This window comes from Prunus persica, chromosome G2 (genome assembly GCF_000346465.2).
Source record: "Prunus persica cultivar Lovell chromosome G2, Prunus_persica_NCBIv2, whole genome shotgun sequence".
NCBI classification, from domain to species: Eukaryota; Viridiplantae; Streptophyta; class Magnoliopsida; order Rosales; family Rosaceae; genus Prunus; species Prunus persica.
Window position 1 is genome coordinate 8,946,327 of NC_034010.1, and position 55,605 is coordinate 9,001,931.

At 37.4% G+C, this 55,605-nt stretch overlaps 2 protein-coding genes and 2 long non-coding RNA genes across 9 annotated transcripts; 2 read left to right on the top strand and 2 right to left on the bottom strand.

Moving 5' to 3' along the window:
- On the top strand, positions 1,231 to 9,756 carry LOC18786270 (phosphoinositide 3-kinase regulatory subunit 4). 2 transcript variants are annotated; one of them, XM_020557853.1, is made up of 12 exons: positions 1,294 to 1,784; positions 2,073 to 2,195; positions 2,298 to 2,343; positions 2,441 to 2,601; positions 3,695 to 3,774; positions 3,880 to 3,985; positions 4,222 to 4,398; positions 4,544 to 4,736; positions 4,836 to 7,720; positions 8,414 to 8,658; positions 8,734 to 8,833; positions 9,275 to 9,451. In XM_020557853.1, exons 1-12 carry the CDS (start codon positions 1,512 to 1,514, stop codon positions 9,449 to 9,451), a joined length of 4,566 nt encoding a protein of 1,521 aa, XP_020413442.1. In that variant the 5' UTR covers positions 1,294 to 1,511. The 2 variants fall into 2 exon arrangements, with proteins under 2 accessions (XP_020413441.1, XP_020413442.1); XM_020557852.1 differs by having other exon boundaries at positions 1,231 to 1,784; positions 4,544 to 7,720; positions 9,275 to 9,756.
- LOC18785439 (DExH-box ATP-dependent RNA helicase DExH3) lies at positions 11,062 to 24,684 on the bottom strand. The gene is made up of 19 exons (XM_007218848.2): positions 24,007 to 24,684; positions 23,704 to 23,858; positions 23,513 to 23,600; positions 23,167 to 23,403; positions 22,592 to 22,687; positions 21,635 to 21,823; positions 21,318 to 21,477; positions 21,090 to 21,220; positions 20,492 to 20,662; positions 19,731 to 20,003; positions 19,192 to 19,386; positions 18,529 to 18,732; positions 16,075 to 16,144; positions 15,809 to 15,957; positions 14,643 to 14,951; positions 14,491 to 14,550; positions 13,058 to 13,210; positions 12,826 to 12,936; positions 11,062 to 12,253 (listed from the first exon to the last, which is right to left on the bottom strand). Exons 1-19 carry the CDS (start codon positions 24,241 to 24,243, stop codon positions 11,783 to 11,785), a joined length of 3,459 nt encoding a protein of 1,152 aa, XP_007218910.2. The 5' UTR covers positions 24,244 to 24,684; the 3' UTR covers positions 11,062 to 11,782.
- LOC109947101 lies at positions 42,619 to 45,507 on the top strand. 3 transcript variants are annotated; one of them, XR_002270089.1, is made up of 3 exons: positions 42,619 to 43,055; positions 43,921 to 43,984; positions 44,974 to 45,507. It is a non-coding gene; the product is annotated as an uncharacterized LOC109947101 (long non-coding RNA). The 3 variants fall into 3 exon arrangements; XR_002270088.1 differs by lacking the exon at positions 42,619 to 43,055 and having other exon boundaries at positions 43,834 to 43,984; positions 44,974 to 45,120; positions 45,200 to 45,507; XR_002270087.1 differs by lacking the exon at positions 42,619 to 43,055 and having other exon boundaries at positions 43,835 to 43,984.
- On the bottom strand, positions 50,965 to 53,427 carry LOC109947522. Of its 3 annotated transcripts, XR_002270293.1 has the most exons (4): positions 53,159 to 53,427; positions 52,206 to 52,269; positions 51,503 to 52,076; positions 50,965 to 51,225 (listed from the first exon to the last, which is right to left on the bottom strand). It is a non-coding gene; the product is annotated as an uncharacterized LOC109947522 (long non-coding RNA). The 3 variants fall into 3 exon arrangements; XR_002270294.1 differs by lacking the exon at positions 51,503 to 52,076; XR_002270292.1 differs by lacking the exon at positions 50,965 to 51,225 and having other exon boundaries at positions 51,325 to 52,076.

Below are 55,605 nucleotides of genomic sequence, written 5' to 3' on the forward strand. Positions count from 1 at the left end.
ACTCTTTTTCCTTCGTCCAGGTTTTTATCCCACTGGGTTTTTCCTGGCAAGGTTTTAACGAGGCAGTGTCGCACGCGTGTCAATATACACAGAATTTTATGTTACACATGGTTATGTACTCTTTTTCCCTTTGACCAGTTTTTGTCCCATTGGGTTTTTACTGGCAAGGTTTTTAACGAGGCATATTCCATATCATTTGTGGTCTCCAAGGGGGAGTGTTGTAAATGATAAGGTGATTAGGTGATAAGATGATAAGGTGGAGCCCACCACATGTTGGAAGGGGCTTTGCCTACAAAAGGGTTCACCCCTCCTTGTAATGGATGGATTGTATAATACTGAAGAGAGGAACCAATCCTACTGTTTTCCCTGCTTCTAAATTCTCTCCTCAATTCTTTGGTTTTATAACAGAAATGCATTTATCTCGTACACTTCATGCAAATAGGAGGAACTTTATGCAAATAAAGAGGGACCACAACAAATAGAGATACCATATTTATTCATTGACTTCCTAAAGTCTTTAACCTTTTCCAGCAACCATTCTACTAATAGACAAGCCTTAACCCACTACACTACACCTTTTAAAAACAAGAATCTGACGAAGCAAAAAATCAAAATATGACAAACCCACAACTCCAACACTAACTCGGAATATTGATCACAAAAATAATTGAATAAAAAATGCATTAAAAGCCGAAACAACTTGGAATATTGAAAGCCCTGAACAGTTGAATAAAGATCCCACCCAACTTGAAATTAATTTAAAACTCGAGCTCTCACCTTGTTTATTCCTGCATCCACTTCCTTCACCTCTCTTCTTCATTGTTGATGATGTGAAAGTCTAAATCCAGCAAAATAGTCTCACCTTGTTTAACCCTAAACCCTCTTGTTTCGAAATTGACCAAATTGTATCTTCTTTTTGTTTCCCAAGTCGCGACTTGAGTATAATAGAGAAACGCGCAGCTTTTTTTTTTTTTATTTTTTTTTTATAAAGGTCTGAAGATGAAAGCGAGAGAGCAGCTTTTAGGTGGGTACGATTTGACGAAATTGCCCCTTCACGTGAGGGGCACGTGACCAAAACATGACGAGCGTTAAAGAAATTTGACAGAAAATCACAATTGTCTTTGAATTGCTCAAAAGTGAAAGTACAAGAACAAAATTGACCAAATCAAAACTACAAGGGTTAAGGTGATAAAAATGGCAAACTACAGAACCAAAAGTAACCTTTTGCCTTTATTTTTAATCCGGCCCTCGCGATGATTTCACTCCCAGTAAAACCCACCCGAGCCTTCTTCTGCTTTTCAATTTCAATTCTACTTGGTTCCTTTTCTTCTGTTTTCACCCCTTCTTCTTCCCCACCCCCAAAAACCTGCAAAAATCCTCCACTTCCCTACCAGCCCTCCCTAACCTCTATTATTTATTTACTTCTGCAGCTTGAGCTCTAATAAATTATACAAAACAAAATGAATGGCTGAGAAAATCAATTGGGAAATTCAGAGCCAGAGGCAAAAGCCATGGGCAACAAGATCGCTCGAACGACTCAAGTCTCGGCGTCGGAATACTACCTGCACGACCTGCCGTCCTCCTATAACCTCGTCCTGAAGGAGGTTCTAGGCCGAGGCCGCTTCTTCAAGTCCATTGAGTGCAAGCACGACGAGGGTTTGGTCCTCGTCAAGGTCTACTTCAAGCGCGGCGACTCCATCGATCTCCGTGAGTACGAGCGCAGGCTCTTCCACATCAAGGAGACCTTCCGTGCTCTTGATCACCCTCACGTTTGGCCCTTCCAGGTTCTTTTCAATTTCTTCTTCCACTTTTGTTTGGTTGTTTAGAAACTCAAATGGAAAATTGGGTTTCGTGAAATTACAAGTGTTTAACAAGTTCATAGAGTTATGTGTTATGATTAAGGAACGTAATTTTTGCTGAAACTGTTGGATTCTGTTTGGGAGCTGAGAAAATTTGATGTTTCTAACTCTAAGAGTTCTAATTTTATTGGGTTAATTTTATTTTAAGCAATTATTTAGAGTTGGCATTGCTTGATTTAGTTATATGGCCTCCCTGCTGTTTCCTCTTTGCAGTTTTGGCAAGAGACAGATAAAGCCGCTTACCTTGTAAGGCAATACTTCTTCAATAATCTGCATGACCGATTAAGCACACGACCTTTTCTCAGTCTCATCGAGAAGAAATGGTTGGCTTTTCAGGTCTCTCTCTCTCTCTCTCTCTCTCTCTCTCTCACTCTCCTCTCCCATCTTTTACATCTATGGTTCCTCTTACAATTTTATGTTCTTGTGCTTGCTGTGCAGTTACTTCTTGCTCTGAAGCAGTGCCACGACAAAGGCATATGTCATGGTGAGTTCAGTTAGTTGAGGAACTTCACCAGTGCCCTTTTTTCAATGTCATATTAATGGGGTTGGTTTTCTGTTTGTTTTATTTATGTCATCTTAAGGCGATATTAAGTGTGAGAATGTGTTGGTGACTTCTTGGAATTGGCTCTACCTTGCTGACTTTGCATCTTTCAAACCCACTTACATACCATACGACGACCCTTCAGATTTCTCATTTTTCTTTGACACTGGAGGAAGAAGGCTTTGTTATCTTGCTCCTGAGGTATGCTTTTTGTATCTTTCTTCTTCACTTTTCTTGCATTTCTTTATCAAGGAGGTGCATAATTTTGTCCATTTGCGTAAGTTGTAGCATATATGTATATATGTAGTCCCCTTCTATTGATGGACCCCTCAAATAAGGGACACCTTTTAGGGTTCTCTATGAATTTTTTTTCAACAATCCAAATCGTCTATTTTTGTAAGTCTACATTCATAGATCATCCTTGCAAAAAATTAGACAAATCGGAAACCTTTTCGACGTCCAATTGTGTCCTACAAAATCAATTAACACGATGCTTCAAAAAATTATTAAAATTTCAATAACTCAATTGACTGGTCAAATGATATCGGATTGAAGTGATTTTTTGTAGAGATGATCTTTGAATAATTATCTAAAAAATAGACGGATTGAATTAGTGAAATGCAATGCAGGGTGAGCCCTACAAGGATGTCCCTCAAATACGCTTATTTGAGGGATCCCTCAATGGAAGCTCTCTGTATATATATAAAACCTGAGCATTTCATAAGTGGTTTATAGACAGATTGTAGTCATAGTATCAAGGTTGATTGGAGTGGTTTTGTGAAATTGATACCGTGTCTGCGATCCTAGAACTGAAATTTGAGCAGTTCTACAAACTACAATGTATTGCATATTATAGTAATCAGTCCCGATCTCTTGGACCACAGGAGTCCAAGAGATTGTGGTCACTCACCGTAGGATATTAATCCAATGGTTCAAAAAAGTTTCTTAAAAGGAGTGCAAGAGTGAGTGAACCGTTGAATTTACATCTAACAGTGAGTGATCACAAATCTCTTGGACCCCTGGAGTCCAAGAGATCAGGACTGTTATAGTAATATGACTTAGCAGTATTCTAGACTACAATCTATTTAACACACTTGGCTTTCTATAACATCTTCTTATGCATTAAAATTTGTTGAAGAATTTTTTGCTGCATCTTTTAGGAGTCAGGTAAGAAGTTTCACCACTAACGTTGAGAGGGATCTTAATGTTTCTAACACTAACCAGTGACCATATAGACATACCTCTTGTGACACGGTTATATTATTAATTGTATTCAAATGGCTTCAATTTCCAGAGATTTTATGAGCATGGAGGTGAGATGCAGGTTGCACAAGATGCACCATTGAGGCCATCTATGGACATCTTTGCTGTAGGGTGAGCTTTTGTCGCATTAGCATTTTGACCCCATTGAAATTCCAGTACCATCGTGATTATTATTTTTGCTTGATAGACTACATCATATCCATGACACTGATTTAGGTGTGTAATTGCTGAGCTTTTCCTTGAGGGTCAGCCACTATTCGAACTCTCTCAACTTCTTGCTTATCGTAGAGGGCAATATGATCCTACCCAACTTCTTGAAAAGGTTCTCTCTCTCTCTCTCTCTCTCTCTCTCTCTCTCCCCGCAAGCCCTCTTCCCCTTACTAAGTATACAATTCTGTTCGAGTTCTTATCACATCTCTTTCCATAAAGTATTGAATTACTCTTTATCATGTTGCCTCTTGAACTTTATTTTTTGACAACCCTCTTTTCTTTTGTTGCATCTTTTGCTCAAATCTCTCCTTACTGATATGTATTCTTTTACTTTCTTCATTTATGCAGATACCAGATTCTGGGATTCGCAAGATGATACTTCATATGATTCAGTTGGAACCAGAGTTGCGACTCTCTGCTGATAGCTACCTGCAAGAGTATACCACCATTGTGTTTCCAAGTTACTTCTCTCCGTTTCTGCATAATTTTCATTGTTTCTGGAATCCACTTCATTCAGATATGAGGGTAAAAAATGTTGTTACTTTTTTTTTTTTTTTTTTGGTGTGAAAAAAAGAAGTTTTATATTAAAGATTTTCCACTTACTTAGTGCACAATGCCACTTACTTAGTGCACATTAAAGTATTCACAACTCCGTAATTATTGTATGTAGGTTGCACTTTGCCAGAGTGTTTTCCATGAGATACTTAAACAAATGATGAGCAATAGGTCAACTGAGGACACTGGAACTGGACTTGGAACTCCTCCAAATGCCAATGCCATTAGTGATAAAACTTCTCAGGAGGTCGTTACAATGCAGAACAAGAATTTTGCAAAGGGCTCGATTAGAAAGAGAGAAGAGATAGGTAAAGGCTTAAAATGTGATCAATTTGAACTTCTTGGTGATATCAATACCCTTCTCAGGGATGTTAAACAAAGTAATCATTATTCTGTTTCCAAGCCAGTGTTAGACGATAATCCTGATTCTACATTTTCCCAAAATCTCGGAAACTATGGGATGCAGTCTCCTGGTGAATTACTTCAGTCTATCTCCAATGCATTTAGAAGAAATGATCATCCATTTATGAAAAAGATTACACTAAATGATTTGAATTCATTGATGTCCAAGTATGACAGCCAATCAGATACCTTTGGCATGCCTTTTCTGCCGTTGCCTGAAGACAGTATGAGATGTGAGGGGATGGTTCTGATTACCTCTTTGCTCTGTTCCTGCATACGCAATGTAAAATTGCCTCATTTAAGGAGGAGGGCCATACTGTTGCTCAAATCGTCTGCCTTGTATATTGATGACGAAGATCGTTTGCAACGTGTAATTCCATATGTTGTTGCAATGCTTTCAGATCCAGCTGCAATTGTGCGTTGTGCTGCCTTGGAGACGTTGTGTGACATTCTCCCTTTAGTCCGAGATTTTCCTCCCAGTGATGCAAAAATTTTTCCAGAGTATATTCTGCCAATGCTCTCTATGCTTCCTGATGATCCAGAGGAAAGCGTGAGGATATGTTATGCCAGTAATATAGCTAAACTGGCACTAACTGCTTATGGGTTCTTGATTCACTCAATAAGCTTGAGTGAGGCTGGGGTACTTGATGAATTAAGTTCTGCCAAAAAGCCACTGGCATCATCTAGTGAGACATCTGGTCAACTTCAGAGGGTAAACAGCGATGCACAGCTTGCAATGTTGAGGAAGTCCATAGCTGAGGTCATTCAAGAACTTGTTATGGGTCCAAAGCAAACTCCAAATATCAGGAGGGCACTCCTTCAGGACATTAGCAACCTATGCTGCTTCTTTGGCCAGAGACAGAGTAATGACTTTTTGTTACCCATTCTCCCCGCTTTTCTGAATGATCGCGATGAGCAGCTTAGAGCAGTATTCTATGGGCAAATTGTTTATGTATGCTTCTTTGTGGGTCAAAGAAGTGTGGAAGAATATCTTTTACCTTATATTGAGCAGGCAGTAAGTGATGTTACAGAGGCTGTCATTGTCAATGCATTGGACTGTTTGGCCATTTTGTGCAAAAGTGGTTTCTTGCGAAAGAGGATACTTCTTGAAATGATTGAGCGTGCCTTTCCATTGTTATGTTATCCTAGTCAATGGGTAAGAAGGTCAGCTGTCACTTTTATTGCGGCCAGCAGTGACTGCTTAGGTGCCGTAGATTCCTATGTTTTTCTTGCCCCTGTTATTCGGCCTCTACTTCGCAGGCAGCCAGCATCTCTAGCTTCTGAAAAGGCTCTCCTTGCATGTTTAAAACCTCCAGTCTCAAGACAGGTTTTTTACCAAGTTCTAGAAAATGCAAGGAGTTCAGACATGTTGGAAAGACAGAGAAAGATATGGTACAACTCCTGGCCTCAATCTAAACAATGGGAAAGTGTGGATTTACTTCCGAAAGGGGTTGAGGAATTGAGTTCAACGAGGAACTGGCCCGACAAGCAACAAAATCCCGAGAATCAAAAACTTACTGGAAAGGCATTGCAACAAGCAGAGCTAACTGAATGTGAAGATGGTGAGGCTAAGTTGAGAAGTATGGGAAGCTTTACACGTGCTTCTAGTACAGTTGACATTCATGATCCTTTGTCCTCTGAAAAGTTGCAATTTTCAGGCTTTATGTGGCCACAGGGAAGTGGTGTGAATAGCTTCATGTGCGATAAATCATCAGTAGGCATACCTTTATACTCCTTTAGCATGGACAGGCGAGCAGTGGGAGTTCCTCCTGCAGCATCTGATTCTCCATCTCAAGTGAATTCTGTAGGACTTGGTGCATCATCCATGCCTTGGATGGATCCAGTAAATAAATCATTTAGTTTGGCTAGTTCTGTTCCAGCACCTAAGCTTGTGTCGGGATCATTCAACATGAGTAGTGGTTCCAAACAGTTTTATAGAGTCGTGCATGAGCCAGATGGTAGGGATAATGATCAAACAGCCTTTGCTAGTAGCAAGCTTCAAGATATGGGATTATCTGGCACTTCAAAAGGAAGTTCTATAGCTGCGGAAGATGCATCACCTCCAAGTGATATAACTGGATTGCCCTCTTCTGCACGAAATTCATCAATTCCAGATTCTGGTTGGAGGCCCCGTGGGGTGCTGGTTGCACATCTGCAAGAACATCGGTCTGCTGTCAATGACATAGCCATTTCAACTGATCATAGTTTTTTTGTGAGTGCATCTGATGATTCCACTGTCAAGGTGTGGGATTCTAGAAAGTTGGAAAAGGACATATCATTTCGGTCGAGGTTAACTTATCACCTTGAGGGAAGCCGTGCACTGTGCACTGCAATGCTCCGGGGCTCTGCTCAAGTTGTAGTTGGAGCATGTGATGGCATGATACATATGTTTTCTGTTGATTACATCTCCAGAGGTCTTGGTAATGTTGTTGAAAAGTATTCGGGTGTTGCTGATATCAAGAAGAAGGATATTAAGGAAGGTGCCATACTCAGCCTTTTGAATTTCTCTGCTGATAACTGTACAAATCAGATGGTTATGTACAGCACCCAAAATTGTGGGATCCATCTTTGGGATACAAGAATGAATACCAATTCTTGGACATTGAGAGCAACTCCTGAAGAGGGCTATGTTTCTTCACTGGTAACAGGACCTTGTGAAAATTGGTTTGTGTCCGGATCTTCAAGGGGTGTGCTTACTCTTTGGGATATGAGGTTCCTTATTCCTGTGAACTCATGGCAGTATTCTGCTGTTTGCCCTATTGAGAAGATGTGTCTTTTTCTTCCTCCTCCAAATACTTCTGCCTCTGCTGCTGCAAGACCCCTTGTTTATGTTGCTGCAGGTTGCAATGAAGTTTCTCTTTGGAATGCTGAAAATGGAAGCTGCCACCAGGTACATAGAAATTATCTCCTTTCAACTTTTACCTAGAAATCATCTTCTGTAAGCTTCTGTGGAAATTAGATATGGATGGCACTGGATAAGTTGATGCAATCGTATTAATAGCTTACAGCCCCCTGCTTGCGCTCTTTTTCAAAGTAATGAAGAAAACTGGAAGTAATGATCGGATCCTATTTTATAGTGGCAGAACGGATTTGATAAATTATTAATTGAGTCAACAGGCAGAATGTGGTGTCATCCATGCATTTTCTTTTAGGTTGAAATTGGAAGGTTTGCTGGTTTTGTGCTGCGATTTACCAAAATTTTCAACTTCTTTTCTTCAGACTAGCTGAATGCTAGTATATGAATCTCTTATGGTTCAGACTTATGCTTTCCAACTCATAAACCACGTTTGATGTAACCTATGAAAATGGAAAAACAGGAGGTGCTTAAGTTTTGATTAAGAAAAAAAAATTAAATTGCACGGACAAAACTATCAGGTGCCTCTCGGCCCCGGGGTGGTCTCTGGTATATCTGTGATGTAGCCAAAGCTTATCAAACTTTTCAGATGCTTATTGTTATTTTTATTTTTTCTATGTACGTAAGTTCCTTTTTTTGCCCTTATCTACCTACATTAGTTCAAATGTTGTGATATTCAACTTTATCTCCCAGTTCATACCTATAATTATTCAATCTTCTTTTTTTCAGGTGTTGAGAGTGGCAAGTTATGAAAGTGATGCTGAAACATCTGAAGTGCCTTGGGCCTTGGCTAGATCATCAAGTAAAAATTCTAAACCAGATCTGAGACGGAATGTCAATCCCCACTACAGAGTTGATGAACTAAACGAACCCCCTCCTCGTCTTCCTGGCATCCGTTCATTGCTGCCCTTACCTGGGGGTGATTTGTTAACTGGAGGAACCGACTTGAAAATACGTCGATGGGATCATTACAGGTTTGTTGCAAATTCATTATTATTTGCTTGATGTAGTGAAGGTTGTGTAGTGGTTTAATTGGCCGTATATTGCAGTCCTGATCGAAGTTACTCCATCTGTGGGCCAAACTTGAAGGGAGTTGGAAATGATGATTTCTATGCGACAAGATCTAGTTTTGGTGTGCAAGTTGTGCAGGTATAATTTGTCGATTGTAGTATTATTTCAGGGTTCTATGAATTTAGGTCCTGGCAGAGTGGTGAGGTCGATCTATAGTTTGTGCATGCAGAAATTATGTTATGAGAGGGGAAGCTTTTGTTCTACTTATTTTTCCCTCCGAAAACCAAAGTTAAATGACTTGGTAGTTTCAAAGAATCGTTGGGAAATCGGGCGATAGAATGTGCTTGTTTTCATTAGTTTTACATTATAAGTTGCTCAAATAATTAGTCATAGGTCTCCCCTTGATTGTTCTATTCTGTTCTGGGTCTTAATGTCGTGTTTTAACAAGCAGGACACCAGATCAGTTGCTAAGCTGTAGAAAGTTATTATTACTGTTGTAATTTTGTTATGTAGATTTTCATGATTCTTCTTTCTTTTCTTTTCTCTTTTTTTTTTTTTTTTTTTGGGTGAAAAAAATAGGAGACAAAGAGACGACCTCTAACGTCAAAGCTCACAGCCAAGGCAGTACTTGCGGCTGCTGCCACTGATTCTGCTGGCTGCCACCGTGATTCTATTCTGTCATTGGCCTCGGTTAAGTTAAACCAGAGACACTTAATATCGAGCAGTAGAGATGGGGCAATCAAGGTTTGGAAGTAATTGACATAATCATACCTTTTTCTGTTGTACATACATAGCACAATGCTAGTGAAGTTGTACATTATATATTTATGAAAAGCTTAGACTCCCATTTAGCTATTCCTAACCGGTTGTACATATGTTTGAGTCATACCCTGCTTGATTTCAGAGTTTGTATACATGTAGGAATAGATAGGAAGTCAAATTATTGATGTGTTTCATTGATGTTTCCAGTTGAAATGCATAATTAAAAAATTGTGTAAATTTGGGCATACTTGTGAATTTGTGATTCCACATTCAAAGTTTGGCTGCATTGTTACTTGGTCTCTTGTTTTGGAAGGATGCGGGTTTGGATATTATAGTTTATTTCCTTGTCATGGTGCGTTGGTACAGCATGAATTGCTCCTTCATTTGCTCCTCCTGACAATCCAATTCACTCCAATCCTAGGCACAAAACAAGCCCTTCCTGTGTTTGGTGTTTCATGGCATAAGAAGCCGGATAATGTTAAAAAATGAGCCCCAATTTTGACAGCCCAGCCTACAGTTCATCTTTTTGTTGCTCGATCGAATCTTATCCTTTTTAGCTTGAACAGCACAACCTCATTATATTTTGTTATATTTTGATCTCAATATCTTCCGACCTAACATTTAGTAACAAATCCAACTAAAAACACGAAATGCAGTTGGAAATGAAATTCAAAAACCTGTAGGATGAAACCATTAAAGTTTCACAATTTAAGGCTGGGTCAAAGTTTTAAACGAAAACCAGAAACAGTAAGAGACCCGACATTGTAGTCACTGGTCGGCAACACCAAGGAAATTGTGGATCGATTGCAGGTTTAAGTTTTGTTTGGGTTTTATTGCTTAGCTTACTTCGGGTTTTCTGAGCACGTGATGGACAAGCAAGGTAAGTGGCTGTAATAGAAATTATTGGTGTTTTCATTAGGTGCAAGGGGCTTCTATCTCAAGTAGTTAAGATTATTTATTCCTGCACCCGAGATCCTAGAGTCGAACAAGGAGATTGGACCTTGTCCATGTGGTTTGCAAACAAAACACCTCTTACCACTGAGGTAAACACCCACTGGCTAATGTGGTTGTTTTTAGTATAGTACGTGTATGGAATTAAAGCATTTAAAGCATGACCATTCAGCTTGCATGACGTGTTCATAGATGAGAGTGAGAGTTTCAAATGTTTTCTCACAAACGGCATTGAGGAATATTTTGTTCTGCATGTATAAGCCTAAGGAACACCTTGGGAAGGCAGAAAAGTAGAAGAAAAGGCACAGGTAAAAGAGTTCAAAGGAAAGGAGGTAAAACGACACAAGGGAAAGGGAAAGGGAAAGGCCCTCTCCTAAGCCCAACAAGGGGTTGCATGGTACCTAGGGAGGGCATGACTAAAATATTTGAACGTAAGGGAGAATCAAACTTAAGAACTCAGAGCCTATCCTCATTACGGCTTCATTTGTGTTTCTAAGCGAGCATCCGAAGTAAGCATGGGTGATGGGCGTTGGAGAAGGCTAGAACAGATCCATTATCAACTCCGTTAGTGTTTAAGAATTTTATTTCTGTTATGTTTCGTTATTATGATTATTTAAATGACGTACATGATTTCGGGGATGTTTCATATCATGTACGTAAATGAAAATGAATTCATTGAATTAATTGCAAATTACAAGGATTCATGTAACTCAATATCTAACTTTGGCAACAGAAAAAAAAAAAAAAATGTATCTCCATATCTAACGAGTTCAGAAGAACCATCACTGCAATTAGTTTCTTTCTATAAATAAAAGTAACGACCTAATGAGGCCACATACAAAACTCTTTGCGCCACTTCACAGACTAATGTAAAGTGTCAACGGCTATCCAGATCTCATGAAGACTTCAACGACATGTTTTTCCGAAATGATCTACACCCCTTTGCAACATTTCAGACTCACCAATGGCGTGAGCGGCTATGTAGATTCAATGAAGACTTCAACCATCTACAAGAACCCCCTTAAAGGAAAAGATTTGTATTCCTATATACTATCCCACTCTACCAAATACTATATACCAACTGGGTTATATTTATGCCCATTTCTAAAGTTACACAACATTATCTCATCGAGAAAATGTTATTTCTTTCACCCAATGCTGCACCTAATAATCATATTCTAATGAAGAAATGTCCAGCCCGCTCCAAATCACGAGTCTTTTGGTCTTTCCTATTAGTGATGAAGAAGACTTCTTTTTTCCGAAGGAGATATTGCTTAGAGCATCCTACGCACCATCTTCTAGATCAGTAGTACTCATCAGTTTTCACCAACCACCTTATGGCAGCAGCTCCGTCTTCCAGATCAGTAATCACAATCAACCAGACTGACGTTTTGATCTTCTGCGTTTCCCAAGAAGTTTCAGCATGTTGTCAGTGACATCAGGAGGGGAGTTGTTCTCTTCATCACGACTATTGTCTGAGGTGTGAGTCAACCAGGCCAGTGCTTCTATAGCAGCATCCCTTTCTGCAAGCTGCTTATTTTTCTTGGGTTTCCCAACAAATTGCATGCCCTTGAACTCCACCAATGCTCTGAATTCATTCGACTTAAGGTGCTTTGTTTTATATTTTGGAGGGGAGTGTCCTGCTCTCATCAACAGAGTTTGTAGCAAACTCTTAGGATTGGTTCCGTCTTTTGTGAATCTGCTGTTATCACCAGACTCCTTTGGCCTCTTGCTGTCACGGCCAAATACAAATCTTCCTTCACATTGATCTCCGGATACTAGCTCTTGAACAGCAAGCATAAGGTACTTCCCTTCCTTGTGAATATCAAGGCTAGGATCTTGAAGCTGCATCATTGCAGGGGATTATCACCCATAAAATCTGGAATTACTTGTTTTTTCTTGTTGTGGCCTTTAACACAGTTAATATATTTGTAAACCAGGATTTCAGCCCAGTCCTAAAGGCCACAACAAAATAGCAGAATATCAAACAACAAATATGGTAGGTTCTTTACAAATAAATGCCTAATATTGTCGATGCATGCCAGGTAGCATTTTCTAAAACCACATGAAGAATAGGTGGAAGAAAACAAGATGATTCATAAAGTTCCCAAAGATATTGAACATTTTGAAAACATAAGAATACTTCTTTGACCTTCTTCATCAAATTTTTGCAATGAACATAGTTCAGGAAACACCAAAAGAGAAACTTCAAACAACTAATTATGTTCATCCACGCAAGTTCCATCCTATAATAAACCTAAGCACAGCAACACCCACAAAGTCACACCTAATCATCTAAAGAATTGCAAAACTAAAGTACAAGATTAATGCAATGTGCTTTTTATGAATGCAAGATTAGGGAGAAGTGTTAGTATCTGCATAGTATTTTGTTGAAGAAGCTTTAATTCCTGACTCACCTTCTTTTGAATAAGCTCATTAAGTTCTTCCTTAAGCTTCAAATAGCAGTCCACCAAACTAGGATCCATGAAGAAGTCAATATAACCTTCCAACATTCTCAAATGCCCAGCCTAAGGATGGAAAAAAAGAAAAAGAAACAGGAAAGGAGCAAAGTATAGATTATAAAATCATGGCAGTCAATTTCCTACAATTGAATTAACTCAGGGTTACATAATATGATTGAATAATCACCTGGACCCCATGGTTCAAGGAACCACCAAAAAGGATCAGTATTGAATCGGATACACCGGTGGAATCACGTATGAAAACAGTATTGACCTTTACTTTTTCACCAAAGACCAGCCAGGGGTAGGGAATTGTTTGGTAACGTGCATTCACAGAATTCTGAAAATAGGACCATACGATTAAGTACTGGGAACTACAATTTTTTTAGCACGGCAGCCATAAGTAACACGTAACACTACCAGACTGGTAGAAAATCTCTTCACATAATAAAACACTTTTATCTATTCAAAACTTGCATGATGATTTAAATTCTCACATCCAATAAATGCTCACTCCATAAATTTGAAAAGAATAATTCCTAGGGTAAAACTTTGAATGTAGATCATTAATTCCATGAGAGTTGACTGACCCAGATTGATATGATGATATCCAGCAAAATATTAATGATGACTATGACAAAGAAAAGGATCATTCACCATTTGACCTATGTGCATGTGAACACAGCAAGTGAACTGGCATACGGTGCATACAGAAATGTATTTACTCTTTGGCATGCAAGTAGACCGGCTCGTGCACAACAGAAAGTGATTAAAACATAAATGCGAACCCAACACATAATAGTAGAAATGCCAAATGAATTTTAATGAGTTATTCCAGCATTACATATACTTGAAAAACAGTATAACAATTTCAAAACGTGAAGTTCTATAGCAAATGTTATCAAATTGCCAGATAGAGTTAAAAAAGTGAACAATTCCTCTATTGTATGTACACAGTAGACAGTAAGTCTACCTATGTTTTATTAGAATCCAAACAGAGCAGTCACATGCTAACTAAGCAAATCCTCCAACCCACAACCAAATGGTAATTGATTGGAGAGGCTCAGGTTGTCATATACTGCGGGTCTTGACATACCCGATGTATGACTTATATTCTCATGTGTGGCCGGACTGAGCCAAACAGGTGGATCAAGTATATTCGATGATGTGGAGCACAAGTGGCCAAACTGGGCCTGACACGTGGATGAATTGTCTGCTCTGATGCCATGCTAGAGTTAGAGCATCCAACTCATGATCATACCCGATGTGGGATTAATATTCTCACCACATATGAATATACCACATTGTATAGAAAACAGCCTCTCATCCAGACTACCAACCATACCTCTTCACAGACATCAAAACTTGTTTGTTTTAGGAAAGATCAAAATCAAGCCCAAGTTAGATTCAAAATCTCATTCTAAATATGTCAGCAATAATTAATTATATATAAAACTTTTCTTTTTCTTATAATAAGAATTAATTATATATAAAAGGACTTCATCAGTTGCCCAGATTCTAATTCAACAAAGTAAAACATTTTATCCACCACCCACCTACAGTTCCAATTTATTTCGCAAAGTATTAAAAATTTAGTTTGGACAAGGCATTGCAACTTACAGCATATAGTAAAACCTGGCCATCATCCATCGTTTTGAAAGACATGGATGTCTCTCGGTGCTGCAGACATGGTAAGAAGATACAATTGTCAACAAAACTGAGAATGTAAGGATTAGCCAATGAAAAAACATTTTCAAATTGAGAAACCATACCACTACAGACGCTATTCCAGGGAAAAGTCCAGAACATATGATTGCACGAACCAAGGACTGGTTGTGACTTAGCTTGTTGTTAATGCTTGCATCTGCATCCACCAAGCCAGCATCTCTCAAAATGTAGTTAAACTGCTTCCGAAGAGAATGAATAGCCTGAAGTGTTTGGGCAGAAAGGAAATTTCTCCAGCAGTATTCATACGCTGATCCTTCTCGTTCTGCATCTTTCCATCCTTCATATGCACGAACAAGAGCCATATGATCACTGTAATCTTTTGCAGAGAATCTAGATTTTGCTGTCCCTGCTAACTGTCAGAGAGAGGGGAAGAGAGAGGAAAACCTAATCAGTGACGTTCATCAGAGTGGATTTTACTTGATCCTATCAATGATTTCATGCATCAATATGGGTATTTAAATATTGATTTTGGTTTAATTGTTTAACTAACTAGGTGTGTGCAATCGGACACTATACTTTGTATGGAAGTGGTTTATATTATAATTTTATTTTTCTGTTTCTGGTTTGAACAATCGCTTTCTCATCGTATGGGTATGTACTAAACTACTGTAACAATGTTAACTTTTTATATGAACCTATATGGGGAAGCATGCATTTGAACAGAATAGCTATCAGAAATTTGATGGAAAAACTGAAATTTGGTCCTAAATCTGTTTCAGGTTTTTGCTCTCTTGCACCCCAGTTTTTAAATTGAGTGAGAATATGAATTACATGAATAACATTAGTAGATAGTAGATTTTCAGACTGAAGTAGATGGTACACGGTTATTGAACTTTTCAAAACTGGGTATCATCCTATATGGTTTGGTTGCAAGAATTGTACTTTCAATATTGCTCTATTGGGTTTGCAGAACCAGAACAGAGATGAATTTTATGCAACTACATGAATATATGCTCCTCCATTAGACCAAGTTCTGTTTCCTTTAGACTAATGTTAGTGCAGTGTGAGAAACAAACATCAGGGTATATTGCCCCGCACTATTAACATGGGTTTCGAATGAATGTAAGAATCTCCACACGATGGGTAGGGTTTGTGTAACTTACAGCTAACAAGTCTATTTGATTCTATCAGAGGTAATAATATAAGATCTTTGCATAGCCAAGGAATAGACTTTGATGGACTAACTGTTATCATTGAATTTTGTACTTACATCCTTTTTGTCTTGAGGCAAAAGGAAAGGATCTCTGACGCTAAGCCCAGACACTATTGTAAGAACAGGATCAAAGCAATGAAACACGGCACCCATAATCAGCATTTTCCCTAGTTTGGGATCTACTGGAAGTATTGACAAATATTTTCCTGATCAAGAAACAAACATGACAGAACAAAGGGCAGAAATCTTAGTAAGTAGAAAGCTAATAAGGGAATCCAGTTACACATTAACTAGTACAGCTTTCATCTCGGAAACAGACTAACCGAGACTTGTCAAATTTTCATTATCATCTAATGCCCCAATCGATGTAAGAAAGCCAATGGCATTTTGAACCTGTCATGCATTGAATTTGTCAACCTGTGTGATTAACTAAGGTAATTCATAAAATAAAATAAGCAAGCCACTCAATACCGAAAAACAAAATGGAAAGCAGAGGGCCCATATAATCTGTGAAAACACAAAACTACTTTTAACTCAACGGAAATTATGCAATGTGAGGAACGTTTAAGATAGAACTAAAACTGACTGATTTTGGGACAGGTGAAGTTCTGAGCTGTGTACTAAGATCCAAATGTAGATGTTATTAGTTTAATAATAGAAGCAGGTATGTGTAAATCATAAGACCGTCGATTTCACTATTAATGATTCTCAATTTCACTGCTCACTGTTGGCAATCAATCATCAAATCCTTTTTTTTCTCCTTTGATAAGTATTATTTTTTATGAAGGTGCCTATATTTAACCCAACTTCTTCATAATACCCAACCTACTATATAAACCCAACTATTTTTTTAAAAATTTAACCCATCTTCCGAAATACCTCCATTAATACCGAAACCATTCTGTACCCACAAAAAGTAGTTACCCACCCATCTTACACCACTGAAAAACACCACCCAGACAAGAACACTCACTGCCAAACCCCACCCGAGTAATGTTTGACAGTCAAAAACCATAATCATGTCTTTACTTTTAGTTCTGGTCATGATAAAGGGTTTCTAAATTGGGTTTTTTTCACCCGTATTCGGTTCTGGTTTGTTGTAATGCAAATGAGTGGCTCAGTAGTCAGCCACTGCTCTTGAAGGAGGTTTGGTAGGCAACCACTGAACAAATACATTTTTTTTTTTTGGATATATGTTGTATGGTTGCTGGCTGCCAAAGGTTCCATAGATTTTGAACAAAAACGAAAGTTAGATGGCGTGTTCAGTCCTGTTGTTCATCTTCAATTGTATGACTATCAATTTTCTATTCCTTCTGTAAGGAAAGGGGGTATCTAAAGATTGAATTAATAAACTAATTTCTGAGGGTGGTGTAAGATTCCCATTTTCATTGGTCCTAAATGAAGATTATGCCACCACAAAAAATAAAAAAGTTGGAAATCGTCCTGTAGTTCATAAACAGTGTGGACTATAAAATCAAAACTGTTCCATTATTTCCAGATTATAAATTTATGGAATATAAGAGACAAAGCTTGATATGGAAGAATTTCAAACAAAATCAATTGTATACATGCTTACATGGTAGAGCCATACTAACTACTTTTATATGCAGATTATAATATGCCAAGAGAGAATAAAACAAAAACAGCAGAAATAAACAAGAGACAACCCTCTTTGACTAAGTACCAAGGATTGAAATATCGGCCGACACACCGATATTGGGGGGTAAGGCCATATCTTCCCCTGTATCGACGATATATCCCCAATAAGTGCGATATCCCCGATATTTCCTGATACCCATTACAGAACCCAAAAAAAATTCAGAAGTTTTAACGGCAATTGAAGCAAATTGAAACCCAAAAATAGCTAATCCTTGCCCACAACCCTATAATTTATTAATATGAAGAATCTATGCACAGTCCACTGCCCACATATCAGAGGACACGGTGATCAGTTTTGGATCTATGAGCATAGGAATTAGACCTAGTACTAACTCAAATGAATATTATGATGGCTATGGTTATGTCATGTCTAATTATAGTGGAACTAGTTATGGAGCTCAAGATGATGAAACAGATTATGGACCTACTAGTTGGGTTAATCCTTCCTAACTATCCCATATATGGGAGGACAGTAGGGAGCTCAAGAGAGACCTATGTGCACCATGTTCAAACATGGCTTACAAACTGCTCGGGTTACATGACTTGGTATGACTATTGTATGAATCTTGATGGTTGTTCCTCATTGTTTGAACCTCATAGGAGCTCTTCAATTATGTAGATGGACACTTATCTAAATTGTAATCCAATGTTTAAACAAACTACGGATTTATGCATGGTTTATTCATTCTAATCAACATTTTATTTTCAAACTTTTGATTAACGCACATTACATACCACTAATATTTCATCATATGTATATCTTATTATTAGTAAATTTTGAGTTTTATTTATTCAATACATTCATTGATAATGTACATAACATCCATGAAAGTTTTACATCAAAATTATGTGTTTCAATGCCTATATCTGTCATTTTTGTTGAGTTTTTCCTGATACCTAAAACAATAACGATATATCCCCCGAAATATCTGTAAATTGGAGGCCCGATATTATCTGCACGGCCGATATTTTAATCCTTGGTGAGAAGAGTAAAAAGTTAATAAAAGAAATATATAAAATGAAGGCAGAATACATCATCTAATCATTTATGCCATACATATGGACACTGAATAGAATTATTAGACAGCCTAAAATATTCATTGGGCAGAAACACTTACAGCAAGTGGTTCCGGTGGCTGCAAGGCAGCTGACAAGAATTCCCCTATACTAGGAACCTGCAGACTTTTAATTTGCAAGCAGAGAGAGTTTAAAGGAGTTCTGAGAAGTTCAGGAAGTTGATATTCCGCAAAAGCATGATAAACACATCTGGGGTAAAGGTGGAAGCATTCGCCTGGCTGCACCCGACCAGCCCTGCCCCTTCTCTGCAACCAAGTAATGCCACAAGGCAAAAGAAATCCTTTTGCATATTAGATGCACAGATGTGGGAAAGCAAACTACAAATAGAGATGAAAGACAATGTCAATGAGATGCCAATGACATTCAGAAAGCAATATATATAAGTATCTACTGTAATGCTGGCTCTTCAAACCATTCAATGTTTTTTAAAATACCAGGGGTGAATGAATAATGCCAAGTGCTAGGCAAAGCCACATATAATCCTGGCCAACCAAACACCATCACCTGCTAATCAGTAACCATATCCATTGACTTCATTCACATGTCATGATCAAAATCAGTTTATAAGTTAGCATTTTTTACTTTAATGAGCCTGCAACATCCGAATGGAGGAAAAAAAACTCATTGAATTATAATGAAACAGAATCTAGTGCCTGCATATAGAAAATGCTTGGTTAAGTGGCCTAAGGTATAAAAAGACTTACTTGCCGAGCAGATGCTTGCGATATCCAAGAAGGTAGTAGACAAGGTGTATTATTCAAAGCATCATATGAGGTCTCTTTTGCTTTTCCACAATCAACGACAAAAACCACATCATTGATTGTAATGCTTGCTTCTGCCATATTTGTAGCAAGAACTACTTTACGAACATTAGGAGGTGGTCTTCCAAATATGAGTTTCTGGGGGAAAAGAAAGGTGATGAGTAATAGCATAACCACATTATCGAATGAAGTGTCCGTCATGTTAAAGTATATACAAGAGATCGCATATTATAGGCAAAGTCCGAAGGCGGAGGGAGAGAATTCTTTCTTTTACTATATCCTCATTTTGCACACCTTCGTAGAACAAATTTTCCATACAAAGAAACAGAACAATAAATACCCTTATATGTAACTACTGCACTAACTGGCAAGCAAACAAACAATAAGCTACTAGACACACACATTGACACCGGGATATCTAAAGCTTCATAAGTTAATGCGCAAATCCTAGTGCAGAATAGCAGATATAGAAATAAACTAACCTGTTCGGATGTCGCCATTGACCCATGGCAAGTTATTAGCAAAACCCTGTTAGGATCACCTAAAAGGGGATGAGCCTTAAGTTGATCCCTCAAACAGCTGATATCCTCCCACCCAGTCATGAACACTAGAACAGCACCTGGTCGTTCCTTTCGACATATATGGCATAAAACTGCCTCGATTAAATTAAATCCAATGCAATCAGGTGTCCAACATGATAGTGAATCACGCGCCCTGGGGCTATAACTCTCAAAGCTTGATTTATTAAGAGCATCCTGCATAAAAGTAACAAGATAGGTTAGATCACACCAACTTCATACATAGCTTCAAAATTACATCTAGAGCTCTTTGTTTTTCCCATATTAACTCATATTATATTGCAAAACATAACAATGGAAAGAAATCAATGGGAGCAATAGTTTGTTTTTGTTTTGTATTAGGCAATAAATAGAACAATTCAAAAGAGTAGATAATGAAAGTCTATTAACACGTGGGAGCACGTATGGATGGAGAGTCCCAAGATCATTTAAACTATTAGGCAATGCTTTAATTCCCCGATATGGGATTCACACTCTCAACAAGAACAAAGAGGCAAGAACGATAATCGTCACTAAATGATTGTGAAGATTCCACAAGAACTATTAATGATGCTACTGCAAATAACCCTACCAAAACTTTGTATTACAATTTGCATGCATTCAAACTTGAAAATTTCAAATAATTCTGAAAGTTCCATGAAAGCCATTTCGAAATAGCATCATACCTCAACTAGAGCAGTAATCTGGTTTTTCCTTTTTCGAGGCACTAACTGCTTCTGTGTTTTCCACATTTTGTCTTGGCCATAATCATCAATTTGGTTGAAAGAGGTCAACTTATACCCAGTCATTTCAAGTACATCTTCTAAAAAGTGTGCTTTGACTGGATATGTAAAGCCCTGAATAGCATACAAATGCATTAGCATTGATATGGGGCAAAGAATTACATGAGAGATTCTTTACATTACTTGATGGTAGAGAATAAGGAATAGAATCAGAACAGCTGCCTGCAATACTTGTAACCCCAACTAATTCTTATTTTCCAATATGAAACAAAAGAAACATTTATTAATATTTAATACATTAATGTCACATCAGTTACCACAAGGGCATTGCTTTAACACTAAGATTCCATATTTAGTAACCACTATTTTTATTCACTTGCAGCAGAACCTGCCAAATTCATGACACTTTTCTGATGCAGCACAAATTTCTGGTCATTGTCGCTTACACAGCACCATACATACATTTGCAAGCAGTTAAACATAAAGTGCATGAATAACATGAATCAATATATACCCTGAATAAACTCAGAATTTAGCTAACCGGAATGTGAATTGTTGGTGCTCCTCCAAAATAATTTGAAAATAGCTCAGCATTCAGAGTGGCACTCATTAAAACCAATCTTAAATCCCGACGGCGTGGAAGCAGATCCTTCAACACAATCAATAAGAAGTCTGCAATAAACAGTTATAGAAGGGGAAAAAATTAAATTAAGCTAGGCTGCTACTTCTGCACTATCAGACATTAACATGGATATGTATGGAAGTGCACCTTCATTCATGCCTCGCTCATGAATCTCATCAACGAAAACATGGGTTATACCATTCAGGTTGCGATCACTCAACAGACGGCGAAGTAAAATACCACTGGTACAGAAAAGCAGATGGGTATTTTTTCCCTTCATTCCCTCCAATCGAACTTTATAACCAACCTACCAAAAAAATCTCTGTTGTGGTATAGCAGCAGAATAAAGAAGCTTTCAATTTAAAACTCTGGGTCTTTTTCCTTCTTTAAAGTAAATAAATTCACAGTGTGTGTGTGCCTGCATCTATCATCTATGTCTATGGTTTGATGGAGACGAGACTCACTGTCTCACCAAGAGGCTCTCCCCTCTCTGCTGACACTCTTTCTGCAACAGCCATAGCAGATATTCTTCGAGGCTGTGTACAAATGATGCTACAGAATGCTCCACGGCCAGATTCTATTTCTGACTCTAGTATATATTGAGGAAGTTGAGTGGTCTTACCACATCCAGTCTCTCCAGAAATCACTATTACCTATCATCATACGAACTTATTGGGAATTCTGGTGGATAAAAAATAGGAAAAACAGTACAGAAGAAGTATGTTCATTAATAGTTAAGATAACAAAGAAGATCACAGCCCATTGATCACAAGAATTAGAGTTTCTTCTTTTTGGTCTGAAAAAGAATTAGAGTACCTATTCCATAACAAGCACAAACTGTTGCATGACAAAGAAAAATGGTTTCCAGCATATAGATGACCTAGATAAAATACAATCCCCTCAAACATCTATATCTATAACTAAGTAATAAGAAGGTATCAATAGACACCATTATTTTTTTCCTCTTGATTGAGTGTTGCTTGTTCATGTTGTACAGCTATTGGGTCTTACTCTCGTAAGCTGCGGGAACATGTTTTGTGGACTCCTTGTCCACATTGTTTGTATCTTTCACCTTTTTTCAGTTACATAAAAAAAAAAAAAAATCAGTCTTGAAGACTATCCGAAATTCAGAAAAACTACATGGGAGGAATCTATTATAATAAACTGCATATGCATTATATGTCAAATTATTTCATATATTTCTACCATTTTAAGTTTCTACTAAATTTTCAGGCCAATTAAATAGTTACTGCTAAGTTCTTTAGTAAACAACAAAAGTAAGAAATTAATAAGTGTTTTTTGTTTATGAATTCTTATTTCTTTTTAGCAGTGCCCACACTTAAACTAGTTAAGAATAGAAAGAATAAAAACACACCAAAACATGGTTAGATGAGATGAAGCTACACGTTGTATAATTAAACCTGATTTTGTGCAATTGCTTGCAGCAACCTTTCATTCTCCTTGAAAGCCGGTAGTGATTTGCGGAAGTCTAGCATCTTCTTGCCTTCAGGTGATTCCTTTAAATCAAAAAGAAACTTGTTGGAAAAGAGACCAGAATCATTAGCATCGTATTATTATTACCTTCAACTTTATCACAGATAATTGATGGCACATCTCTAGCACTACATGAACGCAGACCTGGCTCGAGGTGCATCATGAAGTTATTCAAAATCTCACTTTAAGTTGTTATGAGAATTTTTAGATGGATAGCAAGCAACTCCATCCATGCAAATGTTTGAGAATGGAGATGAGATCCAGTAGGCACAACGCAAAATTAAAGGAACAGGAGTCATTATTATGCATAGCTAAAGAAGAACTATAAGGGCGCTTCAAATAATGCAGATAAAATTATGCTAATAGAAGCAGTGAGACATTTCCATGTTTCCTTTGATTTCCTTTATTTTTGTCAAGATCAAAATGGAGAATTTCGAACATAAACAAAAGAGCAACAGGTTACAGCCAATTTATTAGGATACAAAAGGCAAGTGAATGATACCTGCCAAGCTCTTTGCATATTACGCATCCGCAAACTCCTCCTCTGAAGAACCTTCTCCATGACAGACCCATCTAGAAGAGAATCGGCATTCTCATCAGGAATTGCATTTTCAAGCTGATCAAGGTGCTCAGAGTCACCTCTATTGTCGGTGAACTTTCCAGAGTTTAACCGGACTCGATCAAGGTGTTCCTGCAGCAAACCCTCTACCCTCCTTTGCAAACCAAGAGGGATAACCACCTGCCCATATTGATCACAATATCAAATTCTCCCCATAAAACCACTCCCAACAGATACTACAAATTATTTCTGCTTTCAAAGAATTTTCAAGAAGAGAACATGACACTACCTCCCTTTGTGGCCGCTTATCATCCAAATCTGGCCTGTAGTTTGGAAGAGGAATCTTGCTGGCAACCACCACTTTCCCATATATTTCACTAAGAGTAAGTAGAGTTCAATAAGAAATTTCTTCTCTCCGGCAATGATTAACAAAACAGTAAGAAAAGAACAAAACTTAAGGTTTCACTTTCTTAGTCATACCAATAAAGTCCCATCCTTTTGGCGAGGTTCGATATCTGCTCATAGTCTCTCCTATCCCTCTTATCTCTGGATACAATCTCTTGGTCCTTTTCGCTGCGCAACAGCAAGCTCATTTTCCATTTCCACTCGTCAATGTTCGCCACCGAAGATGATGCCTACAATCGAGTATCAACCAAATGTTCTTCATCAATATATGTACATATTTCTAAGCACAAAACTTCCACCCATGACTTTTCAGGCATTTTCTCTGCAGCCAAACAGAGGATAACAACAATAACAATATGAAATTTGACAGAGAATAACCTTTTGGCCCTCGAAATCGCACTCGTACTCGTCGTCAGAGAACTGCTCGGCAGCGTAGCCGCAAAACCCACGCTTGGAAACAAGGAATCCGCCATTGGAGATTGAGGAAGAAGAAGAAGAGTGCAGAAGTAGTAAGGCGAGGTATCGAGTGTGTGTGCGGTAAAATGGATAACAAGCGTTATTCTTGTTGGAGACTGCCTTGAGAAGAAGACCCACTGCTGCTCTCGAGCTACGCATCTTCTAAGGCATCTCCGTTTTCATTTTCTGAGTTAAAGACGAAAGGGAATTGGAAGAGAATGAGAGTCGAGAGCTACAGGGTTTTGCAGACAGAGTGAAAGGGAAGCAGGAGATTTACTGACAAAAACGAACAAAAAAAATAAAGATTTACGGTGGTTTTGTTTGTTTTTGTTTTTTTATAAGATGATTTTAGGTTAAGAAAAATTGACATATATATTCAGTAAACTGTAAACATAAAACATAATCAGAAATACTCACTTTCCAAAGTTAAAATACCCATTTGTAAGGCTCATTTGAAAAAACTCAAATTCAGAAAAAAAAAATCAAAAATACCCACATAAAAAAAATTGTTATATAACTAAAAGAAAATTGTAGAAACAATTGAAAAGCAGAGAAAAACAATAGAATTTGTGTCAATCAACTTATATCTCTCATCCTGATAAGACCTCTTATTTATAAGCTTACAATGATATGAAGACATTAACAACTTATAAATTACAAGCTCATAACTATGATATTTAGTGCATACATAGAATTAAAAATGGTGAATGCTAGGTATGTGGTGGTCATCCATGCATTTAGAACAAATTTGAGGTTTTAAAGTCTCTCTCTCTCTCTCTCTCTCTCTCTCTCTCTCTCTCCTTTTCATTTGAGAATTAGGATTTCTTATTTTCTTATTTTAATTTCAATTTTTTTAGATATTAAAAATAGTTTAGAGTTCAATACCAAAAAAGCTTTTAGATCCTAAAATTAGTATTTAAAAAAAATCATGTTTTAAAAAAAAATCTTGATTTTTTAATTCCCTTTTTTAGCAGGATACCAAAAAGACCCTAAATTGCCCTTCATATAAATACTTCAATATTGATCGTTTATCTCCGCTCAAAAATTCATTAGTTTTATGAACCCAAATCTTCTCTCCTGGTGAAGGTGTGAAGGTCTTTGACTCTCCAATTTTTCTTCGGTCCTCATATGTACATTTGGCAATTTAAATTTTTAGAATATAATTGAGTGACTTTAAAAATCCAATTGTAACCTTCTAAAAGGAGTAACTGGTTAATTTGTTTGAAAATACACCATGTGACAGACTTGTGTTTGCTTTCCAAATCAAGCTTGACTCTTGGTTGAGAATGGGCATTCGCAGCTTCCTAAAGTAAAATCAGAGTGGACTTTCTCTTGCTTGGTTCATCGTCATCTTCTTCTTCTTTTGAGCAAAGTCCAAACCCTAAGTTGAGAACGTATGTAACGAAGAACTCACCTGATCGCCTCTCCATCGAATCCATGCCAAGCCTCAAAGTCAACAACTTGTGTAACGAAGAACCCAGATGATCTCGTGAATGTGGGTCACTGTTGATAGAAATCTTCAATGTATGTAGGATCGAAATTGAATTTATTTTCGAGTAATATTGGGAAATTTTATGTGATGTATTCTAAGTTTGAGTTATTGGACAAGACATTCCCTTGGCATTGGTAAACATTTCTTTTTTTAGGTTGTTAGATATTGATATGAGACGGTGAGATGACAGTTTGTGGCCATAATGTGCATTTGTTAGTATAATTTGGCAGCTATAGATGAAATGGGGTTTGGATCGGTTTGCAATATTCAAAAGTGTCTTCTCGAGTTTTAGTAATGAGAAAATGACAACTATAGATGAAATGGGGTTGGACCGGTTTGCAGACTTGCATGCCCTTGGTTGTTTAGATCTCTTTGTTTATTTGTGGTAGCAAACTTTAACGTGTACAACAACTCGAGCATGGATGTGATGTTGAGGCTAGTGGTTGGTGCAAGAGGATGGACAAAAGCGCAACTAGTGAAGTGTATGTTGGGAAAGATGGAAAAGTATGGTTGCCTCAAGTCCGCCAAAGAATTGATGAAACAATTAAAGCAAACAATAAATTCCGAGTGGGATTTGTTTTATTTACATTGGGGACTCTGCTCTACCCACCATTGGGTGAAGAAAGTTCGAGTTCGAATTTCGGGACCCAAAGGAAATATATAAAAATATAAAATTGGGCCAGGGTTGCTTGTTATTTCTTCAGGTGTTTTGTCTTGATTCCATTGTGTAGGACATAACACATGTTGACAAGTCAGTTTTTGTAACATACCGTGTTGATTTTTTCGTTTTAATATTCGAAATTTTATTATAAATTACACTTTTACCCCTGAAAATTTTGACTTTTTTTGTAAATTCTTGATAGAAATGAGTTTTGACAATTTTCTTTGCATCATTACGTAGAGCTCATTCTCACAAGTTCGTAGACACGTACTACGAATAAATTGGAGTTATAACAAGAAAGTTATGTTCAACGGAAGTTAGGGACAATTTCATAATTTTAAAATTGATTTTTTATATATATAAAAAAAAAACCTAGACAGCTGGCCCAATGAGAGTAGTGCACATTCTCTCTCTTCCGTCTCTTTCTCTCTCTCTCCCATCACTCCCTCTCTCTCCTCCCTTGTGTGCCATAGCATAGCCCAAGTTTCCAAGCCATTTTTCATCACCTTCAGGGAAATTATTCATCTCCTCCTTCACAAATCACCCCAAAGACCTGACCTTAAAAACCAAGGAATAAGCTAGATCTTTTATCTGAAAATTCCAGATCTCTCCCCCTCCAATACTAGATTTTCGAGAGCCACACTGGTCGTTTTCGACCAATATTGGATGTGGTTCCTTCATCAAAAACCTGCCCCTCCCTATCCTCTACCTTTTTCCAAAATATCGAACCCATTAGCTTGTCGTCGAACCTAAATCCGCTAGAAAACCTTGAATTTAAGGCATGTTAGGACCTTTTTTTTTTCTGCCGAGCCAAGATTAGAACTTTATCTTCTCATCTTGCTTGATATTTTGGTATAGGTCTTAAACGACGATTTAGAATGACGGTATGTCGAATTGACTAGATTCCTTCAGATTGGTCCTATTTTTGGATATGTGTTACTTGTATCATCAGGAGTGTGTAAGAACTTACGAATCTAGAATCGGAGGTGTTGATCTTTTGGATCAATAGTTCCACAGTTAAGGTTGTCCATTGAGGTCCGATTGTGTTGTGGAAGATGATCTGACCGTTGGATCGTAACCAAACTCTTGGGACGTCTTTAATGTAGTGTTGTTGACCTTTAGGAATTTCCACACTGTCTTAGCCTTGGAGAACACTTGAGACGATTCGAATGTTTTGGTTAGGGATGAAGGGAATTTATTGAGTAGGGATTTCTAAATCCCATGAAGCTATGAGAAAACAAATCATCTAGCATATACATATCTAAATATGAAATCAAATGAAGTGGACGCAAGACTAAAAGCTAGAGTTTCATACAAGTCTCATTTTAGGTCATAATCTTTCTAGGCTTATGAAAACTTGCACCATTGACACTAATATCAAATATTAAAGAGAGTGTAGAAAGAAGACATACCCTTGGAGAAAATCTGGAAACCAAGGATGGTGTTTAAGTAGAGGGATTGGTCCCTTAGATGTTGATTCTCCACTTTGGTCTCCAAATAGACACAATGGTGTTGTGCCTTCCCAAAGAATCTTCACCAAGGATGGAGGAGAATAGGAGAATAAGAAAGCTTGGAGAGAAGAAGAGTGCTAGGCGCTTTTTCTCCAAGTGGATGCCTAAGAGAGAAGGGAGGAGGCTTGATGTTTCCTCTTTTCCTAAATGTCTAACTTGAAACCCTAAGGAGGTGTGGAGCTATGGCATTCTATTTATAGAGCCTTATTTGTGTCACACTATTTGACACATGAGCATAAAGCCCATGTGTGCTGCACCCCTTCATCCCTTGACCATTTTGGGCTACTCTGGTCTACCACATTAATTTCATAATGTGTCACACTTTGCCTAAGTCTATATGGTCCATTTCTATAAATATTTAAGTTATGTAGGACCAAAACTAAAGTTTCATAACTTCAATAAATTCATCAAGCTAATCTAATTAGTTTAATTGATTTAATGACTTAACTAATTAAATCACTAACTTGTCTAACAAGCATTGGTCCTAGTCAACCTTATGTTGACCATGTCGAGTCTTGGGTCAACAATTTAACCTTTGACTTTGACTTTTGACTTTGACCAAGCCGTAAAATCATTTATTCTTTTTTAAATTCTCGATCCATACCTTTTTTATGTGCCATCTTATAAGTTCTAATTAGTGAGGCTGTGGGTAAGAATGATTTCTTCTAAATTGAATGTGAATTGTATCCCTCTATGCAATTCTCCCTATTGGCGAAGGTTAATGTAATTAGTTCTTACAGGGCTTCCATAAACTATGAGTGACACCTAGCAGTATGTCATGGCTACCCATGCTAAATAGAATTCATATAGACTTAGTCAATTTGTGATTACAATGCAATTTGGTCCTTCTCTAACACAATACTCTATATTGTGTTGTTGGGATATGGTTAACTTGTGTCAAATCCCTAACATGACATCTGTAGGTTATATGATTCACTTGGATGAAATTGAAAACGCTCTTGTTTCAATTCTCATGCTATACTTTGGCCAAAGATTCAAGGAATCATATCTTTAGAGAATTCTCTCTTCCTACTAAGAGTAGAGATTCCTTGTTGTACATTCACATGCCTCTGTGCACATGCTGACTATCTTGAGGAACACCTTTAAGTCATATCATTTTGATACGACTATATAGTGTTCTAAAAAACAAACACCTCATACACAAGACAATCGTGATGTCTCAGGTCTAACACTACTATAATATCCTTTAACCACGACACCAAATAGAAGACAATGCACTTTTAAACAGTCGTTATGTTTTAAAAGATGATATTTTTACAAAACCGTCGTGGTATATGATCTATTACACCTCTAAAAGTGAGTTGATTTTAAAAACACGACGTTGTCAATTAACAAGCATCATCTTTTGAAAACGCGCTAAACCAAAAGGCCACTTAAAGCTTATTTGTCCTCGACCTAAAAATTTCAGATTTTACCCACAGCTCGAAAAACATCTCTCTCTCCTTTTGAAACCCTCCTCCAACTCTTTGAATCTCCTTCAACTCTCTTCAACATTCCCCTTCATCTCATCTTCTCAGTCTCTTAAACAAATCTGTAACTGTTATTTGTTGTCATCACTAACCTCGCTACCATATGAGGTCACCATTTGTGATTTAACATTCGCAAGGCCACTTGAGCCCCTTGGATAAGGTCGTCACCTAGCTAGCCACCATAAGAGGTCACTGAGCTCTGCCTCCGTGTAAGTACTTCCAATCTCATCTCTCTATCACATATCTGAAGCACCATCTCCCTTACAATGTCCAGGTCACCAAGCTCGCGCCGTTGATGTCACGAGCTAGTTGAGCTCGCCATTTCCCTTAAGTTACTTATTGAATTACAAATTGTAGGAGTTTTGTTGATTGGTGGTGTTGTCCAATAGCATCGGGTCTCCTCCGCCTTGTGTTATTGGTATCTCTGATTGCTCTGTCTTTGGCCCGTGGTGGAAATGACATGGTTTTGGACACTGATTCCATCCCCAAACTCCCTCATGTAACAACCGTTACCTAATGATAAGCTCCTTTCATTGTTATACTCTTTGTTTTTAAGAGATTGAGTTCTTAATTTTTTTTTTTTTCAATTGTTAATCTGGGAATTGAATTACATTGAGTTGGGGTTTTTCTTTTCCTTATGGAATTCAATTTCATGCAGTTATTTTTTTCCTGCTAAAAACCCATTTGTACACGGAAAGGCAAGGTAAGGCAAGGCAAGCCAAAGCCAATGCAAGGCAAGGCATGTTTCATCTAATTTCTCAGGCAAATGTTTGGAATTGGGTTAATGGTCATTAAGCTGAAACTTTTGAAGGGGTTGGTGCAAAGTTTGGGGCTTTATTTGTAACACCCACCCCAAATAATTAGTTAATTATTTAATAAATGAGGAAATTTCTTTTTGCCCTTGGGAGTAGGGGTACTTTAGTCACTTTTTGTTCAGGAAAGAGTTTGAGAAATGAAGTAGCACCATTGCATAGAGCTTGTGAATATGAGTTCGTAGACATGTGGTAGGCCCAATTTCGATTTTAAACGAAGAAGTTATGATCTATGGAAGTGCAGTGGCACAATCGTAAATATTGCGAAGTCCCACTTTAAGTAGCAGATCAGATTTTTTTTTTCTTCTGGATATTCTCTCTCTCTCCTCGCGACTGTCTCTCTCTGTCTTTCTTCACGGTGAACAATAACGCCACCACTTTCTATTCAAATTCCGACGTCATCCGATCTCGGTTGCCATCGCAACCTTCACGAAATATCTTCCTCTCCTCCTCTACAAAAACCACTCAAGATCTAATCGAGTTAGCAACTGGAGAGCTCGATTGGACTACGAGAAGAACTTAGGTTCTTCCGGCGGTGTTTTGCTAATTTTCGGCGACTCCGGCAGCCATTCTGTTGAGTGAGGTATGAAACTTCATCTACTCTTCGTGCTCTATCTATTTATGTAGGTGGTTTCGATTGATTTTGAAATTTTAGGAATTTTTCAAAACACCCCATATAGGGTCAACTGTTCAGCCTTGTTTTCATCAATTTCTGGTCATTTTTTGGCCACGATGCAAGAACTAAACTTGTTCCCCTTGTTAGTCTGAATGTGTTGATATAGGTTTTGCCCGTTATCATTAAGATTTTCCGTCACTAGAATTTTCATAAGACACCCAGTAGGCGGTGGCGTGTGGTGACACGCGGGCGTTATGTTGGCGACTTGTTTTCGATTTAGAATTATTCCCTCATCCTGAGCATGATGGTATACTCATATTTGAATTTGGTTACTCCTTAACTATCGAACGGATATTGTGCCTATTATACGATATCCGGGTTCGGTAGATTTGGGTCGTGGGATCATTTCCCAATGCAATTTTGTCGTTTCCCACAACTTTAGGGATGTTGCCTTAGATTTTTGCACGCACTTTGAATTTCGAGAAATTAAGTTTCAATTTAAGTTCGGTCAATTCAGATGTTAATATTATCCTTGTGTTCTATCGATATGTACTCAGGCTCCTTGTACTCAGTTGGAAGGACCCTCTAAGGGTTGAGTTTGCTTCGAACTAGTTGTGAGTGGACATTGTTTGTAAATAAATATTTTTTTCATATTGGCAGGTGCATGCATAATTATATTTTGGTTGGGTTTGAAATATGATTCACTGGATTTGGATGTCGTGCAGTTTTTAATGATTTTATGTTGTACTTTGGTTATGCATAAATGGAATTGGGTATTATTATTGTAATTATAAACATGTAGTTTGGGATATTGAATTTATGTGGTTACGCACCACTTATTGTACCTTCCCCTGGTTCGTTATGGAAAGGATGGTGAAATTATAGAAAATAATTATAGTTGGTCTTTGGGACACATTAGGGCACACACATACTCTTTGGGAGGTGTGTCAGGATGTTTGTGTGTGCACGTATGATGGGATTTAGCCTCATGGTAACGCCGTGTATGCTGGGGAGCAATAGTCCCCTGGTTGGACTGCTCAACCCTAGTCACATTTTAATGCGATTCTATCATGTCATCTAGTAAAACAGTCCTAGTTGGATTGTTTTTCCCTTTGTACATGTGTGTGTGTGTGTGTGTGTGTATAATACTTTTATGACACAACTTGTTTTATAATATGTCTTGGGAAAAGTATGATGCGGGAAAAAGGTTAATTGTATATACGTAAAGATGGATTTCATTGTTTGGTTTACATCGTTTTTCTAAAATGGTGGGGTTAGTATGTTCAAATATAATTTATGTTATAAACTTTATTTTTGTCCACTCATAATTTCCTATTTTGCACCCCCTAAGTTATAGCTCGACGAGATTCACCGGTCCACGTCGAGTATTCTGTACAGCACACGCCACAACTTGTAGGATCCTCATTTATTTCTTTTTGAATTCTTATACTTCTGTAAACAAAAGTTTTCTAGAAAGCTCTGATATTGCCCATGTAGGGTTGAATTTGAGTCCGGAGGCCTATGTTGTAAATTGTGTGCTTTAGTTTTGTGCGTGCTGCCGTTTGGGATTATTTATCACTTGTTTGCAGGTGTTTGTAATTTGGGAATGTCCATTTCTTATGGGAGATTTGCTGAAATTTCGGTTGAAGTCTCAACCCAATTTCTGTTTAATTTGGGAGAGAAAAGGTTATGTTAGTAAGTGGGCTCGAATCGAGCAAATGTCGGACAGAAACAGGGTTCGTCACGGATTCCAAGGGAGGAATCCGAGGCGGGTCTTGTCATTATTGCCTTCCAAAGAAGAAAACGCCATCAAATTACCTGTTGTTATCTCCAATCTCTTGAATGGTTGTAACGCATCATCTTCAAAAGTTTCACTTTGATTTTTCTTAAATGGAAAGTTTCTCTGTTATCACTTTAGATGTGAATTTAAACCCTTTAAATGTAGAAACAAAATATGCCTTAAGGTTCTAGGATTATGATCAAGCATCATTGTCTCATGGAACTCACTGTATTTGGGTGGATACGGTTCCTTTTTCACTTGTGCAGTTATCTGGCACTATTTCCTTGTTTGCCCGTGGCGATTGTGAGTTCTTTGTTAAGGCCACAAGTTGCACAGTTATGGGGTGCTAAAGCGATGATGGTGATAAATGACGATGAAGGTTGTAATTCTCAATGCACTTACTCATGTCATTAGCACTTCTTTGAACATTTCAATTTTTGTTGTGATGATTCCAAAGTCAAATGGAGAAGCTCTCAAGAAATCTATTCAAGATGGAAAGAAAGGTTAGTTAGCTTTTGTTATTTATACATTTTTGTCAAATGCTTACCTACCTTGAATGTGGTTAGTAGTGATATACATAACATATTGGGAAGATGGCATACTGATGTAGGACAGTTAGGGAGGTCTGATTTAGGGCTTTTATAAAGAGTATTTCATAGCAAAAGGGCTTCCTTAATTACAGATATAAAGGGGGAAGATTGATAGCTTTTTCAAGCGTTGGTTGGACTAGGTTTTTAATGTTGGACATATAGGTTCTCTATGAAGCTTGATTGTGGTAGGGAATTCAATAGAATTTACAGAAAATTAAAATAGAAAGTAGAAGACAATAGTAGGAAATAAGAAGAACATTAAATTACTGTGATTTACTTCAGAAGAGAGGATCAAATGTGTGTTTTGTCTCCAAGATGGTGAGTTATGTTTTGTGTAGGGAACATGGGAGAGTGTTAATCATGTTTTTATTCATTGTTCTTCTACTGTTTATAGCTTGGCTTACTGTTTTTGCCTCCTTAGCTGCTAGATTTAGCTTTGTTTTTATTAGCATGGCTATGACTCTTTGTTTTATTTTCTTAACTAACTCTCCTTCTTGAATTGCAGAAATTAAAGGTTGTGTCATTGGACAGCCACTATGAAAGTATACTACTGCAGTTATTGGAAGAAAGTACTTGCCTACTTCTTTGGAATCCAATAGATCTAAGTACTCAATGCATTGTTGTAAGTCACATAATTAATTAATTAGTTATGACTTTCCTCTCATATCAGACTTATTGACGGGAGTTAACTTTGTATTTTATGATAATATGATGTCATGTAGTTTGAGTAAGGTGGCAAAAGCATGTATTGAGGGCTACTCATCATTCCTAAACATTGCTCTTAAGTGAGATTTTGTTTGCTTTTTACCTTTTATTGCATCTGATTTTCAATATATATATATATTTTTGTCCTTGTGAAGTTTGCTACCTCTATTTTCTGTATTTGTTGATGAAAAACTTAGACAAAATAAGGTCACTGAATAAAATGTCAAAGACAAATCTCGTGGACTTATAGTCCAGTTAGATTATCAATTCAATTTAAAAATCAAATTCTAGCCTTGAAAATCTTTGGTACTTAAAGTTCTGCACTATACAGTTAAAAAGCCTTTGTCATTTTGAAAATATATACTTTCATTTCGTAATGCTTCTTTGAACCTTTGCTAGCCTCTAATTTATATACTATTAGAAATGTAGTGGCTATAAAATGTGACTTTTTTACTGGAGAGTGGGTACTAGACCCATCAAGTCCAAGATACACTAATAAAAGCTGCCCTATTATGGAATCTCATCAAAGTTGTATGAAGAATCATCGATTTAAATTATCTGCTTTACTGCTATAATGAATTAGTCGATTTGTTTTAATTGGTGTTGTCCCATAATGCAGATTTTACTTTCCCCATAATTTGGTATACATGGAATTCAATGGGAGGGGAATACAACAGCTTGGAAAATGTGCAAGAACCCAAGAACAAATTGATGAAGTTCAGATTGAATTGGTAGAATTTTTGAGTAATCACATGTGGCTCCATTATTTCAAGTTCTAGATTAATGCTATAGATGTGGTAGGAAGTATGTATGTGGTAGGAATAAAGATTGGCTAACTATGTAATAACTATTGCATCTTCAGGTTTTATACAATTTTTGAGTGTATATATATTCATTAATAAAGCATTATGGTTGGTTTTATAATTAAAATCATTGTATAGAATTATAGGAAACAGAAAAACTCAAATGTAATAGCCTGGGAAGTTATTAGATGACGGATTGGCAATACAACCGTCGTCTCCATAGTTAATCAACAACGATTTTTAGGCATGAATTCACATGCCAACAACATGGGAACTAATTAGATGACGGTTTTTACAATAAAACCATTGCCTTTATAGAAAAACAACGACGGTTTTTATGGGATGAAGAAGTGTACTTTCATCACAAACAGGTTACTTTTTCTAGGTTAAGTTGTTAGTGCAGATGATATCCACGGGGATGAAGATAAGGTGCGAGCCATTCGGGAGTGGCCTACCCTGAAAACAGCTAGTGATGCGAGGAATTTCTCTGGCCATGCAACCTTTTACAGGCGCTTTGTTCGCCACTTCAATACCCTGACCGCACCAATTACTAAGTGCCTAAAGCGTGGAAAATTTAATTGGGGTGAAGAGGAAGACCAAAGCTTTGCCGTTATTAAAGAAAAGTTGAGCACAACATTGGTTCTAGCTCTTCCCAACTTTAAGAAGATATTTGAGGTCAAATGTGATGCGAGTGGAGTGGGTGTAGGAGCTATTTTGTCTCAAGAGAATAGACCGGTTGCATTTGTCTCAGAAAAACTGAGTGAAACACGCCAAAAATGGAGAACTTATGACTAGGAGTTCTATTGAAATAGTGGGAACATTATCTGGTGCAGTGAGAGTTTGTGCTTTACGCTAACCACCTGGCCTTGAAATTTATCAACATCTAGAAGAGTGTGAACAAGATGCATGTCAGGTGAACTACTTTTCTGCAAAAAAAATTATTTGTTATTAAACATAAATCTGGAGTTCTTAACCGTGTAGCAGATGCAATGAGTCGTCAAGCAAATTTGCTTGTTACTTTGGCTCAAGAAGTTGTGGGTTTCGAATTTCTAAAGCAACTGTATGAGACTGTTGAGGATTTTCAAGAAATTTGGGCTAAGCTTGTGCGTAATGAGCCGATGACAGATTATCATGTTAATGATGTGTATTTATTTAAGGGCAACTGATTGTGCATTCCTACTTCTTTTTTAAGAGAGAAACTTATTCAGAGTTGCATGGGGGTGAACTGAGAGGCCATCTGGCCCGTGATAAAACCATTGCCAGCATGGAGGAGCATTAATTTTTGCCACACTTGAAGCAAGATGTTAGCACCTTTGTGTGCAAGTGCTAAAGTTATCAGATATCTAAAAGGTAGTCCCAAAATACTGGTCTTTATATGCCTCTCCTTGATCCTGATGATATTTGGCAAGACTTGTCTATGGATTTTGTTCTGGGACTCCCTTGTACACAATGAGGAGTCGATTATGTTCTTGTTGTGGTTGACAGGTTTTCCAAGTTGGGGCAATTTATTGCTTGCAAGAAGACTGCGAACTCATCCAACATAGCCAAACTGTTTTTCAAGGAGGTTGTGCAGTTGCATGGTGTTCCTAAATCTATTACATCATACCGTGACACTAAATTCTTTAGCCACTTTTTGATAACCTTGTGGAAGATGTTTGGTGCGGGCTTGAATCACAGTAGCACCGCTCATCCATAGACAGATGGTCAAATTGAGGTTACCAATAGAACCCTTGGAAACATGGTTAGGAGCATTTGCAGAGACAGGGCGAAGCAATGGAATGTTGCACTGCCACATGTTGGATTCGCTTACAACAGTGTTGTTCATTCTTCCATAGGAAAATCACCCTTTGCGTTTGTTTACACTTCGGTGCCTAGGCATATGGTTGACTTGGTCAAGCTTCCAAGAGCCAAGAAGACTAGTGTAGCTGCTGAAAATATGGTTGAACAGGTTTAGACTATGAGGGAAAAAGTAAAGGACAAGCTAGAGAGGACCAATGCCAAATTTAAGGCCGCCGTTGACAAGCGCCGCCGTGTGAAGTTGTTCTAGGAAAGAGACTCTATGATGGTTTACTTGAGGAGAGAACATTTCCTAGTTGGTACCTACAGCAAACTGAATCCTCTGAAGTATGGCCCTATAAAGTTCTAAACAAAATAAACGACAATGCCTATGTCATGGACTTTCCTTCTTCCATGGGTATATCTAGCACTTTCAATGTTGCGGATCTACATGAGTGCCATGATCATGAGTCAATTTATCTTGATGACCACTCTAGTCAAGTTCTTCAAAAGTGGAAGGGACTGATGTAGAATAGATGGCGGAAGCAATTGAAGAGGAGTTGGAGTGACGCACGCGCAAAGGCAAATAGGGTAAATTACAGATTTGGGCTCCAAGCTCAGAATTGGGCCATGACCCGTCGCTGTGAAGAGAACAGCATCACGAGTAAAAGCCATTGCTATGCTCTGACGTATGGGCTTTTTTGGGTATCCGAGATCATTTACTAGCCCGAAATTCAGTTTTAAAGTTTTTACTGTTTTTGGAAATTTTGTTATTTTCCTATTTTAATTTTTTTTGTTATTCCTAAGGTTTCTAGGAGTATTTAAACATACTTTAGGATTATGTTTTTTTTATTCCAATTGATCAAATTAACCTTGAGATTCTCTCATATCTTCCTAGTGGATTCCAAAGTTACATGTTCTAGGCTAAGGTTTTAGCCGATCAATTGTCACGCTGCGTCAGAGAAGATCGAGATAATATATGAGAGTTTAGACACGATGAAGAGAAAAAAGACTGTTGACCAAAAAAAAAAAAAAAGAGGAGAAGGTAAAGTGTTTGAGAGGGAGACTAAAATTTTTGGCGGAAAAGTGAGGGAGTTTCTCTAGCAAAAAAATTGGGCTAGTTTTTAAACGAATTTTTTTACTGTAGTAAACCAATATAGTTTTAACAACATGTGCTGCGGTTGTTGAATTCTATTTACAACAACATACAAGAGTGCGTTATTAAGAGATTGTTGAAATTCCATTTCAACAACGCGTACTAAATGCATCTTGTTAAAAGCGGTATAAACACAACATGCACTCTCCGCATGTTATGGAAAGTATAATTCCATAACGCATAACTACACACATTGTTAATAACATGTTGTTGTAGGGTATTTTTCTTGTAGTGGGCCTAATGGATTAAGAGTTCCTACTGATAAGGCCGTTAGTTAGGATCCACTTTATATATAATTTTAAAAGTTTATATAATAAACACATAATAATATGAATTGATTTTTTTTTTTTTGGTTATTATGTTATTATTACCATGTAGATGGTGGGTACACAAATGGTGAGGAATTTATTGCACCATATAAAGGAACAAGGTTCATCTATCGGAATGGAGAGAAGGAAATACACTTACAAATCATCAAGAATATTGTAATATGAAGCATGCAAAAGCAAGAAATATAATATAACGTTATTTTGGGTTGCTAAAAGCTAGGTGGGGCATACTAAGGAGTCCATCTTTTTATCCAATAATGATGTAATATTGTCGAATAATTACGGCTTGTTGTCTTTTACATAATCTCATTAAAGGGAGGGATCCACTAGAGCATGAAATTAACGAAATTGAAGAGACAAAAAATGTGAAAGAATGTGATATGGTGGGCACCGTTAGAGCATTTGATGAATAGCCTTGCAAATGTATAATGAGTGGCAAGGAAATGAGAATAACTAGCAAACTCCTGTTGTATATGTTTGAAAACTAAGGATGTTTAGTTTTTTATGTGATTGTAATTTGTATTTGAGACATGATAATTCAGACTTATTGATGTATTGGTTTTAATATAAAGCACTTTGAAATTTGGATATTGTTTGTGGTATTTTTTTGAATTTATCTATTAATCAATTTGTTACATGGTTTAATTTTTTCAGCTTTTTCCAGATTTGATTGTGGTACAATATGAAGTACTTTGTTTGTATATTTCATTTTTCTAATTTTTTTTTAAAAAGTTATGTGATGTACTAGAGAAGAGTCTTGCTTTGAAACAAAGTTATATTTTGTTTGCATATTCCAGTTATTAATTGTGGTATTATTTTATTTTTTCTGATTATTCTTATGAATGGAAAATGAAGGTAACAATCAAAACTTAGAACAGGGGAAGAAGGGAACTAGGCGGTTATGGTCCAAGTTTGCGGAAGATACATTTTCGATCGTGCAAGCCAACACTGTGAGACTAGTAGTTTCAAATATGGCACTATGGTCCAAATATAGAAGGCTTTGAATATTCTTAAGTCCTGATTCAGAGCTAAAGGCAAGTCCTCATATTGAATCAAAATTGAAGAAGTGGAAAAAGCAATATCTTATAGTCTATGACATGATAAACATGAGTGGATTTGCTTGGAATGATATAAAACTGTGTGTTGAGGTTGACAGTAATGATGCATGGGAGACTTATTTACAAGTACACGATTACTTATTTTTGTTATTTTTCTTACATAAAGATGTCAAGTGGGTTTGATGAGTGCAAATTATTTCCACTTGTTTAAGATAGTTTTATATTCGTGCAGGGTATTGTATGAGGGTAGATTTTAAATTTTCTTTTGTTATTTTTGTTGATGTCGAAAACAAGCTAAATGGTGTCTTGTTTTATCATAGCACCACAAGGAAGCAGCTGAATAGAGAAGCAAAGCATTTCTTTTGTTTAATAGACTTTTTAATATCTTTGGAAAGGACTGTGCTAATGGAAAAGGAGTTGAAGTCCCCGTTGACATGATGAAAAAGCAAAGCAATAATGAAGTTAATACTAGTGATAATGGTGTCGAGGAAGATGGATCTCCTATGTCTTTAAACAAAAAAGGCAATCAATCCATGAACAATCAAAGTAAGAGGAAAAGAGATGCAGGCTCAAGTGATGAAGAGAAGATTGTGACGGTATTGGAGAAACTATTTGAAGAATCTAGAAAAAGGATACAAATGGTAACTGAGGCTATAACAAAAGGTAATAAAAATTGATTTGATATTGCCAAAGAACTCAAGAAAATGGGATTTTCTGCTTTAGATCAAATTGGAGCACTAAAACTCATTTTGAAGAAGCCATCTATGTTCATGTCTTTGGATGATGATATCAAGAAAGTGTTTGTTGAGCAGTTGCTTATTGACAATGCTTGAGGACATGGCCTAGCTAAATTTGATGCACTTTTTGGAAACACCACAAATGATGCTTGATGAGATTGGCTTTATTTTGAAAACACCACAAATGCTATAGCATTAAAGCCAAATGGTTCATGGTTGTGAGGCTTATTAGTTTCATTTTTGAATTGTGGATGTTTATTTATGTGTATTAATGGTGTAATTATATGCAGTGACCTGAATTTCTAATTTCCAACTCATGTAGATGACTTTTGCACATATGAAGAATTTCTAACTTTTGAATATATGAAGAAATTCTGACTTTGACATCTACATGTAAATTCTGAGTTTTGTATATATCAAACCTGATTCTTGCAGCACGAGTTGATGTAGGTGGTTGTTATTGATACATTAATCGAATTCTTTGTGTTTTGCATACAAAAAAAGATGCAATTATACATAATTGTGTGCAATTTATAATTTTAACAAAAAACAAAAAACATTTGGTTTGGGGGAAAAGAAATGTATATGTTAATTTGGTAATTATAATAACAAAAAAAATTTACATTTAATTATCTAAAAATTATTAAATTTAAATACTGAAATAATTATTTTTTAGTTCGACATACCACCAAACATATGTCTTCACTATTTTTACAACTCAGCTTCTTAGTCCGACACAACATCAAATGCAAGTAAGTACTTAATCAAGCTTAGGCCAATCTGAGCTAATCCAAAATAGTCCCAAGATTTAGTCCAGTCCATGACAGTCTGCCGTACCAAACAACCCTTACAGGACTTCCACAAGTGATGGTTGACACCTAATAGTATGTCATGGATTCCCAAGCTAATCTGAAGAGGTGAAGAATCTATTCAAGTTTAATTGTCGTGCTATTGAGTCATTCTCTATTACAGTGCTCCTAATTCATATTATGAGAAAATGAATACTTTTGTCAAAACCTTAATATGAATTCTCCACTTATATGAATACATTGATTATGTTTAGAAACTTCTTTTCTAGTCATATCTAATACTTTGCAATAATTTCCCAATCATATCTTTGAATCATTCTCTCTAATCCCTTGTTGTACATTCACTTGCCTCTATGAGCTTGTTGAAAATCCTAAAAATCACCCTCAAGTCATACCTCTCAATATGGCCGTATAGTGATATCAAAGACAAACGACTTGTACACAAGACAACTATGATGTCTTAGGTTTGAGGACTAGTTTGCACTATTGCAAATTGTGAGTTCTAGTCTGACATGTGAATATGACTTCCATCCAAGAACTTGTGGTTTTGATCGTGTTCAGTGTACTTGTCACTATAACCACCTACACACTTATCTTAGTGTCTCTACACGTAAGACTTGAGACTAGTCATTCTCCCAATCGAGCAGATATAGCGCACACCAATCCTTGTGGATGATCAATGCTAAATTGATAATCCTATGACCAGGAGCGTTTAAGAAATGATGTGGAAGTATGATAAGTCTCCTTATATCCAATCTCATTGCAGAGCTATCATATTATTTCATATTCTTATGACTTGTTGTTTTATTGTTATGATGATAAACCAAATATCATGGTTGAAAACAATGATATTGCCCATTATTGATGGTGAAATATCCAGAAATAAACATCACATATTTGTCTTTAGGACATATTTGTAACAATCTTATTGTCATATCTAATCGAAATCTTAGCACAAAAAATGGAATGAAAATATTTTTTCCTTGGGCAGCACATGGTATTTGCCTTTATCACTTGAAGTGCAATACTAAAGCCTCATTTAAGTTGAAGAAGTGAGATTTGATATTGGGGTTTTTTCAAACCTCATACTTGTTCTCATCATAGGTCACTCGTAGTGCTTATAACTTTGCAATTCTACTTTCAAGCTTGAGTCTTTGCTTCATTTCCTTATAATAGGCTTTATTCAACTTCTTGTTTGCATATCCCATAATATCTCCATGTATATCACACTTGTGCTTCCACTAAGTGCTTTCCTTGGAGTAGCAGTCCAGCTCCTCTTTTATTGCATCAATGTTTTCACATGGATCATCAGAGTATACCTCACTTCCTGATGAACTATCATTACTTCTGTGGCAAGAACTCATAAGCAAGCCTCAATATATAAAATTACATTATGTTTGACAATCAATGTACTTCAATTAGAACACACCACAATTGGATTTGCTTGACAAAAGAAGTGAAATTTCATTAGACATAGCATTATAGAGGATATGTAAGAGTAAAGTAAACGTCAAAATGCTACAGACCCATCATTTGTAGCTTGTTAGGGAGTATTATTCGATCAGCTCAGTTTCCAAGGTTTCAAAAATTGAGAATTGGTCATCCCATTTAAAATTTCAGGTGCATTTGTGGAATAAAATCCTTGATTAACCAGCACATGTGGCAACGTAGTAGTCAATGAGACAAGTCACTTGTTAAGGTTTAGCATGTTATTCAAGTTAATGTTCAAATTGTAGACTATTATTTCGCGATCCAAAAGATCAAGTACATCAATCCCAATGTTTGTGATTCGAACATAGGGGACATAAACATGTCGAACAACAGCCTATGGAATAGCATATTGCTCTAGCAGCTCTCCATGGTTATAAGCCTCAACTTGTTTGAGATTTTTATTGGTCGTGTTTGACTTAGGGGGGAATGTTATACCTATCAACACGCATAATGTCCAAAATTATTCATTATAATAGAACCACATAGCATATTTCCATATGACTTCAATTGTAAAAACCCTAAGCAACATACCTAGAAGAATACGTCAATCGTTGTCCACATTTTTCTAAAAGCAATGGAGTTTTCATCTTGCCTTTTTCGAAATATGTAATAACCCAAAACAAAATATTCTAAAATTAGTATTAATTTATTCTAGCAAAAAGACGACTTTGTCCTCACCTCTTTTAAGAGGGGGAAAATTTGACTTTTTGACCGAGAAGGAATTTGGGAATTCCGTTTACGCCGTTGCGTAGAGCACGGCGAAACGAGTTCGTAGACACGGAGTAGACCCGAATCGGAGTTGTAACGAAGGAGTTATGGTCAAAAGAGTCTCAGTGGCAGAACTGTAAATATTTCGAAGTTGAATTAATAAAAAGAAAATCTGTCAGCTCTCTCTCTCTCTCTCTCTCTCTCTCTCTCCCTCCCGATAGTTTCAGAAACCCATTCGGGCAGCCCCATTCCAAGCCACCCCCAACGCCGCCTCAAGCCACCCCGACCCTCCGGAACGGACCCAGCAGCACCGGCCAGCTCCCGCCATCAACCTCAGCCCGTCCGCCGCCCCTGCTGCTGTCTGGAGCCGCTGGAAAACGCAGCAGTTTTGGCCGATTTTCCAACTTCAGTTTCTCCCTCATCCGGCCACCAAATCAGTCGTGTGAGGTATCGATTTCTAGCTATTTTTCGTGCTCTAACTGATGGTTGGCTGGGTTTAGATCGATTTCACCCCTAGGTTGCTCAATTTTTGATTTGAAATCGCCCGAACTTCGACCGCCGGAATCGGCCATTTCCGGCCAGTTTTTTGGGGGTTGTCCAAGAACAAAAGTGACTCCAAATGGGGTGTTTTACCTAGGGTAGGAGTTTGGAGTCTTGGTTCCAAGATTTTTCCGGCACACCCGATCGCTTTGGACACCCGATCGGTCCGCGCGTGTGGCGGCGCGTGGGCCAGGGTGGAGGCACGGCTCTGGCCAGTTTTGAGACCCTCGTGCCATCACGAGCGCGCAGGATTTCGCGGATCTCAATTCGGAGTCCGTTTGAGCCCCGAACGGATTTTCCATAATATGCGATTCCCGGTTGCAGCGTCGTCTAGCCGTTGGATCGCACCCCATTTCGGATATGTTGTTCTACATTGTTTCAGGATAGCGTAGGATTCGACGGATTGCAAATCGGAGTCCCGGATACTCCGGAATCGCGAACCCTGGGGCTAGGGTTAGGGTTTTAAGCGATAGCGCGATTTTGGACAATCCGACCGTCCATTTCGGACCAAACTCGCAGGACATGGGTTTTACACAGTGAGGAACCTCTAGAGAATCCCAGATCGGCCATCGGAGATTGTGGACCCCACGGGGTTCCGGATCGGCCGGTCTAACAGTTTATCGCTTTGTAAGGTTTCCGATCTTTTAAGGCCATTCTGGACATAGAGTTGACTTTACAATGAGAGCACGTATTTCTAGGAGCCAGGGGTCAGGGTATTTAATTTAATGTTTTTATTGAGCAGTTTAGTAATTGAATATTCATGGTTAAACAGGCATCAGAGGCCAAACTGAACCACAGGAGGGACCTTCAAGAGGTCCAGCTAGCTCGGACCAGCAGTGAGTGGACCTTTCTTTTTTTTATGATTTTCTGAATCAGTTTTATTCAGTGTGATTTATTCCTATGAATTTAAAGATTCCTTCTATACATTGCTTAGCTGATTTTGCTAAAGTTATTTGGACAACAGACTTTGAGATTTATGATTCAGAAATATCTAGCTCAGATTTTATCAGAATACAGAGGATGTCAGATTATTTTAGACCACCATGAATTATAGAAAGCAGAGTTTGAGTTTTCTATTAGATAAAAGGGGCAGCACAGTTATAGATTGAATAAAGATTCAGTTATTCATCAGATCTTTCAGAAATATTATGATATTTATATTTGATATTTTCTCAGCAGTTAATATTTTCTTAAACCACTGTGGGTACCCGGTTACAGAAACAGGTTGCCGTCAAATAAGACGATGTCTACGGACATCCAGATTGCCTTCGGTTTATGTTGCCTTCAGATATGATGATGTCTACAGACATCCAGTTTACTTTCAGTTACGTCAGTGCACTTGACATTTGCCTCACGAGTTTTGGGGACGCCCGGACCGTGAGTGCCAGGATTGCGAATCAGGCTGACTACGGTTTCCTGAATCCTGCCAGGAATTGCGGATCAGGCTGACTACGGTCTCCTGAATCCTGCCAGTTTGCGGCTCGGATACACTATGTGTCGCCGAGACCTGCCAGGGGAATTGACGAATTTACAGAGGAATTGACGGAAATTAAAAGGGTACACCCAGTTGGTAACTTTAGAGGAATGTCAGTGCAATTATGCAAATATTGATTTCAGTGATTTTACTTGAGTTTCTTAATATCGAGCAGTAATGGTATATATATGTTTACCTAAATGCTTTGGACTTATCATAATTCAAGTGCAGTTTAAATATTCAGTCGTATGATTATCATTATTTTTACAGTGGGGGTTATTATGTTCATATACTGTTTTCTGGAACTTTATTTTGGTCCACTCACACTTTGAAATGTTTTGCGCCCCCCAGGCAGTCGAGTGTGCAGGAATCCACCACCAGGCCATCTCCTAGCTCCCACGCTATTTCCAAGCTGTAGGATTTCTTGTAACCTACTTAAATTCTTGTAAACAATTAGTAACTGCTCTGATATCTGGTTGGAATAGATAACCAGAACTGGTGAGTATTTAGTTACCCTTTTCTGGCAGTTGGTGTGGATTTATCAGTTTGTTTGACAGGTGGAAAAATTTGGGTTTAGTCAAATTACAGGGGAGTCTCTGCCGAAATTAAAGCAGGAGTCCAGAGAAAGTTTTAACCATATTTATATCCAGGAAGGGTAAAGAGGTCATTGTGCCCGACAATTGCCAGGTGTCGGACACGCACAGGGCTTGGCTCGAATTCCAAAGCGAAAATTGGGTCGGGTCTTGTCAAAATAAGTATAGACCCATGTCAATGTGCTGTAAAAAGGGATAGAACCATTACATAATGTGTACAACATAATATTATAAAAACCATATGGTTCCAAAAATAAACAACTCATGTTTAAGCTACAACAGTTTTCGTAGCAAAACCTCAAAGTTCAATGAACTATCCAGCTTGATAAACTTGTAGAAGAAATCTTGTCCAACGTCAATTTTATCAAGATTAACCTTATGACTGAAACAATTATAGATAAAGTTGGTCAAGTTATGCATAAATAACTAAACTTAAAAATATTGTTAAGAAACTGAACAATCACATATTATACTTCTCCGTTACTTTATTATGTTTTATGCATAATCAAAGTACCATGATATTTTGATGTCATCAATCAATCCGAATATGTTTGAAAATACAACATATTGGATCCTTTGACATCTATTAGTCCATGTTACCTACTAACAATATATTAGATCCTCATATGGGCATACATAATTTTGTATATCTTTTCCAATCCAAGAGTTTGTAGGAACTCCCTTTGGCCGCCAAATGTTATAACTAGCTATGCTTTGACCATAACACAAACACTCTTTCTTGTGTTCAAACCCATAAGGAAGTAAATAACTTAAGCAATAAGCACCATAAAGCCAAAAATTGCTATAATCAAATTGTAACCCCCCAATATCAAACCCTACTTTGTTCCAGTCAAATATGTGGATCAAGTTGTTTGTCTTGTGCTTAGGCCAAGCCTTGTTCAAATCCACAAATTTATAATTCAGTTCATGATAGGTTTCCTTGGTGACTTCATCCACATCCTCTTCTGAATCAAATGAGATGAAATTGAACCCTTTGGACTGGAGGTTTTCCTTGATATTTTATAATCCTATATGAAATTGTGCCCAACTTCTCCAATTATATCTTGAATTCTTCTTGTGTCAGATTATGTGGTAAATCCTCCACAAAATTTTATTGGTCTATGCTTCAGCTTCAACATGTTCGTCCTCTTGGTTTTGGGGGTCTTTCCCTTTGGTAAAGCAGATTTCACATCGACCTCATAATTATAATTTGGAATACCCTACCCAAATTAAAAATAAGTCAAATCAAGAATTTTAAATGAACACAAAAATTAATGTAAGTTTAAGAAAACTAGTTGATTACTTTTAAAAAAACAATTATAATAGAACTCTTCAATAGTAGCAACAAACAAAGATGCGTAAGACCTTCCATTCAATGCATCCCCTATTACGAGTCAAAATTAATGAAAATTTTGTAATAAGTTTGATGTAATTTTTTTTTTGTAGTGTTAATGAGTCAAAAAAAATTCAAAACAACACCTATGGTGTATAAATTAAATTCCGCCCCCCCCCCCCCCCCCCCCCCCCAAACAAAAAAAAGAGCAAATTGAAATCGACCTTCGTACTGAAGATGTAGTGTTGTACTTCCAATGTTTTCTTAATCACGAATGGGTCAGTGAAGGTAACAAAGCCAAAACCCTCTTCAGTTATGAGTAATCACACAATCCTTTTACTTCTCCATATTAGTTTTAGTGTTCTTTCATGTCGGTTTCATTTATCATTTTTGGTAGTCTACACTACAACACAAAAACCCTTCTATGACGTATGATTTGCATCTTGGAAGACATTTAATGACGTGGATTGGGCGTCGTAACCCGCGTCATCGAAAGAGGGGGTCATGGAAACTTTTTCAAAACACGATGTATATTCCGTATCATGGAATGAGGTTTCAATGACGCGGATAGCATGTCGTGGTAACTTTTTCAAAACATGACGTCTGTTTCGCGTCATGGAATGCAATATCAATGACGCGGATAGCGTGTCGTGGAAACTTTTTCAAAACATGACGTCTTTTCTACATCATGAATGAGGTTTCAATGACGTGGATGGCGTGTCGTGGAAACTTTTTCAAAATATGACATCTTTTCCGCATCATGGAATGGGGTTTCAATGATGCGGACTTGGCGTCCTTGAACTTAATGATGTTGATGAGACGTCATTGAAATATTTTTCATGACACGGTTTAGACATCGTTGAAATTCTTTATTTTGTTTTTAATAAGAATTCTTAATATCTATATATCCCATCATTTTAATTATGCAAAAAGAAATTAATATATAAAAGCAAAAATGAAGACACAAAGGCAAAGTACTCTAAATTATATTTCTATTATTCAAAATGATTCTAGTACATTAAAATTGTCTTTAACTAATCCCTCAAAGTTAATCCTATGAAGTTTGAGAAGATTTGATACTTGCACTGTCCAAAACAAAGTAAACATCCAAAAAGATAATCTCTATGATAGTTTGAGAAGATGTGATGCTTCATGTCCAAAAGGGGGTGTAAATGGTACCAAAATAATTACAACCACACCTGCTTTAAAACACAAGATCAGAAAATGAGACTGAAGGTCTAGAAATCACTAGAGCAAGTATGTGCTCTAAATTTTCTATAAATAAGGAAATGCATATTTGGTTGTGTTTAATATGAAGTGTGAAATCAAACTGTTATTTTTTTTATGAATAGGCTAGAATTTTGGCTTGAAAAATCAAGTTTTAACCTTTATAAACCATTTCCAAGAAACTATTTCAACAGTACTTGTTATAACTTCTAAATTTATGTTGCAGACCTATAACATTAGGGGAAAAAAGGAAGGAAAAAAAAAGGAGAGAACCAAATGACCTGTTACGAACTACTTGAAAATAAAACCATCAATTGGACATTAGCTGTGATCATGCAGAGATATTCTAAAGAATGAAAATGAAAAAAATGAGGAACTCACAAGAATTTAGTTGAGTGAATAACTTCAAACACATGAAGCTTCTTCATCAATCAAAATATCAAAGCTATTGTTAGCCAAGATCATCAATAATATAGAGAGAGAGAGAGAGAGAGAGAGAGAGGACTAACAAATCAAACCTCAAAGCCCATCTCTTAAACAATATCAAACAAATTCATTCAACATTTTAAGAACTTCTATAGTTAAATGCCACGCTTAACTTACCTTCCTTAACACGAAGCCCATACTTTATCATAAACCAAATAGAGTTTATGTGCACAAGGGATGTCTTCGTCCAGAATGTAGCTAGCTGGGTACCACAAATTAAAGAATCTACAAGTCACCATTTGTCTAAAAAAAACTTCTCTCTATAACCAAATAGAGCATAATCATTTATTACATAACTATTTCAATACATAACTAGGCATTCTTGATGGTATAATTTCCTAACACCACATGCACTGCATTAACCAAACAATAATGATATGCAAGCTGCAATAAAGACAGTCATGGACATACATTTTACAATTACAAGAGAGAAACTAACCATTTCGATGAACTAGTTCCATGAGTATGGTTTATCCCAAGTTGCACTGCTTTTTCCTTCTCTGCCTCTGTTAATGAAGTGAAGTAAACCATAACTGCAAAATACAAGCAAGATCAGTACAAGGACTTCTAACAGCTGTTGGGAACATAGATTATAGTCTTTCTTACCTTTTAGAGTAGTTGAAGAGATCTACAATCAGAACCATCTAGTGCTTGTGAAACTGATCATGTGGAATATATGATTTGATAAAAACTCTTGACATTAACGAACCGCTTCAAATAAAAAACTAAAAGGACACATCTCATAGTTTTAAGAATGAAAAGTTACCGAAATCAGAATTCCAAGCTTCCTTAAGAATCATGAGAGTACACACAAAGACCTATACTTATATAAGAAGTTATCAATATTATATGTGTGAAAACAATTGACTAGAATGTCAGACATAAATTATGATGATTGAAGCACCTCTTCCTACTATCAAATTAAAAAGACCTATGCAAATCTGTAAAACCATATTACTGTCAAATTAAAAAGATCAATTGTGTTGTGACCCACAAAACTCATATAATCAATATAACCCAGAAAATCCAGATACATTTAACCTCAAACACCAAAAGAAAATAAAACTCAAATAAAAAAATAAAGTATTCTTACCAAAACGTGGAGCAGTCAGTGGTAATGGGTTGGTGGCGTTGATCCTTAGCTGCAGAGGAAGAGGAATTTGAAAAATAAAAAAGGAAAAAAAATTCAGATTCATAATTAAAACTGAGAGATGGATTCGACCAACAAAAAACAAAGAGAAGGAAACAGAGATGGGGAGAGAAAGAGCGAGCAAAAGAACTTACAGACACAGCACCTACCTACAACGCTCTAAGGTCATACTTTTCGTCGAAGGAGAGAGAGAGAGAGAGAGAGAGAGAGAGAGAGTTTTAGGGTTTGGGTCTGGAGGAGGAAGGGAGTGTTGTTTGGATTTGGGGCTGAGAGACAAGCGCGAAATTTTTGTTAGGGTCAGAGAGCGAGAGGGTTCCAGAGGGAATGTGCGAAATTAGAATTTTTGTGCAAAAAAAAGGCGAAATAGGAAAACATCTATGACGCACATTATGCGTCGTCGTATAAGTATTTCATGACGTGTTGAAGACGTCGTTAAATTTTTTTTATCGGATTAATGTGTTGGACCAATATAGCAAAAGATAACACACAAAGAAGGTGTGTGGCTACACTAGGGTTTGGGGGCATTTTTGTCATTCTTGTGATATTTTTGATCCTATAAGTTTGTGGCTATAGAATCCTATAATCCTATGGTTTTCAAGTTGGTGAAATTGGAAGAGAGAAAACATCAAGCTCTCTCTCCCTAACCTCTTCAATCTATCACATCAAGTGAGGGTGCTAGCACCATTGTTCACTTCTTGTCTACTCACTCTCTCATCCCATTCAATCCTTGGTGAAGAGCTTTGGGGAGGTGCATATCTTTATACTTATTTGGATAGCTACAAGGCGAAGAATCAACATCAAAGGGAGAGCCAACAACAAAGGGACCACTCCCTCTACTTGAACACTATTCTTGGTTTCAAGATTAACTCCAATTGTATGAACATCTTATCTTTCTCTCAAATATGATTTAGAGAGTCTTTGGTGCACACTTTCTTAGACTTATAAAGATTACACCTGATTCTTGTGGGTTTGTTTATTTCGAGTATCATGCATATCTGATTTCTGAAAGGGTTGTAATGGATATGAGAAAACAGAAAACCATTTGATCTTCTTGATTATTCGAATAAACTTTGATTTTTGAACAACTTTCTCTACTTTTTGTTGATTTTTATTGAGTTTCATTCATGCTTCTCATTTGTTTTTTTTTAAAAGAAAAATAAATGGCAGTGGATTAGTTCTAGGACTCACTAATCTGCAATAATAGAGAGAATGAGTTTGTAAAAATTTGGGTGGTTTACTTATTGTTGTTAAGGTAACATATATAACTGTTTGAATTGGTTATGGAATGCAGAAAAATGGCCTAACTAATCCTTCTAAGTCTGCATGGAATATTTTTTATTTTCAAAACCAGAATGCACATTGCCAAACGATATAACATTTGTATGTTATAAAGTGAAAGTAGATGATTTTGTGAGCTTAAACAATTTCAGCATAAAGAAAGTAAGCCAAGTTGACAGGACCCGACCCAATTTCCGCTTTGGAATCCGAGCCAAATCCTGTGCGTGTCCGACACCTGGCGAATGCCGGGCACGAATGACCTTTTTACCCTTTTCTTAAACAAATTTCTTAAAATTTACTTTCGACTTCTGCCGAAAATCCGGCAGAGTCTACCCTGTATTTTGACCAAACACAAAGTCTTCCACCTGTCAAACAGTCTCAAAAATCCTACCAGTTCCTTATGTTCAACAAGATCTCAGAGCATTTCTATACAAATTTACAGGATTTACAAAAGAGTTACAACGAACTCCTACACTTTGGTGGTGGGTCGGAAGCTAGGATGATGGCCCGAGTGGTTTCCTTCGTTCTTCTACGGCCTGGGGGGCGCAAAACATTAAAAGTGTGAGTGGACTAAAATAGAGTTCTCAAACAGTGTATGAACATAATAACCCCTACTGTAAAAACAATGATAATCATAAAACTGAATATGTAAACTGCACTGAATTAGGGTAAATTCAAGCATTCACATAAATATATACATCTATATATATATATATCCAGATGTAGGATATGCTCAATACCAAGGAAATATTGAGTAAAATCACTGAAATCAATATTTGCATAAAAGCACTGAAATTTCTTTAAAACTACCACCTAGGTGTACCCCTGTAAAACTGTCAAATCCTCTGTAAATCTGTCAATTCCCCTGGCAGGTCTCGGCGACACATAGTGTATCCGAGCCGCAAACTGGCAGGATTCAGGAGACCGTAGTCAGCCTGATCCGCAATCCTGGCACTCATGGTCCGGGCGTCCCCAAAACTCGTGAGGCAAATGTCAAGTGCACTGACGTAACTGAAAGTAAACTGGATGTCTGTAGACATCATCATATCCGAAGGCAACATAAACCGAAGGCAATCTGGATGTCCGTAGACATCGTCTTATTTGACGGCCACCTGTTTCTGTAACCGGGTACCCACAGTGGTTTAAGAAAATATTAACTGCTGAGAAAATATCAAATATAAATATCATAATATTTCTGAAAGATCTGATGAATAACTGAATCTTTATTCAATCTATAACTGTGCTGCCCTTTTTATTTGATAGAAAACTCAAACTCTGCTTTCTATAATTCATGGTGGTCTAAAATAATTATCTTGGATAAAATCTGACATCCTCTGTATTCTGATAAAATCTGAGCTAGATATTTCTGAATCATAAATCTCAAAGTCTGTTGTCCAAATAACTTTAGCAAAATCAGCTAAGCAATGTATAGAAGGAATCTTTAAATTCATAGGAATAAATCACACTGAATAAAACTGATTCAGAAAATCATTTAAAACAAGAAAGGTCCACTCACTGCTGGTCCGAGCTAGCTGGACCTCTTGAAGGTCCCTCCTGTGGTTCAGTTTGGCCTCTGATGCCTGTTTAACCATGAATATTCAATTACTAAACTGCTCAATAAAAACATTAAATTAAATACCCTGACCCCCGGCTCCTAGAAATGCGTGCTCTCATTGTAAAGTCAACTCTATGCCCACTGTAGCATTTCAGATAATTAGAATGGCCTTAAAAGACCGGAAACCTTACCAAGCGATAAATTGTTAGACCGGCCGATCCGGAACTCCGTGGGGTCCACGATCTCCGATGGCCGATCTGGGATTCTCTAGAGGTTCCTCACTGTGTAAAACCCATGTCCTGCGAGTTTGGTCCGAAATGGACGGTCGGATTGGCCAAAATCGCGCTATCGCTTAAAACCCTAACCCTAGCCCTAGGGTTCGCGATTCCGGAGTATCCGGGACTCCGATTCGAAATCCGTTGAATCCTACACAATCCTGAAACAATGTAGGACAACATATCCAAAATGGGGTGCGATCCAACGGCTAGACGACACTGCACCCGGAAATCGCATATTATGGAAAAATCCGTTCGGGGCTCAAACGGACTCCGAATTGAGTTCCGCGAAATCCTACGCGCTCGTGATGGCACGAGGGTCTCAAAACTGGCCAGAGCCGTGCCACCACCCTGGCCCACGCGCCGCCACACGCGCGGACCGATTGGGTGTCCAAAGCGATTCGGGTGTGCCGAAAAACAATCTTGGAACCGAGACTCCAAACTCCTACCCTAGGTAAAACACCCCATTTGGAGTCACTTTGGTTCTTGGACAACCCCCGAAAAGTGGCCGGAAAGGGCCGATTCCGGCGGCCGAAGTTCGGCCAATTTCAAATCGAAAATTAAGCAACCTAAAGGTGAAATCGATCTAAACCCAGCCAACCATCAGTTAGAGCACGAAAAATAGCTAGATATAGATACCTCACACGACTGATTTGGTGTCCGGATGAGGGAGAAACTGAGGTTGGAAAATCGGCCAAAACTGCTGCGTTTTCCAGCAGTTTCCAGCGGCTCCAGCAGGGGCGGCGGACGGGCTGAGGTTGCTGGCGGGAGCTGGCCGGTGCTGCTGGGTCCGTTCCGGAGGGTCGGGGTGGCTTGGAAGGTGGCTGCCCTTCTGGTTTTTCTGAACTCTCGGGAGGGAGAGAGAGAGGGAGAGAGAGAGAGAGAGAGAGAGTGAGAGAATGAGAGAGTGAGAGAAGAAAACAGATTTAAAAAAAATGATCTCCCAAAATTTCCATTTTGCCCTCGTGAGTATTTTGACCGTAACTTCTTCATTACAACTCCGGTTCGGGTCTACTCCATGTCTACGAACTCATTTCGCCGTGCTCTACGCAACGGCATAAGCGGAATTGCCAAATTCTTTTCCGATCAAAAAGTCAAATTTTCCCCTTTTAAAATATGCGAGGGCAAAATCGTCTTTTGGCTCTCAATTTTTAGATATTTTGGCTTGGGTTCTTACAAAGTACATATTAATATAAAAGAGAATCTAGAAAACCTTAAATAAATGTAACTATTGGTTATGGTAAACAAATTAAAAAAATGTCACTTTCCTTCCAAGTCTTTGAAGCAATATGTTTTTATGTTCTTTATCACCTTTTTTTGAGTCTCTGAAACTTTTAGTTGGATTCTCATACACTTGTCATAGGGCTAATCAGAATTTTACAGAATGGTGTTGATTTATCCTTTTTTTTGTTTGTTTGTATGTTTATCTCTTCTTGATCAATCTTCTTATATAATTTGGATGAGTGAATTGTATGTATGTGTCATAGTCCTAGAAACCGTCGTGTTATACAAAACATTTCTGGTGGAATGTTTAAGCTAGCCTATTGTCATTACTTCCGTGTTTCAGGATTGAGAAAGGGTAGTTTTACGCATTGGATCTTGGAGGAACAAACTTAAGTGTACTGAGGGTGCAATTGGGGGGGAAGGGTCGTGGAATTATTAGTCAAGAATTTACGGAGGTCTCAATTCCTAGAAATCTTATGGTTGGGACTTCGGATGTAAGTAGTTTGTCACTAAGAATACCATTGTAAATCAAGGTGCTTTATGCGAAACATCTGTCAAGTCTAAAGGATGATTGTGATTTCAGTACCTAGAGTGTATCTTGTTTCCAGATGCTTATAGTGTTTGAGTTATATGAAATTTTTCTACTTGCAGGAAGGAAATATGATAATGGAAGGTATTTATCAGTTTCTTTTGTTTTTGTTTCCTTACATGCTCTATGGCCAAAACCAACCAGATGACTATTTTTGCACTAGAATGTTAAGTTTGGCTTTAATAGATGAAGGTCTTGGCTCACAGAGTTTCTATGATATTAGGATCATTTATGTTTAGCGATACTTGTTCTTTTATGCGTGTGTATACAATTCATATCTCAATGCCTTCAATTAGATAACCTGATGTAAATTTAAATTAAGTTTGTTGTATCAAGGTATTGTCACTTGGGCTTTGTAATTATCAACGTTTGATCGTGGGAAAAAAGGTTCATGGTAGTTTAGAGATATTTATTTGTTAGCTTTAAAACTTCAAAATTTCTGCATAATTATACATTCCTCGCACAAAAGCCACGCATGCTAATTTTCCTAAGTCGACTTGAAAGTTGCATGACAATTCATCACTGTCCGCATATAAATTATTCATATTTTCCACATACAAACTCATCTCATCAACCAGAAAGTTCTGATCATTATTATTTCCACTCTGAATATAGGTAGCATTTTCTTTTGGATTCAAATCAACAGGCCCCCAACAACTACTCATCTTAACAGAAGAGAAGTTTACACACAACCTCAAAAGTAGTACAAACACTGCAATGAAAAAAAACTAAATAATTCTTGCTGCCTCTTTCAAAGCTCTTCCTCCACAGAAATTTGACACAACCATATGCGCATTTCAAATCAAACCATTTCGATTCATATATGAGAGAGACCTTTATCTCCTTAAAATTTCTGCACGAACTTCATTGCTACATTAGACTTTTTATCTAGCAAAAAACAATTTCAATTGCATATTAACAACTCATAAGCAATCTCATAAGCAAGTACAAAAACAATTTCGAATGTGTATTATCAATGACTAATATATTTTCGTAACACCTTAATCAGCTAAATAGAACTCAACAGAGGTATCCTACTTGTGGTCACAATGCAAGTAATCATTTAACTATTGAAAGCATCACCATTATAGGTTGCAATTGTAAACAAAATATGAGACATAAACTGGAAAAAGGATGGCTTGCATAAGTACTCACGTACTACCGCTAACAAAGTCTGTACTTGTTTTTTTATGGAAGCAATAGCTCTAATACTTCCCATGTGATCTATGCCTAGACCAAGGCAACATCTGCTTTATATCATCTATAAACACAC

What these genes read in the sequence shown, in the direction of transcription:
- LOC18785439 (XM_007218848.2), bottom strand. Translation starts at nt 24,243, where the DNA reads ATGCGTAGCTCGAGAGCAGCAGTGGGTCTTCTTCTCAAGGCAGTCTCC. An exon ending in ATATGCAAAGAGCTTGGCAG is followed by an intron (nt 22,688 to 23,166) that starts GTATCATTCACT and finishes TTTGATTTAAAG; the next exon opens with GAATCACCTGAAGGCAAGAA. An exon ending in AGCCACCGGAACCACTTGCT is followed by an intron (nt 16,145 to 18,528) that starts GTAAGTGTTTCT and finishes AATGCATGACAG; the next exon opens with GTTCAAAATGCCATTGGCTT.
- LOC18786270 (XM_020557852.1), top strand. Translation starts at nt 1,512, where the DNA reads ATGGGCAACAAGATCGCTCGAACGACTCAAGTCTCGGCGTCGGAATAC. An exon ending in ATGGACATCTTTGCTGTAGG is followed by an intron (nt 3,775 to 3,879) that starts GTGAGCTTTTGT and finishes ACACTGATTTAG; the next exon opens with GTGTGTAATTGCTGAGCTTT. An exon ending in TTGGTGTGCAAGTTGTGCAG is followed by an intron (nt 8,834 to 9,274) that starts GTATAATTTGTC and finishes TGAAAAAAATAG; the next exon opens with GAGACAAAGAGACGACCTCT.